This window comes from Pelophylax lessonae (genome assembly GCF_965119305.1).
Source record: "Pelophylax lessonae genome assembly, chromosome: 8".
NCBI lineage: Eukaryota > Metazoa > Chordata > Amphibia > Anura > Ranidae > Pelophylax > Pelophylax lessonae.
Window position 1 is genome coordinate 242,252,808 of NC_138775.1, and position 72,089 is coordinate 242,324,896.

Here is a 72,089-nt window from a genome sequence, read left to right on the forward strand (position 1 = left end):
CCTCTCCGTCCTCTAATTTGTTGCACTCTCTTCAACTATCCTTCACTTGGGCCCTATCCTCACTACTCTATTCAGGTGCCCACCTAACAGCATCATAAGAAACCCTGTATTCCTGAGTTGTTTTTTGACAATTTTAGAGAAACAGACTATTTCTTGGTTGAGGAGAAATATGGCGTTTTACAGTAGATGACATTGCTGTCTGTACTGTGGCCCACACACACACGACTACAAAAGAGGATCTTGAAATTTGCCAGGGGTAACCAAAATAATCTTTCATAGATCTAAATCCTGAGGTCGGCTAGGCCTCCCTTTTTTTTTTTTGGGTGGCATATCTAGCTTATGTTGCACAGTGGCAGTTAACTGGTAACTGGTAAGACCCCGCTTTTGTTTTCTTCAGAAGCATACCTTTGTGCCCCTGTTTCAATTGGCAACCTACTGTGGTATCCCTTGAGGGATAGAGGGATGTTACCATGTACCTTTAGTAAACATTCTTTGAGACTATGTGATCACTCAACACAAACGTATCTTGCCACATACCCATCTAAATTCCATCCTGTGTTTAGTTACCAGCAGGCTTTTAGTGCATGGCTCTTTTATGGTCTATACCTAACACCACATTGGGCATAACCCTATTTGAGACCCTTCAGAAAAAGCAAAAATTTCACTTTCGCTTTTCAATTAATATTATGCCTGACTTGTCCTCTTTCGCAGCGTACAAGGGAGTCTTGTTGAATGATCGGTGGGGCTCATTACTGATCATGTATGTCTATTTCCTTTTGTTGGCACAGTTGTCTTGGACCCTTCCCTCTTATACTCTCCAATGGGAGAGAGGATTGGTTGGGCAAATTGCAGTGGAGAATTGGAACCAGAGTTGGATCAACGTAGCCTATAGTTCAGCACACATATTGGCAGTGGAGGCCAACTACATACTCCTCCTTAATTGGTACTTGGTTACTTAATGTTAATTCAGTACAGTTCCAACCTACTCAGGTTTATGTTTTTCCTGACCCACAGGTGGTAGGTTCTTTAAACATATTCATTGAAACTGCCCAAAGGTGTGGTGATTATGTATCAGAGTTCATTATATGTTATATATGGTTACATGTCAATCTTTTAGCAATAACCCCTTGAAGGTCCTTCTAAATAGACAACGTATGTATAGAAAACTGATTCAGACACATTACACATACTTTTCTGCAGCCCAATGGGTTATGGCTTGTTCATGAAAAACCCTGACTTTCCCCTTTATGAAAGTCAGGTGTTCTTTAAAGAATGAAATGTACCCACACTCCTCTTTTTCACACGTAAGCAGCCAGCAATAATGGTATACACATCCACAAAAGTGAACAAAAATAAAAAGATAAAGCTATGCTGTATACTTAAAGCATTTGTTACGCCAAAACTTCATATTCCTGATATGTGCCTGCTGTACCATGTACTTACTTGTATGGGAAAGTATCCTGTTCTCTTTGTATTGCTTCCTTTATGTCAAATCCCTGGTGTTCCTGCTAGTCCCCTTGCTTTTCTATTAAAAAAGTTCTCTAGCTATGCTTGGAACTCTGTGTGCTCTCCTCCAATTGGCAGACTTGTCCTTACACCCCCCCCCCCCTGCTGCACAGCCATTTACTGGGAAGCTCATTTTCCTGTTGTTTCTCCTCGCCCAGCTCTTATGCAGCTGAGAACAGAGGGAGTTTGATCAATTATAAAAAAAAAATAGAAAAAAGGTATTTAACCACTTAAGCCCCGGAGGATTTGGCTGCTAAAGGACCAGACCCCTTTTTTCAACTTGGCACTTCGTGACTTTAACTGATAATTGCTCGGTCATGCAATGCTGTACCTAAACGAAATTTACGTCCTTTTTTTCCCACAAACAGAGCTTTCTTTTGGTGGCATTTGATCACCTCTGCGCTTTTTATTTTTTGCGATATTAATAAAAAAAGAGCGAAAATTTTGCAAAAAAATGACATTTTCAACTTTGTCTTTTAAAAAATATCCAATATACTCAATTTATGTCATTTTTTTTGGCCAAAATATATTTAGCTACATGTCTTTGACAAAAAAAAAATCAATGAGCGTATTTTTATTGGTTTGCGCAAAAGTTATAGCGTCTACAAACTATGGTGTAAATACTGAAATTTACGAAGCTTTAATTTCTGACTGCCTATCTCATTTCATGAAGTGCTAAAATGGCGGGGCAGTACAAAACCCCCCCAAACTACCACTTTTTGGAAAGTAGACATCCTAAGGAATGTTCTGAGAGGCATGTTGAGCTCATTGAATATTTTATTTTTTTGTCACAGGTGTTTGAAAAATGACTAAAAAAATTTTTTTTTTTTTTTTTACACAAAGTTGTCATTGAAATGATATATTGCTCACACATGCCATGGGTATATGTGTAATTACACCCCAAAATATATTCTGCTGCTTCTCCTGAGTACAGGGATACCACATATGTGAGACTTTTTGGGAGCGTAGCTGTGTACGGGAGCCGGAAAACAAATCACCACCATCAGAATTTCAAAGGGCGTACATTTTTCATTGCATTTTCTCACTACCTATAACGGTTTAGGAGGCCCTGAAATGTCAAGATACCACAAAACCCCCCCAAATGACCCCATTTTGGAAAGTAGACACCCCAAGCTGTTTGCTGAGAGGCATGGTGAGTCCATGGAATATTTTATATTTTGCCACAAGTTTCGGGAAAATTACAATTTTTTTTTTTAATTTTTTTTTTTTACACAACGTTGTCACTAAAAGATAAATTTCTCACACATGACATGGGTATATGTGGAATGACACCCCAAAATACATTCTGCCGCTTCTCCTGAGTATGGGGATGCCCCATGTGTGAGACTTTTTGGGAGCCTAGCTGTGTACAGGACCGCGAAAACCAATCAACACTCTCAGGTTTTCTAATGGCGTAAATTGTTCATGTCACCTCTGCACTACCTGTCGCAGTTTCGGAGGCCCTAAAATTCCAAGATGGCACAAAACCCCCCCAAATGACCCCATTTTGGAAAGTAGACACCCCAAGCTATTTGCCGAGAGGCATGGTGAGTCCATGGAATATTTTATATTTTGCCACAAGTTCCGGGAAATATATATATATATATATTTTTTTTTTTTTTTTACACAAAGCTGTCAGTAAATGATATATTGCTCACACATGCCATGGGTATATGTGAAATGACACCCCAAAATACATTCTGCTGCTTCTCCTGAGTACAGGGATACCCCATGTGTGAGACTTTTTTGCAGTCTAGCCGAGTACAGGACCCCGAAAACCAACCTCCACTTTCAGGCTTTCCAAGGGCGTAAATTGTTGATTTCACTCCTGACTACCTATCACAGTTTCGGAGGCCCTAAAATTCCAAGATAGCACAAAACCCCCCCAAATGACCCCATTTTGGAAAGTAGACACCCCAAGCTGTTTGCTGAGAGGCATGGTGAGTCCATGGAATATTTTATATTTTGCCACAAGTTCCGGGAAATATATATATATATATATATATTTTTTTTTTTTACACAAAGCTGTCAGTAAATGATATATTGCTCACACATGCCATGTGTATATGTGAAATGACACCCCAAAATACATTCTGCTGCTTCTCCTGAGTACAGGGATACCCCATGTGTGAGACTTTTTTGCAGTCTAGCCGAGTACAGGACCCCGAAATCCAACCTCCACTTTCAGGCTTTCCAAAGGCGTAAATTGTTGATTTCACTCCTGACTACCTATCACAGTTTCGGAGGCCCTAAAATTCCAAGATAGCACAAAACCCCCCCAAATGACCCCATTTTGGAAAGTAGACACCCCAAGCTGTTTGCTGAGAGGCATGGTGAGTCCATGGAATATTTTATATTTTGCCACAAGTTCCGGGAAATATATATATATATATATATTTATTTTTTTTTTACACAAAGCTGTCAGTAAATGATATATTGCTCACACATGCCATAGGTATATGTGAAATGACACCCCAAAATACATTCTGCTGCTTCTCCTGAGTACAGGGATACCCCATGTGTGAGACTTTTTTGCAGTCTAGCCGAGTACAGGACCCCGAAAACCAACCTCCACTTTCAGGCTTTCCAAGGGCGTAAATTGTTGATTTCACTCCTGACTACCTATCACAGTTTCGGAGGCCCTAAAATTCCAAGATAGCACAAAACCCCCCCAAATGACCCCATTTTGGAAAGTAGACACCCTGAGCTATTTGCAGAGAGGCATGTTGAGTGTTTTGCAGATCTCACTTTTTGTCACAAAGTTTTGGAAATTGAAAAAAGAGGAAAAAAAATGCATTTTCCTGTTTTTTCTTCATTTTCCAAAAAAAATGAGAGCTGCAAAATACTCACCATGCCTCTCAGCAAATAGATTGGAGTGTCTACTTTGCAAAATTGGGTCATTTGGGGGGGTTTTGTGCTATCTTGGAATTTTAGGGCCTCCGAAACTGTGATAGGTAGTCAGGAGTGAAATCAACAATTTACGCCCTTGGAAAGCCTGAAAGTGGAGGTTGGTTTTCGGGGTCCTGTACTCGGCTAGACTGCAAAAAAGTCTCACACATGGGGTATCCCTGTACTCAGGAGAAGCAGCAGAATGTATTTTGGGGTGTCATTTCACATATACCCATGGCATGCGTGAGCATTATATCATTTACTGACAACTTTGTGTTAAAAAAAAAAAAAAAATTATTTTCCCGAAACTTGTGGCAAAATATAAACTATTCCATGGACTCACCATGCTTCTCAGCCAATAGCTTGGAGTGTCTACTTTGCAAAATGGGGTCATTTGGGGGGGTTTTGTGCTATCTTGAAATTTCAGGGCCTCTGAAACTGTGACAGGTAGTCAGGGGTAAAATCAGCAATTTACGCCATTAGAAAACCTGAAGATGTGGATTGGTTTTCGGGGGCGCGTACACAGCTACGCTGCCAAAAAGTCTCACACATGGGGTATCCCTGTACTCAGGAGAAGCAGCAGAATGTATTTTGGGGTGTCATTTCACATATACACATGGCATGTGTGAGCAATATATCATTTAGTGACAACTTTCTGTAAAAAAACAACAAAAAAAAAAGAAATAATAATTTTCCCGACACTTGTAGCAAAATATAAAATATTCCATGGACTCACCATGCCTCTCAGCAAATAGCTTTGGGTGTCTACTTTTCAAAAAGGGGTCATTTGGGGGGTGTTTGAACTGTCCCGGCATTTTATGCTCAATCTTATCCACACATCACCCACTCTTCTAACCACTTGAAAACCAAGCCTTTTCTGTGCCTTTTTGTTTACATGAAAAAATATTTTTTTTTTACTAGAAAATTACTTTGAACCCCCAAACATTATATATTTCTTTAAAGCAGAGGCCCTATAGAATAAAATGGGGGATGTTGCAAATTTTTTTGTCACACGGTATTTGCGCACAGATTTTCCAAACGCAATTTTTGCGAAAAAAATACATTTTTTTTTAATTTATTGCACAAATACACTATATAATTCCAATTTTTTTGGTAAAATTTAAAAGATGATCTTATGCCGAGTTCATAGACACCTGACATGACATGCTTTAAAAATTGCGCACGCCTGCGCAGCGGCAACAACGTACGTACATTTTTAAAAACTTTAAAAGTCTCTACAGGTTACCACTTTAGACTTACAGAGGAGGTCTACTGCAAAAATTACTGCACTCGATCTGGCGATCGCGGCGATACCTCACATGCATGCTGAAATTGCGGTTTACATTTGACACTAGACCAACGCTTGCGTGTGCCATTGCGTGCAAGCACGGGGGGAAAGGGGGGGGGCTCAATTTTTTTTTTTTTTTTTTTTTTTTTTTTTTGCTTTTTTATGTTATTTTGACACCTTTCCTTTAATTTTTTTTTTTTAAATCATTTTTATTGTTATCACAGTGAATTTAGATATCCCCTATGATAGCAATCGGTAGTGACAGGTACTCTTTTTTAAAAAAATTGGGGTCTTTTATACTCTAGATCTCTCCTCTGACCTTAATGTATCTGACCACGCCAAAATTGGTGTGATAAAATACTTTCCCAATTTCCCAATGGCCCTGTTTATTTCTGGCGAAAAAGAAGTCATGAAATGCTCGTAGCCTCCGGCATCTTAGGCCATAGAGATGATTGGAGCCATTCTAATCTTCAATTAGCTCTATGGTTAGATAACTGAACCACCGGCTGCACTCTCGGGTTAACCGGTGGGACAGGAGAGCCCGAGAAAAACCACGGAAGGCTGCGGAAGGCGGCGGTGGGGGGGGGGGAGACCCCTCCCACTGCATGTAAAAGCAGTCTAGCGGCCAATTACCTGCTAGGATTGCTTTTACATGTTAGCCGACCGCTGGCTGTAAAAAACGATACCAAGATGATGCCTAAATCTGCAGGCATCATCCTGGTACAACCACTCAAAGTCCAGCAACGTACCAGTACATTGCTGGTCCTTGTTTGGCATATAGGTTTTTTTTTTTCATGCAGCCTGTGGGCTGAACGGAAAAAAAGAGAACCTATCAGAAATCAGCACAGGAATAATGCGTAGTATTACTCATCATTAACCGCCCAAACAACCACCCACTGAATTTAATGATGGGTATACACGACACTATCCACGTATACCAAAATAGGATTTTAACTGCAGTGCTGAAATCAGAAAATCACCACAGCTGCTATCAGCAAAGGTATCCATATATGCTGAGCGCAAACACTGTTTGTGTCAGAATATATAAAATCAATGCATGGTAGCCGACGAGGGACCTGCAAGAGAAACAGGTCACAAAAGAATGAAAAAACAAACAAAGTACATTAAAAAAAAGTACATTAGGAAGAGTAGGACATATAAAATGACTGACACAACAAAAAATTTTGGATTCTCATCATTAACCGCCCAAACAACCACCCACTGAATTTAATGATGGGTATACACGGCGCTATCCACGTATACCAAAATAAGATTTTAACTGCAGTGCTGAAATCAGAAAATCACCACAGCTGCTATCAGCAAAGGTATCCATATATGCTGAGCGCAAACGCTGTTTGTGTCAGAATATATAAAATCAATGCGTGGTAGCCGACAATTACCTGCAAGAGAAACAGGTCACAAAAGAATGAAAAAACAAACAAAGTACATTAAAAAAAAGTACATTAGGAAGAGTAGGACATATAAAATGACTGACACAACAAAAGTTTTTGGATTCTCATCATTAACCGCCCAAACAACCACCCACTGAATTTAATGATGGGTATACACGGCGCTATCCACATATACCAAAATAAGATTTTAACTGCAGTGCTGAAATCAGAAAATCACCACAGCTGCTATCAGCAAAGGTATCCATATATGCTGAGCGCAAACGCTGTTTGTGTCAGAATATATAAAATCAATGCGTGGTAGCCGACAATTACCTGCAAGAGAAACAGGTCACAAAAGAATGAAAAAACAAACAAAGGACATTGAAAAAAGTATAGTAGGAAGGAGTAGAAGGACATATAAAATTACTGACACCACAACAGTTTTTGGATCCTTTTATTTTACTTTCTAACTGTTCCTTTATTTCTTGATTTGGGAGGGAGTGCGATCTTCTGCGATCTTCTCTTCCAGCTTGGGTCTCTCAAAATGTCGATGGACATCCAACATCCTTCGAGACCCTGTGTTTATGTGCCCTACACTGTGTCGTGCTGTACCCTACACTAATACTCCACTAGTGTATGGTAGCGCTCAAAACATTCCCCGATGCAGAGACCAGGATGGTCAGGACATTTGGGACAATAATAACGGGTGTCACGCCTAAATCCGCGCCTGCTACAGACACGACATCGTCTTTGGGGTCGTATTTGGGTAGGGGTACTCGGGAGGGCATAAGGAAAATGCCTCTCATGCAGCCGGCTCACTGCATCTGGAAGGGGAAGTTGGGCAGGCATGCCTCCTGGGTACAGGTAGGCAAGGATGACCGCTTCCTGGAATTCCCGGAAGGGTCCAGTTCGTCCTGACGCCCTGTATAGGACAAAGGCGTTCAGCATAGCCAATTGGAAAAGGTAAACAGACACTTTTTTGTACCAGCGTCTGGCTTTACGGGCAACTAAATACGGCGCCAAAAGCTGGTCGTTAAGGTCCACCCCTCCCATGTTAAGGTTATATTCGTGGACACAGAGGGGTTTCTCCATAACGCCAGTTGCCGTAGGGATTTGGACTGTCGTGTCTGCGTGAAGGGAGGACAGAACATAAACATCCCGTGTATCCTTCCACTTCACCGCAAGTAATTTGTCCGTTTTCAAGCAGGCTCTCGCCCCCCGACTAAGACGGGAATTTACAAGCCGTTGGGGGAAGCCCCGGCGATTAGGTCGCACGGTGCCACATGCGCCAATTTGTAAATCAAGCAGGTGACTAAATAGTGGCACGCTTGTGTAAAAATTGTCCACGTACAAATGGTACCCCTTTCCGGATAAGGGTGACACCAAGTCCCAAACAATCTTACCGCTGCTCCCTATGTAGTCTGGGCAGTTCGGGGGCTCCACAGTGCTATCTTTTCCCTCATAGACACGGAAATTAACTGTATAGCCTGTGGCCCTGTCACAGAGCTTATACAACTTGACCCCGTATCTGGCACGCTTGCTGGGGAGGTACTGTTTGATAGCAAGACGGCCAGTAAATTTAATCAGGGACTCGTCAATGCAGACAACTTGTTCGGGGGTAAACAAGGCTGCAAACCGCTGATTGAAGTGGTCTATGAGGGGCCGAATTTTGTGGAGCCGATCGTATGCAGGGTCTCCCCGAGGACGACAGATTTCATTGTCGCTGAAATGCATAAATCGCAGAATTTTCTCGTATCTCCCCCTGGACATGGAGGCAGAGTACATGCGCATATGGTGAGCTGGGCTAGTGGACCAATATAGCCGCAATTCACTTTGTTTAGTTATGCCCATGTGGAGGGAAAGGCCCAGAAAGATCTTAAATTCGGAAACCGTTATAGGATTCCAGCCGAATCGTCTGGCAAGGTGCGAATTTGGGTTGGCGGCGATAAATTGTTGAGCATATAAATTTGATTGATCCACAATAGATCTGAAAAGATCTTCCGTGAAGAACAGCTCAAAAAAGTTCAGGGGCGTAAAACCAGCTGTCTCCACGTGGATTCCAGGTTGGGCGGTGAATGGGGGAAGTACTGGCGCTGTAGAATCAGTGGGTTGCCAATTGGGATATGCCAGCGCATCAGGGAGGGCACTATGGGCTCTACGGGCCTGTCTTCGAATACGCGGTGGCTGCGGGCCACTACTTGTGCTAGCCACCGCACCAGCTTCAACTGCACTTAGGGGACTCGCCACGTCACCAGGTCTTACTGCAGTGCTGGTTGTACTAGGTCCAGGTTGTACTAGGCCGCTGGCGCTTGCCAGGTCGCCAGAAGGATGAGCGGCACTAGTACCCACACTCTGCTCCATACGAGCACCCTGCGATTCCTGCATTTCAACAACACCAGAATGGGGTCGGGTACGCCTGGGTCTAACAGGGACCCATCTGTCGTCGGAGCTGTCTGTCAGGGAGCCGCTGCTGTCATCTGGTTCGTATACTGACCCTGATTCTGCCGGTGAGGCTTCCCCATCGCTCTCACCTGACATGGTCATCATACTGTAAATAGCTTCATCACTGTACGAACGTTTAGACATTTTGGTAACTAAATTTACCCGTACAGTGATGCGACTCACAGGTAATAAAAGCACCTGGTTGTCGAAGACTATTTCAAGCGCTACCAAAAAAACTGCTAATGCTAGCAGGGATCAGGCCTGACTCTGCTAACACAGCGGTTTTGTGTCTTGTGTTTTTTGTAAGTGACAGTAATCTATTGATTACTACACTTACCTGGGTGAAAGGGTTAAACGCAGGTGCTGGCCGGAATCAGTGCTGATCGTGCAAACACCGCGTTTTGGGAACCCTAAACTATGGGGGCGCTAGTATAGCTCTGATCAGATCAGATATTGATCTGTTCAAACACTATACTAGAAATGGAAGTGTAGGTGCGTGCGTGCGTGTGTGGTGATCAAGGGGTTACTTCTAAACTATGCGCCGGGGATCTGGGGGGGGGTGGCGGGGACCCTAAACCTCCTTTGGGAAAGAAACTAGCTAGCTAGCGCAACCTCAAGTCACAATGACACCAATACAAAATACAGTAAAAACAGTATATTATGTGTGTATTAGTGCTAATGTGACAGAGGGTGTAGGGGTTAACGGGATGTGATCAGGGGGGGATCAGGGGTTTAAATCTTTATTGGGAGGGACTGGCGGGTATCCTAAGGATAAAAGGAACGGTGGCAAGCGCTAAACCTGGTCACAAGTCACACTTATACGGGTATATAGAAAATGCTATATACTGTATACAGTGTGCGTTGTGGCAGGGGGTGTAGGGGTGATCAGGGGGGGATCAGGGGATTAAATCTTTATTGGGCGGGTGGCGGGGACCCTAAACCTCCTTGGGACACAAACTTAGTCGCCTGCGCTAATTCTGATCACAATCACACTAATACAAAAATACAAAAACACAGTATATTACGTTTGTATTAGTGCTGATGTGACAGAGGGTGTAGGGGTTAACTAGCGGTGATCAGGGGGGGGTCAGGGGAGATCAGGGGCTCAAATCTTTATTAGGGGGGGGGTGGCGGGTAATTCAAGTGGAAAAAAGGGGGTCGCAAGCGCTAGACCTGACCACAAATCACACTTATACGTGTATATAGCAAAATGCTATATACTGTATACGGTGTGTGTTATGGCAGGGGGTGTAGGGGTGATCAGGGGGGGGTCAGGGGCTTAAATCTTTATTGGGCGGGTGGCGGGGACCCTAAACCTTCTTGGGACAGAAACTTAGTCGCCTGCGCTAATTCTGATCACAATCACACTAATACAAAAATACAATAACACCGTATATTGCGTTTGTATTAGTGCTGATGTGACAGAGGGTGTAGGGGTTAACGGCGGTGATCAGGGGGGGGTCAGGGGAGATCAGTGGGTTAAATCTTTATTAGGGGGGGGTGGGGGGTAATTTGAGTGGAAAAGGGGGGGTCGCAAGGGCTACACCTGTTCACAAATCACACTTATACAGGTATATAGGTATATGCTATATGCTGTATATAGTGTGTGTTGTGTCAGGTGCTGTAGGGGTTAATTGGGGGGGCGATCGGGGGTGAAATGTGCCTATCTAAGTGTGTATGTACGTGCTTGGTGCTGTACTTACAATTAGATGTGCTCTCCTCTCACGCTGGATCCGAAAAGACCGTTGGGAGGGGAGGGCACATCTCCTCTAAGCCTGTGTTTACATTTCACAGGCTTAGAGGGAGATCTGATTGGGCAGGACCGATCAACAGGTCCAGACCAAAAATGATTGGCCTGGACCTGATGACTGATCGGTTCTGAACCCAATCGAGTCATCGGCGGGACCGCGGGTGCGCGCGCGCGCGCGCCAGAGCGGCGAAGGCTAGTGACGTACCGCTACGTCACTCTGCCTGGCCGGGGCTGACCGCCGCAGTATATAGTCGTGCGGCGGTCGGCAACCGGTTAAAAAGTTTTTTTAGATCTATAAAAATGTTTTGCCTTTCATTTCTATTTTAAGCTGAAAGGGTTGTTTTACAAGGCGATTTTTTACAATCACTTTGAATGAGTAAATTGATAACTACAGTATAACATTTAAAACAACCAAATAACCCCACTAAATTCAAGATTATCAGTCTTCAGTAAAAGTTCACTCATCCCAACAACAGATGGAACCAGATGGCATATTTTTCTTCACCAGAATACCTGCACCTCCACCTCAACTGCACACAAATCCTCTTACTGAATAGTTTGACACCCTGCAAACAGGTCAGATGAATTTTTTAGGACCGGATTAGCCAATCGTTGCTCCTTCTCCTTCAGTATCTTTCATTTGGAGGTATCTTCATTTGCAAGCACTCATACAATATATAATGTATAAGATTTTATTATGGTTAAACATATAAAATTCCCATTCTCAGTTTTCAGTGCACTGCGCACACACAGCCCATGGTAATGTCCAATGTGACATCTCGTAGACACACCCAACAGGTTTTGGCCAATCGGCCATCGTCATGGGAAGGCTTGTTCTTTGAAAAGCTTACTGCCCAGCAAAGCAATACACTGAAGAAATTCTGTATGGTATTGGAACCATGGATCGAGTTCTATTTCTCTCCTACCTTCAACTTAGATTCCCAGACTCCCCTCTTACTTTCACTCTTCTTCTCTTTCTCTCCATTTCCCTCTCCTGGGGGTCACAGGATTCTTACTTCCCTGTTCCCTCTTTCTCTCTACTTCCAGTGGCTGCAATTGCATACCTTGTTTGCTTCAGACCCCATTACAAGCCGCTGCTATTATAGCTGTTTTAGTTATATTTCTGTAAACCTTATACTTTGCATAATAACTTTGTTGACGTTTGCATTCTCTGTGTTATTTGTAAAATTAATAAAAATATATTAAATGAAAAATAGCATTGTACAGTATTGCCAATGGTAAGAAACTCCTGTGCTTTAACCACTTCCAGCCCAAGGACGTCATATGATGTCCTGGACTTTGAATGGAGCTATCTGAATGATGCTTGCAGCCAGTGATTCCCTGCACCGTAAGAACAATCATAGTGGCAGTTCAGCTGCTTGATCATTCTTAGAGAAAGGGGGAATGGAGGTAAACCCACCCTCCTCCCACCGACCCCCCCCCCCCCCCCCCCCCCCGCCGCCCTCCAGCTTTGTGCGGTCAGCGAGCCAGAGAAGGATTCTGCCGGCAGCAGAAGATTACCGTAGAGAATACCGAGGACCAGATGGTCCCCAACAGTCTCTTTGACTCTCGGAGGCCTAGGTGCAACGTTATGACATCACGTTGTAAATACTGCCGTGGACTCGTCTGCAAAAGCCGAGATCTTTTTTTTTTTATCTCAGTCGTTTCAGCCTAGAGGAGAGATGTGGGGTCTTATAGACCCCACATCTCTCCATAACGAGGACTTATCATGTCCCATTCTTTTTAAAAGGGATGTTTACATTCCTTGTAATAAGAATAAAAGTGATAAAAACAAAAAAAAGATTTAAAGGGAAAGTGTAAAAATATGAAAATAAAAATATGCATATGTACGTCAAGCCCACATATGTAAAAGGCGTTCAAACCACATATGTGAGGTATCGCCACAAATGTTAGAGCGAGAGCAACAATTCTAGCCCAAGATCTCTTCTGTAACTCTAAACTGGTAACCTGTACAAATGTGTAAAGCGTCGTCTATGGATATTTTTAGGTATCGAAGTTTGGCGCCATTCCACGAGTGCGCACAATTTTCAAGGGTGACGTGTTAGGTATCTATTTACTCGGCGTAACATCATCTTTCACATTATACAAAAAAAGTGGCCTAACTTCAGTGTTTTTTTTTTTTTTTTAATGCATGAAACATGTTTAAAAAATTGCTGCGCAAATACCGTGTGACATAAAAAGTTGCAATGACCCCCATTTTATTCCCTAGGGTCTCTGCTAAGAAACATATATAATGTTTGGGGGTTCTGAATAATTTTCTAGCAAAACAATTATGATTTTTACATGTAGGAGAGGAGTGCCAGAATAGCACGATATGGAAGTGGTTAAGCCATAAAAGCTGTATATCATGTGAGATCATCTAAGGAAGCATTTCTCAACTTGGCTGCCACTGCACCCTGGGGTTCTGCAAAGAGGCCCCAGGGGTGCCTCGGCAAAAGGACAAAAAAAAAGCACTGTGCTAACCTGGTATACTGAGAGGAGTGTTGGCAGTTGGCAATACAGAATGCAGTCCGGACCACCCAATCTTATCCTACCAACCAATGATGTCATCAGTTGCTAAGGACGGGTTGAGCGGCCCTGCCCAGCTTTATTTATTGCTGACTGTATAAAATATAGATAGCGTCAGAGAGGAGGGACCTGGGAGGAGAAGGTTAGGGCTATGCTCTCTCTCCTCTATGCATAATGGAGTGAGAAATGCTGACAACTCCTGGGGCAACTAAAATAAGCTGTCTGACCTATAAATCCAAATCAGTGGAGGCATCTCAGGGTGGAGAAACGCATCCACTCCAGATTATATTTTCACAAATCAGACTGTATGGGGTTTGGTTACTGTCCTCTGTCCCCTCCTCATGCTGCTGGGGGCGTGGGGGGGGGGGGAGAACACAGCTCCCACATCCTCACTGCTCTCTCTTCTTCTCTGCTGCTGTCACTACTCCTGTAGTAATGATATTCTAATTTCATGAGATGCACCTGTAGATAGATGTACCACGAGCATCACTGCTCACCTACTAGTATGAGTGAGCTCTGCTTGTAATCAGTAGATATGCATGCATTCGTAGAAGAGTAATGCAGACAATTCTTGGAAAGAAGCCTTTTATTAGAAGGTAAGTAGAGAAATGATTCATCAATCCTTCACTGTTTTGCAAACTGAACAACAAACAGAGAGCTCTTCTCTTAAAGTGATACTAAACACACACAGTTTAATTTACATTATCCCTTCTATTTCTGTATGTGGATGATGGCACTGTAATTATTTTAATAATAATAAAATATATATATATATATGTATCTTTTTCCTAATTGATATACGGCTGTCACATGACCCAGCTCTCTCCCAGCCTGTCTGATGGGAAACATAAGCAGCAGGAGCTTCTAGGTCACACCGCCGTCAAACAGCCTTTGGAATACAGAGTAAAAATAAATAAATAAATAATATCAATACACTGTTTTAAATTGTCATACAAATAAACACTTTATTTTCAAAAGTATTAGGACGCCTGCCTTTACATGCGCATGAACTTTAATGGCATCCCAGTCTTAGTCTGTAGGGTTTAATATTGAGTTGGCCCATCCTTTACAGCTATAACAGCTTCAGCTCTTCTGGGAAGGCTGTCCTCAAGGTTTAGGAGTGTGTCTATGGGAAAGTTTGACCATTCTTCCAGAAGTGTATTTGTGAGGTCAGGCACTGATGTTGGACAAGAAGGCCTGGCTCGCAGTCTCCGCTCTAATTGATCCCGAAGGTGTTCTATCGGGTTGAGGCCATGACACTGGTGAGGCCAGTCAAGATCTTCCACACCATACTCGCTCATCCATGTCTTTTTGAACCTTGCTTTGTGCACTGGTCCAAATCATTTGGTGGAGGGGGGATTATGGTGTGGTGTTGGGCATGGCCCCTTAGTAGGCGTCAGCATACCAAGACATTTTGGACAATTTCATGCTCCCAACTTTGTGGGAACAGTTTGGGGATGGCCCCTTCCTGTGCCAACATGACTGCGCACCAGTGCACAAAGCAAGGTCCATAAAGACATGTAGCAGAATACATATACACAGAGGTGATCGAATACCACAAAAGAAAGCTCTATTTGTGGAGAATAAAGGACATCAATTTTGTTTGGGTACAGCGTCCCACAACAGCGCAATTGTCAGTAAAAGTGACGCAGTGCCATATTGTAAAAAATGGCTTGGTCATGAAGGGGGTAAAACCTTCTGAAGCTGGGCTGAAGAGGTTAACAAAGCAAATTGTCCAGCAGAAGTGACAGTTAGAGGATTGAGAAAACCATTTAGAACTGACAAGAATGCTTACAATGGTCAGCTGTCAAACTTCCCAAACAGTGCCTACAGTGCTATTTGATTTTTCAGTCGAGGTATGACAGGTAGAAGGTGGCTGACAGGGCCACCTGCTGAGCGCATTTCGGCAGGTTCAGGTCTGTAGGAGGCATGTGCATACCTGACAGCCCAGAAGCCACCTAAAGGAGTATGCAGGGCAGGCTGACATCATTGAGGCAGTAGCTCAGTAACAGGAAGTGCTGTTACTGGCAGGATCGAAACTGCAACAGATTCACAAAAAGTAATTTGCTTAACCCCTTCATGTTGACCTAACACAAAAATGGACTGGGCTTTTTTCCATGCAGCCATATATTTGCGTATCTCTGTTTGTGCTGGGAGCACGCTGCTCGTATCTCTCTACTTGCAGAGTTTTAAAAAAAATGTGTATTTAAAAAATAAATAAATAATAAAAATTAAAAAAAACAATATAAAAAGATGAGGTCAGTATTTTTTTGGACAGGACTTTTTTTTTTTCAATTAGCATCAGAGTCAGTTAGTGACAGTTACAGTGTGTTTTAGATAGGATAAAAAAAATGTGCACTATTGTTGGCTGTACTAAGGGTACAAATAACAACTAACGTACACATATGTGGTATCGCTGCGATCGTCAGGAGCAGGAAAATTCAATTTGGGTTGTTCTTTGGTGTAAGGTTAAAGTAGTAGTGTAGCACCCTCTTAGGTAGGTGCTAGAGAGGGAGTATAGTTTTTGGCTCTGTCTGTCTCAGAAGAGCAGCAGGTAAATTCTATATTGCACTCTGCTTAACAGGGAGCAGGATCTGTGAGTTAGGTCTGCTCAATGTGCCCAGTAAGTGATTCATATGGTCTGAGGGAGTGTCCCCACTGTGACCAATGGGGAGGCACATTGGACAGTGGAGAAAACCTGTCCAATGAGGACACAGGCTTTGTTACAGCCCCAGGAATTGGCACAGACTGCTGTCTCTGTGCATTGTGGGGTGTAGTATATAAAGCCAGGGGCACAAGGTCTTTGGCTGGTGAGCAGAGTCCCAGAAGGAGGGTGGCGGCTGCCTCCTCTTCTGAAGCAGTTTGTGTGTGGTCACAAAACCGAAAAAACAAAAAGAAGGGCGCACCGGCCTAGTGCATTATCCTCTAAAAAAGGTTTATTCAAATAAAAGGTATAAAAATACTCACAAACGAGTTCTCGGTAAAGGCATATCAAATAAGTTGGTAGTCATCAGCATCAAGATCAAAGGACACATTTTTTTTTGTATGTTTTATACTATAATAGATCTATGTTAAAACAATTACAGCTTTTAGCCTGATGAAGGGAATTTTATCTCTAAAAAGTCTGACCTGAAAGATGTACTGTTAGGTTTTGTTCACACTCGGGTTGTTTTCCTCTGCATGTTGAAACATGTTGAAGGAAGTGGAAAAAAAGTTGTTTTTAGTTTATGTGTTTTATAAAGTGTACTTTCACGTGAAGATCTATGGGTTTGTTGTGTGGGCCACTAGTCATCACTATGATGGGCAGAGGTTACTGCAGGGCATATCATTCCAGTGGCACAGTTGGTGGACCAGAAATGCAGTACTGTGTATTTTTAGTCCGCCTGTAAGGGGGGTAGGCAGGTGGTAACTCCTCTATGTTACCCTCCTCATTGGGCGCCAACTGTGGGTAACAGAGGAGGACTACCCCAGGGTGGGCTTTTCAGGGCTACGCTAGGCACCTTGGGCAGGGTTGCTATGTTACACGTGGGACTATCTTTACTTGAGCAGATGACTGAACTTTGGTAAACTCCCTCGATGTTAATAAACACCACCACAGTCACTGTTGCATTTCGGAAAGAGACAAGCAGAGCCAATGCCCTATCTACCTGTCCAGCGGATCTCCACTGCCTCACTCCGAGTAACAGAATGGGGCCCTGCCGTGCACCTAGCGTGGGCTCCATGTGCGCACTTACTTAACTCTTTCTCTCCCTTACCTCTGCAGGGTCAGATCTGCTCCCGCTGCTATGGGAGACGGACAACTCACTAAAAGTGTGCCGACAACAACTCCTCCTGCAAGAGGCTGTCCCACCTGCCACATGCACACAATTAGGACAGGCTGCGCATGAAACCTTCGTTGGTAGCCACTTGCTTGTACTCTGCAGCACCTTATTCCTGTAGTACTGTTTTAATACCCCAATGTGCTTTCTGACCCAAGCTGGAAACTACACGTGTATGCCGGTTATTTACATTACACCTCTTTAGTAACTTCAGACTAGGCAAAGACAAAGTTTCAAAAGCTTTACTGAATAACTTGGTCATTCCAGATAACAAGAGTAACAGTCTTTTCCTAACATCCCTAATCTCTAACTCAGGCTTTGTAGCTGCCCCAGCATACCTGCACAGGATAGAGTCCATTATAGCAGATCTCCAAGATTAGTATCTTTGGGCAATTTACAGATCTCAGCACTCCTGTACTCTATAGAAGGCTCTTTATCCATAGGTGCTCCAGATTCGTCAGTAGGCTGGACAGATGGACTCCAGCAATGGCATCAAGTCTTTTACTATGCGCACCCTGGACCAGACCCCTATCCCTTTATTATACAGCATAGAACCAGAGGGTCGGACTCAAGAAAGCCCGCTAAGAAAGACCCAGGAAGCATATTAACTCTAACCCTCCTGGCTGGAGCAGGACTATACTTAACCTGCTTACACACCGATATTCAGAACTGCCCCAACATGTGTTATGCCCCATGGTAACCATAGCTGATGGCTGTGTAAAGAAAACCTGGACATAAATTTGTTTGATTTCCTATTGGTTAGTGGGGTCAAATTGATGATTGTTTTAGACCGTAATGACAAGGAAAATGGAATCAGGAGGATGGAAAATTTTCCCTAAAAAGATTTTATCTGAACAAATTCCATTCCTTACTGTGAATACAGTTCCCAGTGGGTAAAAACATGCTTATTGTAATGCACATGTGTTAGGTAAATTTTCATCTGGAAGTAGAACTGTTATTTTTACGAAACATTCATTTTTATGTATTAGGCTGGCCATTGAATCAACTATGAATTGCAAGACAGAAATTAGCTCGATTCCCTCATAAACACAGACAGTGTTTGTTGACAGAGGAATTCTTCCTGCGGGGACATTGTGTTCTGCTTGTGGGGGGGGGGGAGCCGTCCCCACCAGAAGAACGCACTGAATATTGCTAGTGGCTTTAACAGCTGCTAGCAATAATCGCATGTAAAATCCGGCAGGCTGGTTGTACAAAAGTTGATCGATCAATCAACTTTGGTACATTCAACCTGCCCATACATGGTTCAAATCTCATCTGGTTCCTGCTGAACTGGCCAAGACTCGAACCATCTTTGGCTGGCTTTATTCATTTATGGCGTTGGAATGTTTAAAAGCACTATGTAAAAAGAAATTAAAGAAGTAACATTTTCTTCCTTTATTTAACATTGAGTGCTATATACAGTGTGCATATAAAAACAAGAAACTTGTAAATAAGCAGTAATAGAAACAAAAGTTAAACCAAAAATCGAACATTAAAAATAAAATGTCACCACATTTTATTTCAGATGAAATCTAGTTACTGGTGGTATTATCAAATGCTCTGATGAACCATATTGCTGATTTTTCGTATGAACATTCTAAGGAAGATCTACCAGTGTAAAGCAAGATAAAGATTTTTTCCACGCGTTTCTTACACTTTAAAGTGGTTGTAAAGGCAGAAGGTTTTTTATTTAATGTATTCAATGCATTTAGATAAAAAGCCTTCTGTGTGCAGCAGCGCCCCCCTCAGCCCCCCTAATATTTACCTAAGCCCCTCTCTATCCAGTGATGTCCATGAATGCATTGGCCATCCAGATTGGCTGAGACACAGCAGCAGTGCCAATGGCTCCCGCTGCTGTCAATCAAACTCAGTTATCCAATGAGGAGAGAGAGGGGGCAGGGCCGAACCGCGGCTCCATGTTTGAATGGATACATGGAGCTGCGACTTTGCTCCGGTGCCCCCATAGAAAGCTGTTTGCTGTGGGGGCGCTCAACAGAAAGGAGGGGCCAGGAGCTCCAGCCAGGGACCTGAGAAAAATCTGGGCTGCCCTGGGCAAAACCACTTCACAAAGCAGATAAGTAAGTACAACATGTTTGTTATTTTAATAGAAAAAAACAAGACTTTACAGTCACGTTAATGCGTGTTGGACCTAGGGCAGCTAATTCACTTTAAAGCGGAGTTCCACCCTGGAATTTTTTTTTTTTTTAAAAATACCCCCGGGACAGTCAGGGCTAGTGCATTCCACAATGGCTAGCCTCTGATCTGTCCCGGGTTGCACTTACCTGTTAGGACAAATACTTACCTTGAAAAAGTCTTGTCCAGCGCTGCCATCTCAGATGTGGGCAGCTTGAAGCCAGCGCGATCCTCTTCGGCGTCCTCTTCCGCCTTCTTCGGTCCCAGGATGCCCTGCGCCGGCCCCGCTGTCACTTCCGGCATGCCCAGAAGCTGTTTAGAAGGGGATGACGCGCGCGCCCCGGAACTGACGTCGGGGCCGGTGCAGGCGCAATGATTCCTGGGAGCTATGACGTTCCGCTCCCAGGAATCATTGCAGAGCCAGGAAGTGACGACGGGCCGCGGCCGAGGAAGGAGGAAGAAGGAAGTAAGGTAAGTATATTTTCTTCGCTACGAGGTAAGTAAAAAAAAAAAAAATGCGATTAGCCATTTGTTTTTCAGGTGACCTGGAGCGAGAAGATGGAGGTAAGTATAAAATTAGGTTGGAACTTCGCTTTAATAAGCTGACCTAAGCACGACAAATACCCCAATGTAGCTCCAGAACCTCTTCGGTTGCAGAGAATGGGGCAGTTTTTCAGTGCGTGTTTTGGCGCACGATAAATGCGCCGTAAAATCTGCATCTGCTGCCCACACTTGAGATTCCATTAACAAATAATGGAACCCTAAGCATGACCCACAAATGCAGCGAACGTGCAGGTTTGAACCCAGCCTTAAAGTTTATTAAGAAACAATACCTTTTTTGTTGCCACAGTAGAGAAGTCATTAGAATCCTTGTCATGTTTTATTTTCTTTTTCTTTTTTTTGGCCTTATGGGTCCAATTGAGGTGATTTCTCTTCTCTTCTTGCCCCCATGGGAATTGAATGAAAGTAATGGGGAAGCATTTCTTACACAGCTGTTTTCCACACCTGAGTGTCTCCATTGAAATATCTCACTTCGCCTCTTCTTTTGAGAACTCTAAAATGTTGGATTTCCCATCAATTTGTGCCCCAGTAACAATGGTCCCCGAGAAGAACATAGAGAGAAAATCTACCCAGCAGGGACTCAACAGAAATAAAAACCTGACATACAGTATGTCTAAGCCTCTCCTGCTATATCTAAAAAAATGGCTAGAGATACATTTACCAACACATATACAAGTAGCGTGTGACCCCGACACTTTTAGAGGGCCACACAATGGCAGTGAATTTTGATGTGTTGAAAATGAATAAGCTGTAATGCACCTTAATGTCTAAAAATCCTGGCCCTGCTACAGTTTTTGCTGCATACCTCAATGCACACGGAAGAGAAAATGTGAGTAAAAAAAAACGTATCTTTGATGTTAGTATTGATAGGCCTCAGCTCTGGTGTCAGTAATCACAAAAATAACCCCCCGCATTGCTGTCAGTGGCAGTTACAGTAACTCCCAGCATTTATGTCAGTGGCGTACCAATGAACCTCCCCAACAATGGTGGTCAGTGGCAGTGCTGAGAACTCCCTCTTGCACTAGTGGTCAGTGGCAGTATTTTTTAACTTATTTTTAACTCATAAATGTGAGGGAAATGTCACCGAAGCCTATCCCATCACTTCATGTTCTGGTTCTGGTGACACTTACAGTGTTGGATTTTTCCTTTATTTTAACCCAGTACAGTAGTCACCAAGACGCAAAGGGGTACAAAGGGTTTTTTTTATAGAAAAACTTGTATAGCCATTTGTCCGGCAAATCTGCATGTACATTCTTTCTGTGCAAAATCAAACATTCTTTAGGCTGCAACCTGTAAATCAATGTTTTTATTTATATGGGTAGTAGTAAAATACCACATTATGGGCACTAAATAGAGCTGAGGAACACAGGAAAAAATACATCATGGTAACAAAGGATACATTGAGGGTGATTTACTAAAACTGGAGGACGCAAAATCTGGTGAGGCTCTGCCTAGAAACCGATCAGCTTCCAGGTTTTATTGTCAAAGCTTTATTGAACAAGCTGAAGTTAGAAGCTGATTGACTACCATGCACAACTGCACCAGATTTTACACTCTCCAGTTTTAGTAAATCAACCCCAAGGTAACAATTCCATAGAATGCTACCTGGGAATTAGCAAGCAAATGTAATATTTAATACCTGACTCTTTTTTATGTATATACAATCTTTGTTTTACAAATCAACATGCATTAAAGGTTGCATCCATAAAGCTGGTATTACAGGGCATTCCCTGCATTAAGGTAAAAAATGTCCTATTGGATGTATCGCCCCCTCACCTCCCTAAATACTTATTTGAATCTTCTTCTGATCCAGCTCTGTGCCCGAACACTCTCTTTTCTTCTCTTCTCACAGGACACAGTGAGAGCAGCAAAAGCCATTGGCTCCTGCTGCTGTCAATCAAATCCTGTGAAGAGAGAGTGGGGGGTTGGGCCGAGCCAGGCTGTGTGTGTCTATACAGTCTAGTAAAGAGCCCGCACAAATTAAGAATCTGTGAAATATATAATAAAGTACAAACTTTATCAAAATATGTTTTATTAAATAACATAATGAATATAGATCATATAGAGTACATAAACCAATCTTTAATAGTGAGAATTCATCAAGATCTTAACACTTCTCAGTGATATACAGGCGCATCTCATAAAATTTGAATATCATCGAAAAGTTAATTTATTTCAGTAATTCAATTCAAAAAGTGAAACTCATATATTTTATATAGATTGGTCACACATAGAGTGATATATTTCAAGCATTTCTTTCTTTTCATTGTGAAGACTAAGGCTTACAGCTAGTGAAAACCCAAAATTCAGTATCTAGTATCTAGAATATTATTATTTTGTAATACAGACATTGATGACTGGAAACTTCACACAGGACCTCATGCAACTTGGATTCTGGACCTCTCCACTCTTCCTCCAAACTCTGGGATCTTGATTTCCAAATGAAATGCAAAATTTTCCACAGTCAGTGATGATTTGGGGAGTCATCTGCTGGTGTTGGTAAACTGTGTTTTATCAAGCCCAAAGTCAGCGCAGCCCTCTACGAGGAAATTTTAGAGCACTTCATGCTTCCCTGTGCTGACCAGCTTAATGGAGATCAGTGGCGGCCCGTGCATAGGGGGCGCCGGAGCACCGCCCCCCCTAAAAAAATAGAAAAAAAAAATAATAAAGTTTTGAAAAAAAAAATAAATTGGGTTCGCAGGCCTATGTGCTCGGCCTGGTGGATATGGGGGGGGTGGGTTTTACGACCCAGAAGAGGTGCCGATTGGCTGCCTTCTGGGGGCGTAACCTGGGCGCAGCAAATAGCGCTGAGCCACCCCACCTTCGTGATATCCTGGCTGTGATTGGTCCAGTCTCCAGCCTGGACCAATCATCATCCAGGACATCGCTGACTCGCAATGGGGGCGGTGCCGGTGCGTGCGTCAGTCACGCACCGTCACCGCCCATCTCCTTCCCGCCGCCCGGACCGGAACTGAAGACAAAAGACTGAAGAAGAGGACGTCCACGGCGCTGCTCGTGTCGGTTCCCAGACCGCCATCCCGCCGCTGTCAGAAGGTAAGTGATTGAAGCCGACCTGTACCATCACCTGTGCCATGCCTATGCCATCACCTGTGCCATCCCTATGCCATCACCTGTGCCATGCCTATGCCATCACCTGTGCCATCCCTATGCCATCACCTGTGCCATGCCTATGCCATCACCTGTGCCATGCCTTTGCCATCACCTGTGCCATCACCTGTGCCATGCCTATGCCATCACCTGTGCCATGTCTATGCCATCACCTGTGCCATGCCTATGCCATCACCTGTGCCATCACCTGTGCCATGCCTATGCCATCACCTGTGCCATGTCTATGCCATCATCTGTGCCATCACCTGTGCCATGCCTATGCCATCACCTGTGCCATGCCTATGCCATCACCTATGCCATCACCTATGCCATCACCTGTGCCATGCCTATGCCATCACCTGTGCCATGCCTATGCCATCACCTGTGCCATCACCTGTGCCATGCCTATGCCATCACCTGTGCCATGTCTATGCCATCACCTGTGCCATGCCTATGCCATCACCTGTGCCATCACCTGTGCCATGCCTATGCCATCACCTGTGCCATGCCTATGCCATCACCCGTGCCATCACCTGTGCCATGCCTATACCATCACATGTGCCATGCCTATGCCATCACCTGTGCCATGCCTGTACCATGACCTCAAAGTCATGCAATTTTTTTACCGCGTTATTTTGCCGCGAAGCAATACCTATTACATTTTTCTCTTTGCGCCCCCCCCCAAAAAAATTTTGAGCACCAGCCGCCACTGATGGAGATCCTGATTTCATTTTCCAGCAGGACTTGGCACCTGCCCACACTGCTAAAATTACCAACACCTGGTTTAATGGTCATGGTATCACTGTGCTTGATTGGCCAGCAAAGTCATCTGACCTAAACCCCCATAGAGAATCTGTGTGGTATTGTCAAGATGAAGATGAGAGACACCAGACCCAACAATGCAGATGAGCTGAAGGCTGCTATCAAAGCAACCTGGGCTTCCATACCACCTCAGCAGTGCCACAGGTCGATCACCTCCATGCCACACCGCATTAATGCAGTAGTTCATGCAAAAGGAGCCATGACCAAGTATTTATTGAGTGCATACTATACTGTACATGGACATACTTCTGGATTTTTTATTTTTTTTTGGTCTTATGTATTATTCTAATTTTTTGAGATACTGAGTTTTGGGTTTTCACTAGCTGTAAGCCATAATCATCAAAATTAAAAGAAAGAAATGCTTGAAATATATCACTCTGTGTGTAACACATCTATATAAAATATGTGATTTTTACTTTTTTAATTGAATTCCTTAAATAAATTAACTTTTTGATGATATTTTAATTTTATGAGATGCACCTGTGAAAGTCTCGCTGAAGCACTCTATAAAAATTATTCAATGTGTCCCACCACCAATCCAATGCACTCACCAGAGTGTATGGCTGCACAGATTCTAGGCAGCAAACTGGGCTCAATGACATCATCCAGGCCGGGTAGTATGACCCTGGAGATGGACCCTTGAAAAAGTTGACCTGCTGGAGATGACATCAGTCAGGCTAATTTGCCTTTGAGGACAGTGGATGGATGGCAGGACTTTGTGGGACAGGTGGTCACTGAAAATAGAGTCAAAAAGAGTATAATAGTGTATTATTTCAAAATATTTTCAAATAAAAGTGAACTACACATAATCTTAACAAAGAAATCACCACAGTGTGCTCCACCATGAATACAATGCACTCACCAGATTGAATGGCTGCATAAAAATGTGAACAGCAAATAGACAAAATAGAAGTCACCAGGTCCCAGCAAATAACACTTTAAGGGTGGTCGCCTTTAGGCCTCTTTCACACTTGTGTGACTTGTCCTTTGACTTGGAACTGCAAAGTAGCATGTCAAGTTGCATCCCATGATTTCCAATGAGTATCGTTCATAGCTGTGTAATTTCAAAGTAGTCCCTGCACTACTTTGGTCTGACTTTGGTGCAACTTGAGAGCCACAGACCTCAATATTACACAGGCATTGCTTTAAGTCGTGTCAAAGTCGCGCGTCTAAGTCGCTTCAAAGTCCTGTCAGAGCTGCCCGACTTTCAGAGCACACAAGTGTGAAAGGGGCCTTAAGGAAATGGTCCTCTCACAACGGCACCGACCAGGTATTATAACAAGTGACAACTTCAGTGGATGGCAGGAAGCTAGGGCCAACGGTCCGACCATCAGCACTCTTTTTCCGCCCAAAGTGCTTTGTGAAAAGTGTTAAAGATTAATTAAATATATGTAAAAACAAAATAAAACATAAAAAATAATAAAATAATGTAGCCACTACAGATATATCAATAGATCGTTAGCTAGTATGTACATAACAATTGAAATTTAGCTTAACATTAAGTCCCAATGGTGCATATGTTTTCATTTGATATATCCAGTACGTTTCTAATCTGGATACCTGCCTTAACTAGTTAGAACCTCTCCAACGTGGATCTATTGTGTCTATAGTACAAAACGCAAACCTCTAGGGTTTTTATGATGGCATTTTCTAAAATTAACCGAGAGGCTATGTTCTTTAAAACCACATGATCTACGGGTTGTCCTACCTATATATTGTTTTCCACAAGGACATGTAAGTAAATAAACTATATATTTTGTATTACATTTTAGGAAATGGGTAATGTCATATTATTTTCCTGTACTGTTAGAATTAAACTTCTCCACCTTTTCCATCCTTGTTTCTCCTACTCTACACACATGTGCTCCTTCATCAGGCCTCATGCAAACGCGTCGCCTAGGAGATCTCCCTGCACCTTGAAGTGACATCAGGACGAACCGTTGTAAGCGCCCCGCTGTTCTAGGAAGTGCCGGCCTCCACTGGCCGCATCCTCCTGGGGCCCCCGGCCACTGAGGCCATCCTGACTCTGCTCTGCCAACAAGGACATCTTGCAGCGCTGTTCAAATGCCCAATATATTGCTTGTCATTGTGAGTACCTTTCTACATAGCTGCTATTAAACTTCATATGCTACACTTAGATGGCGCTTGTATTTCCTTCCCAGCTTTCACTTTGTTAACTAAGGACAATAATTTCTTTCTCTTCCTCAGTATCAGAAATTTAGGCAAATCTAATCCACCACTGTTAAAAAACTGAAACCATTTAGGGTCATCAGTATGATCATCTGCCTCCGGTGGGGCTTCCCACTGTAAACAATGTGGGACCATTTTTTTCCTTAAAGCAGTAGTAAACTTAAAAAAAACAAAACAAAGAAAAAGTTTCCCCTGCAATGCAAATGTATACTGTTCTAGTATTATCGGCAAAATGCAATCAGTGCAGAGAGTGAGAACTAATAAGTAAATAAATATGCAGCTGAACACAAAAAGGTTAATCACCAAACCCAAAACGAAAATAACAACATAAATAAGTACAGCGCAATGAACGTGGGAACATCAGCTAACATGCAATATATTAAAAATATATAAATATATATCAAATATAAAGGGAGGACAGATAAGCCCAAAAGTCCCATATAGAGAAGGAGGTCAAATGACAAGTGAGATGATGAGTCCAGGATCCACATCAGGTGATACACCTTCACCTCTAATCAAGCTACTGCGCTCACCTCCAAATTAGACCTCTGTGTTACCAGCAGGTCTAATAAGCTTGTCTTTGAATTCAATCAAAAGGAATAATACCGCAACTCCCCAGCCACTGATCCGCTTCCAGCGTTTATAGCCAAGAACCAGGAGTGACCTCAATCCACCACAGAGGCTCTCCAAAGGGAGATACACATAGGGCACAATGAAAGCAAAAATCTAAGAGCGATCCGTTGAAACAAACACTCGAGTTTATTTGACATTGCACTTACAGTCAGGATGTTTCAATACAGCAGCCGGTGCCCAGTCGGCTTGCTGAGAGATGGCAGCGGGTGATGTCAGGGGCTCTGGCGGGGGGAGGGGCTACCTGCCTTTTTCCCTTTACATATCACATATCCTCTGTTCTCAGCTGAATAAGGAGCTCAGAGAGCTTTGGGAGGAGAAACAGCAGAACACTAATCTTCCCAGTGAATGGTTGTGCAGGGAGGGGTGTATTAGGACAAGTCTGATCATTGAAGGAGAGCAGACTGAGTTCCCCGCACAGTCAGAAAACAAACTATGGAGTCTTCTCCTGCTTCGTGTGGTCAGCTTATAAAAGAGAAGCAGAGGGACTAGCAGGAACACCAGAGATTTCACACAGAGGAAGAAATACAAAGAGAACAGGATACTTTCTCATACAAGTACATGACATGGCAGGCACATATTAAACATTTTAAACTTTGGGTTTACATATTCTTTAAGGCTCCTCTCACATTTGCAACAGTGTCTGCATCCCCTCTAAAAAGTGATTTATGACCAATCGCTTTTCAGAAGGCCATGAAAGAAGATTTGCAAGCATTTAGGTGTTGATGCTCTGTTTCCTGATGTCTGTTTTTTTTTTTTTTTTTATTGGTTGTTTGTTTTTTTTAATTTTCGAACAGCAACTTTGCCTTGTGGGACCACACCGCAACTCATTAGGCTCATGGTTGCAGCTTGGCCCTATTCATTTACATGGGAGAGTTTAACCTCCCTGGCGGTATGATTCTTTTGGATTTTAGGTGCTGAAAGCGGTACCATTATTTTGCATGTAATTCTTGTGAATGAGCAGCCCAAACCAACTGTATACATTTATTATATATATTATATATATATATATATATATATATATATATATATATATATGTATGTATACATATATTATGTATACATATATTATATATATATATATATATATATATATATATATATACGTGTATATATACATATATATATACAGTTGGTTTGGGTTGCTCATTCACAATAATTATGTATATATATATATATACATGTGTATATATATATATATATACGTACATATATATATGTGTATATATATATATATATATATATATATACTGTGTATATATATATATATATATGTATATATATATATATATATATATACATATATTTACATAAAAAGTACGGTAAAACTGCAGGAAAGGGCACTGGGGGGCAATGTAATGTGATTTTTTTTTTATTTTGAACGGTATCAGTGTGTTTGGTGTGTTTTACATTCGAATTTGCCGCCGGTTCCACCCCCCGGCGGACGTCACGTCGCCGGAGATAGAAGCCGGGGCTCGCAGACGATCGGGAGGAAGCTCCGCCGCCGCACACCGCCCGCATTCTTCGCTGGATCCCGGAGAAAAGGTAAGTAAAACCTCTTCCAGCATCCAGCGATCTTCCTAGCGCTACCCCGAGTGTGGCTCGGGGTTACCGCTTATGGCTCTAAAATCTAACCCCGAGTCACACTCGGGAATACCGCTAGGAAGGTTAATAGGTGGTGCCACACCTTGAAAAAAATATATATTTTTTTAGGACCAATTCCAGCATAAAATTTAACATTTAGTTTTGGATAGAGCTAGAAAGGGTTAAAATGTTGTCAAGTGTTCACTACTATCTATGGGAGAGATTTACCCTTTCAATTCTTTATAACAAGGATACAATCAATCAATCATAGAAAACAAAGACCCAATTTTAGTTTAGTAGTATGGGTTGTCATTTTTGCTTTAATTTACTAACTTGATTTGTGTCCTAGTGATAACAAAACTCCCTATTTCTTGTACAAGCACCACAGGAACAGAAAATGAGGGAAAATAAACTCCCGTGTTTTTTCTTCCGCCAGCCCTTCAGCGGGAGGAACCACAGAATGTGGCAGGCAAAGCAGGCATCCAACAAAACCAGACATTTGGCGGATGTGAAGATTTTTTGGGCAGCTTTTCACAGCAACAGGTGCCAGGCTAAGTAAATATACCCTGTCTTCTTTTAAAGAAGCATGTTTTATTGCAATTTTGTCAGAGACAGGGCCACTTAAAAAATGTAATTTAGTTACATACTAAAAATATATATGACATACATCGATGCTGCACAGCCCACCTAGCTTAGCTTAGTAGTACATCCAATATAACATCACCCCTAAAATATTTAATTAAATTTCAGTTATATTTAGCAGGATACAGACACATTTTTAATACCAAATTAATATAATAGTAAACTTATGTTGGAAAACAGGACACATACCAACAAATCAGTCTCCTGGGCATTGAAACTCTTCCCAAAATTCCATAAAAGGCTCTGTCTTGTTTGTCAGCAGCTAAATATTACCTGCTTTCAACAAAAAGAACTGAGCTGTCTCAATTTTACTTTTAACACCCACTTTCAAATCAAAAACCAGCTGTAGAATGTGCAAGGTACACTAATTCAAGTGTGAACCTATGCACATTTGTTTTGCGCCTGCAAAAACAAGATTGTTACGCTATGGCCCTGTTCACATCTAATGATGGAGCTTCAGGTTTTTAGCACCTTTTAAAATGCGTGTTTTTTTTTTTTTTTTTTTGCCTTATTTTAGAGCAGCACCATTCATTTGAATGAGCTGTTCTCTGCTCCAATAACACACCAAAGCAGCCCTGTGCCTTTTTTGTAGCCAACTTTTGTGAGTTTTTGGAAAGCATGGTCTTTTGAGTTTTGTGCATGCCAAAACGCCTTTTGCGTGTTTAGAGTGTCATTAACAATGATGGGCAACCAAGCGCACGTTATGTGTTTTTCTGTAATATTACCATTTTCCACAGTCGCAGGCAGGATCACACGATTTTGCTGGTCATTCTAGAACGCTCAGATATGAACGGGGTCTATCAGAGGAAGAAGATATTAGTAAATCATGTCTCTCAAAAGTTAACATGTCAAAACATTCAGAAACAGGAAGTACAAACTAATTTCAGCCTGAAGTGACACTAAACTGACACACTTTAAAGGCTCTTTCAGATGGGTGGACCTGTCAGTTTTTAAGGTGGGCCTGAAATAACCATCTAGTCTCCTCTATGGAGCGGCGAGTGTCAAGTAACATGTGTCCATTGACACCCGCTGACATCCGTTCTAATGGTAGTCGGGTGCAAACGGACAGACCGCCTCATAGAGGGGCTGTGTCTGTGTCTGCTCTGCATAAGCAGAGCTGACATGGACCAGCCATCCACATGCTCAGCGGGGATCAGTGGACAGATTTCCCACTGAGCAGGCAGACTCCAACAGGGCCCGCCCCGTGTGTAAGAGACCTGACATCTCCTACATGGGTACAATAAGCTTAATAAAAATGTAATATTTTCCCAAACTTTGTTAATACTCTCCAGGTCCTCCCTCTATTTCCTAAACATTCTGACCAAAAATATCTCTACAAGATGTTCCGAGAGTTTAGCCCGGGCAGCAGGAGAGCAACAACAAGTTAACGCACATTTCAACAGCCCCGCAATAATGGGTCATTAATTTTACTGATCTGGAACTGTAAAATTTAACTGTATACAGTAACTTAGCAGGGATTGGATTCATGTCATCTCAATGTGCATGGACATTGAACTTGAGCTAAATATGACACATTATAATAATATGTTATACGTTCTTCATATTTACAAAAAACTCCTGCCCACTGAGGTGCCCTACTAATAACCAAGAAACTATTACCCAACAATGTTTCCAACATATTGAATAGTATTGAACTAGATTATTATCTAATGACCCTTCAACTGATCTTTAACCTCCCACGTAAACTACTGTATATTATATTAAAATTAAGTGGTGATCCTGTGAGCTACTATGTGTGAGGGTTAATGAGTACTTCAGCTTGCACTAATCTCTCCCCAATAGGTCAGTGTGGATAGTTAAAACATAAATATAAAGTGCTGCGCAGAAAATGGGGCATTTTATTTTAAATCAGAACAATCAATTATAAGTGCCGAAAAATATTCATTCAATGTAATTTTAAAAAACGTGCATGATCTCTCATAATGACAATAAAAATAAATAATGCAACTGATAAATGTGATAACCAATGAACAGTAAATGACAGATAATATACTGTATAAGTAATTTGTGGAAGAATGGTGGAAAATTATTAGTATTCCCAATCACCAGTGCTAATAAACAGTCCATTACTGAAAGAAGAGTAAAAGCTTGTCAGACATCTCTACTCTTGTGACCCCCCTAATGGGTGGGTTCTCACCTCAATGAGTGTGACCTCGCATTTATGTCTAATACAGCTTGTTAGCCCCCACAGGGCTATGGTAGATGATCTCCGCTTCCCGCACTACAGGCTCCCAATCTACGATCTGCAGCACCGGCAGTTCTCTCACATAGGGGGAAAACACAATTCCAGCCTCGGAAATCCCCTGTACCATGTCTGCAGCCCCTGCATCTCCTGTACCATGCTCGCAGCCTCTGCATCTCCTGTACTATGCTGAAAGCCTCTGACATCTCCTGTACCATGCCCCTAGCCTCTGCATCTCCTGTACCATGTCCACAGCCTCTGCATGTCCTGTATTATACCAGCAGCCTCTGCATCTCCTGTACCATGTCCGCAGCCTCTGACATCTCCTGTACCATGTCTGCAGCCCCTGCATCTTCTGTACCATACCATCAGCCTCTGCATCTCCTGTACCATGCCCGCAACCTCTGACGTCTCCTGTACCATGTCCGCAGCCTCTGCATCTCCTGTACCATGTCCGCTGCCTCTGCACCTCCTGTACCATGCTCGCTGCCTCTACATCCCCTGTACCATGTCTGCACAGCCTATGACATCTTCTGTACCATGCCCACAGCCTCTGCATCTCCTGTACCATGCCCACAGCCTCTGCATCTCCTGTACCATGCCCGCAGCCTCTGACATCTCCTATACCATGTCTGCAGCCACTGCATCACCTGTACCATACCAGCAGCCTCTGCATCTCCTTTACCATGCCCGCAACCTCTGACATCTCCTGTACCATGTCCGCAGCCTCTGCATCTCCTGTACCATGTCCACTGCCTCTGCACCTCCTGTACCATGCTCGCAGCCTCTGCATACCCTGTACCATGTCTGCAGCCTCTGACATCTCCTGCACCATGCCTGCAGCCCCTGCATCTCCTGTACCATGTCCCCAGCCTCTGACATGTCCTCCTGTACCATACCCGCAGTCCCTGCATCCCCTGTACCATGCCCGCAGCCCATGCATCTCCTGTACCATGTCTGCAGCCCCTGCATCCCCTGTACCATGCCCGCAGCCCCTGCATCTCCTGTACCATGTCCTCAGTCTCTGACATGTCCTCCTGTACCATGTCTGCACTTTTGCCACATTTAACCATAATTTGCTCTTATATATATAAAGCCCTATGTGCTTTCATATCTGTCTTATCTATATATAATACACTCTTCAAATGTGCATGGTTTTCCCTTTTATGAACAAGAAAATAATGGCATTATGCTGTTGGGCTGGTATAATAGTACTATGGGGCTGCTAGGAAATTATTTCCAGGGCTGAATTGTGTTCCCTGTCTGGCCCTGGTGTAATGAATCTATATAATATATGAGTTTCACTTTTTAAATTGAATTACTGAAATAAATTATCTTTTTGTTGATATTCTAATTTTATGAGATGCAACTGTACAATCCTCATCAAAACAAAGAATAAAAAAGGTGCTGTCTACATTGTGTAATTTGCAAACAACTGCTTTGACGGCCTTCCTCCTGCGGTGACAGATGTTGTTGCCTCCTAAGGATTATTGTAATGTATACAATAAGTGCAGCGCTATTAAATTATGTATATTGATAAACCATAACATAAAGTACAAAATTGATATATATAAACTTTTATATGAAATCTCCATAAAAGAAGGTGCAAAATAAATAAATGTCAGTGATTAAACGAACAATCTCCGTGAAAAAAGGCACCACAGGTCCCAGCATGCGTGAGAAAGCCGGTCTTCCCCAATCCTTAGTAAATAAAAACACTACCACCAAAAAGAGGGAGAATGGCCCCTTACCAGAGTGAGATGGCTTCCAAATGAATGAAAAAGCCTGCAATGCTTTATCAGGTAAGTGTCCCAAGATGTATGGAGACATCGGTTGTATTCATTCAAGTGGGCTTCCAACTATATATTTATTAATAAAAGAGTGCACTCCCAAACATAATATGCAGGACAGCATATGTGTGATCCAAAAATGGGCTGCAGCGTTCCAATGCAGATAACGGTCGGGGATCGTGGTGACATCACGTCTGGTCCCCCCTAACGCGTTTCGTCATATGTTTGACGTTGTCAGGGGCGTGGCTACCAGGCGTGCAAAATGCTATTTATACAGATGTAACACAAGACAGGGCGGAAGAATGTGTATCGGTATTAAACACATTAAGGGCAGAAGTGCTACATCTCGCATGTGCGGAACTCCCCGTGTCAGAGAGAAGGAAAATAACAATAAAAATAAAAACATGGGAGTAATTATTTATTCTTCCAAATAACAATATATGTATGTCCTATCTGAAAAAAAGATGATAAATACTGATAAAAAAACAGTCTGATGTATATCTCCATTAAAACAATGATGGATGTCCATCTAAATGGAATAAAAGGGGACGAACTAAGTAACTCATTATATCGCCATCTAGTGGTAGATAAGAGTATAACCCATAATAGCAATATAAAAAAAATAATAGAAAATTATAATAAATTCAGCACATATAAAATATAGTATTTCCCCCATAATTATAGATTCTGTTAGTACATTAAACCACAATTGATAAACATAATAAAATGGGAAAAAGGTTATATATTTTAAAACATTAATAAAGAGAGAAAAAATGGAAGAAAGAAGAATTCTCTCTAAAGATGAATCATAATACAAAATCAACAATAAATGAAGAATAAAATATAAAGATTAGCTATTATTAATAAAACAATTCCTGTACCATGTCTGCAGCCTCTGACATCTCCTGTATTATGCCCCCAGCCCCTGCATCTCCTGTACCATGCCCGCAGCCTCTGACATCTCCTGTACCATGTCTGCAGCCCCTGCATCTCCTGTACCATGCCAGCTGCCTCTGCATCTCCTGTACCATGTCCGCAGCCTCTGACATCTCCTGTACCATGCCCGTAGCCCCTGCATCTCCTGTACCATGGCCGCACAGCCTCTGACATCTCCTGTACAATGCCCGCAGCCTCTCCATTTCCTGAACCATGCCCGCACAGCCTCTGATATTTCCTGTAGATTAGCTATTATTAATACAACAATATCCTGTACCATGTCTGCAGCCTTGTATTATGCCCCCAGCCCCTGCATCTCCTGTACCATGCCCGCAGCCTCTGACATCTCCTGTACCATGTCTGCAGCCCCTGCATCTCCTGTACCATGCCAGCAGCCTCTGCATCTCCTGTACCATGCCCGCAGCCCCTGCATTGCCTGTACGATACTTGCAGCCTCTGCATCTCCTGTACCATGCCCACAGCCCCTGCATCTCCTGTACCATATCCACAGCCTCTGACATATCATCATGTACCAAGCCTGCAGCCCCTGCATCTCCTGTACCATGCCCACTGCCCCTGCATCTCCTGTACCATGTTTGCAGCCCCTGCATCTCCTGTACCATGCCCACAGCCCCTTCATCTCTTCTACAATGTCCACAGCCTCTGACATGTCCTCATGTACCATGCCTGCAGCCCCTGCATCTCCTGTACCATGCCCACTGCCCCTGCATCCCCTGTACCATGCCCGCAGCCCCTGCATCTCCTGTACCATGTCCGCAGCCTCTGACATGTCTTCCTGTACCACCATGTCTGCACTTTTACCATATTTAACCGGAATTTGCTCGATGTGCTTTCATATATGTCTTATCTATATATAATACAGTCTTCAAATGTTCATGGTTTTCCCTTTTATGAACAAGAAAATAAGGACATTATGCTGTTGGGCTGGTATATAATAGTGTTATGGGGCTAGTAGGAAACTATTTCGAGGGCTGAATTGTATTCCCAGTCTGGCCCTGGTGTAATGAATCTACATAATATATGAGTTTCACTTTTTAAATTGAATTACTGAAATAAATGATCTTTTTGTTGATATTCTAATTTTATGAGATGCAACTGTACAATCCTCTCCAAAACAAAGAATAAAAAGGGTGCTGTTTACATTGTGTAATTTGCAAACAACAGTGCTTTGATGGCCTTCCTCCTGTGGTGACAGATGGTGTTGCTTCCTCAGGATTATTGTAATGTAACCATAAAAAGTAAAATACTCAGTAATTCATATGAACAATATGAAAACAAAGTAATAGAAGTGAGAACCCGGGTCAGGGAAAATATTCAAAATTCATTCTCCTTAACTCCCCATATGCAGCATACGTTTACCAGATAATATGTTCTGCTATACACTGTGCAGCAAAACACACTCAAACAATGAAAATCTGTGCTTCTCTCTGGCTCCCAGCATCCAATGCAAACTCACCACAGAGTATGTGCTGCCATACCTATGCAGCAAACACACTCCGCAGGAATGGTTAAGTGAATCCTTGTGTCATAGGATGCAGCCTCTGTGAGGATCTCCAATACTGATTTCTTATTAGGGGACACAGCCGCTCTCACCCCAGTTCCATCAGCAAGTAACCATGCAATCAGATGAAAATCTCATGCAATGACACTGGTAAAATGTATTACAGGTCAATCAATATTAAAGTGGATGTACACTCCATTCATTAAATCTGACCTATGCACATATATCTATAGTGTCTACCTATCTCTCTCCAAAGCCCTAAGTCCCGTGTCTTTCTGCTGCCCTGTTCCTCTGTTATCAGCATGATAACTTCTGACAATTTCTCTAACAAAGGAGATAAAAGCAGCTGGAAAATTGTGTTGGGGAGGTAACTTAGAGACAGATAAGCAAAGAGTTTGTCTATTCACACCACAGCTCTGCAAATGTATTTGTTCCTTTGCCTATGTGGAGGAGGGGGGGTTGGGCCTTTCCTCCAATCAGCTCACACATAGTGTATGCCCAGACTCCTCTCCCACTAGTGAAACAGGAAAACAAATTTATAACATGATATGCGCTTTCTAAAGAGTCTTGAAAACTGAAGACAGCAAATTTACAGGTAAAACCTTTGTAGGGAGTTTTGTTTCATCTCTGTGTAGCATCTGAGACTATTGACCTAACTGGGTATTTGTGAGAGTTTACATCCACTTTAAAATACACAATAAAAATTCCCATACACAATGCAGAATGCCCTCGCCAATGAACCCCAAGTTCACCTAAGTCAGGACTTCCCAAACTGTGGGTCGCGACCCATTGGTGGGTCGCGAGCCGCATCTGAGTGTGTCGCCGACAGCGTTAGAGCAGTCAGATCAGCAGTGGAAAAAAAAAATTACAAATTAAAAGCCCACTAGGGGCGCCGGACATATTGCTGGCTATGGGGAAGGGGGTGGGGTTCCCGGTTGTGACGTCGTTGGGGGTGGTGCCGGTGCGTGCGTCAGTCACCGTCCGACTCTGTCACTTTCCCGCCGGTTCCCGCCGCCATCAGAGCGAAGAGAGGAGCAGCGCGCCATGGATGCTTCGGAATGTGGAGTGACAGGAGTCGAACCAGCGAGCCAGCCCACTGCCCAGGAGAGCAGGTAAGTGAACAGTGATCTGCAGTGGGTAACAATCCGGGCACAGTAAGTAGCAGTGCTGTGCCATGCCTGTACATACTGTGCCATGCCTGTACCTACTGTGCCATGCCTATACATACTGTGCCATGCCTATACCTACTGTGTCATACCTGTACATACTGTGCCATGCCTGTACCTACTAACTTTGCCATGCCTGTACATACTGTGCCATGCCTATACTGTACCTACTGTGCCATGCCTGTATATACTGTGCCATGTCTGTACCTACTGTGCCATGCCTGTACATACTGTGCCATGCCTATACCTACTGTGCCATGCCTGTACATACTGTGCCATGCCTGTACCTACTAACTATGCCATGCCTGTACATACTGTGCCATGCCTATACCTACTGTGCCATGCCTGTACCTACAATGCCATGCCTGTACCTACTAACTATGCCATGTCTGTACATACTGTGCCATGCCTATACCTATTGTGCCATAACTGTACCTACTGTGCCATGCCTATACCTACTGTGCCATGCCTGTACATACTGTGCCATGCCTATACCTACTGTGCCATGCCTGTACATACTGTGCCATGCCTGTACCTACTGTGCCATGCCTATACCATCACCAGTGCCATGCCTATACCATCTCCTGTACCATGACCTGTGCCATGCCTGTACCATGACCTGTGCCATGCCTGTACCATGACCTGAGCCATGCTTATACCATCATATGTGCCATGCCTGTACCATCACCTGTGCCCTGTCCTGTGCCATGCCCTTACCATGACCTGTGCCATGCCCTTACCATGACCTGTGCCATGCCTATACCATCATCTGTGCCATGCCTGTTCCATGTCCTAAACATGACCTGTGCCATGCCTATACCATCTCCTGTGCCATGACCTGTGACATGCCTGTACCATGACCTGTGCCATGCCTATACCATCTCCTGTGCCATCACCTGTGACATGCCTGTACCAAGACCTATGCCATGCCTATACCATCATCTGTGCCATGCCTGTACCATCACCTGTGCCATGACCTGCGCCATGCCCTTACCATGACCTGTGCCATGCCTATACCATCTCCTGTACCATGACCTGTGCCATGACCTGTGCCATGCCCTTACCATGACCTGTGCCATGCCTATACCATCAGCTGTGCCATGCCTGTACCATCACCTGTACCATCACCTGTGCCATGACCTGTGCCATGCCCTTACCATGACCTGTGCCATGCCTATACCATCCCCTGGACCATGACCTGTGTCATGCCTGTACCATGACCTGTGCCATGCCTGTACCATGACCTGTGCTATGCCCTTACCATGACCTGTGCCATGCCTATACCATCATCTGTGCCATGCCTGTACCATGACCTGTGCCATGCCTATACCATCTCCTATACCATCACCTGTGCCATGCCTGTACTATCACCTATGCCATGCCTGTACCATCACCTGTGCCATGCCCTTACCATGACCTGTGCCATGCCTATACCATCTCCTGTACCTTGACCTGTGACATGCCTGTACCATGACCTGTGCCATGCCTGTACCATCACCTTAGCCATGCCTGTACCATCATCTGTGCCATCCCTGTACCATCATCTGTGCCATGACCTGTGCCATGCCCTTACCATGACCTGTGCCATGCATATACCATCTCCTGTACCTTGACCTGTGACATGCCTGTACCATGGCCCATTGCCATGCCTGTACCATCACCTGTGCCATGACCTGTGCCATGCCCTTACCATGACCTGTGCCATGCTTATACCATCTCCTGTACCATGACCTGTGACATGCCTGTACCATGACGTGTGACATGCCTGTACCATGACCTGTGCCATGCCTGTACCATCACCTGTGACATGCCTATACCATCATCTGTGCCATGCCTGTACCCTCACCTGTGCCATGGCCTGTGCCATGCCCTTACCATGACCTGTGCCATTCATTAAATGTATTCAATAATAAATTGAAAAGTAGTAAATTGATATTTTTAATTCAACATCCCCCTCCCTTTAATATATGCAAAATTATTATTATTATTTGCATTTATATAGCGCCAATAAATTCTGTAGCGCTTTACAATATTCAATTACAAGCAAGTGGGTCCTGAATAAAATCTGTATTCATAAGTGGGTCTCTGCCCAAAAAAGTTTGGGAAGCCCTGACCTAAGTTATTACTACGCTATATGAGTATTTTACTTTTTATGGTTACATCACATTAATCCTGAGAAGGCGACACCGTCTGTCACTAACGGAGGATGGCCGTCAAAGCACAATTGTTTGCAAATTGCACAATGCGTTTGCTGTTTTCTTAAGTGAGAAAGCGCCTACATTTGGTAAGTTGCTACTTCTACTGATTATCATTTCAGAAGGAGCCACCTATTTTGTCTATGAGGACTTTTTCACTAAAGGACTTTATTTCTTTGTTTGGGAGTGCTGCAATCTTTTATATACACATACTAGGCCAATTGACCTACCAGCATGCCTTAACCAGTTCCTGCCCGGCATATAGACAAATAACGGCCAGGCGGGACATTTGTTGTTCCGGGTGGACATCATATGACGTTCTCCCGGAAAGGGCCGCACTGCGGCACGATCTGTCACCCGCTGTGTCTGACTGATCAGTGTACCGGCTGCTGCTGGTACCATATGATCGCTGTGACCAATCACAGCAGATCACATGACAATTGTACACAATAAATGGCTTTGATACATGCCATTCATTGTGAACGATTGTAAAAAACAGCAAGGGAGGGTACCAGGTCAATGTGAGTTTTAAAAGCAGTAACACTTTATTAAAACACTTACATCAAGATGTCTTGTGGGCTGCATCCAGGGATAGTGCAGGTGGCCATGTAGACAGGCACCTGTCACGATCAGGTGGAAGATCGCTGTACAACACACTCTGAGCCACCCATACAAGATGGAACACCAGCAGCGCTTAGAGCTCTTGCAGGCCACAGACAGAGCCAACACAAGCTGACACACAGGCAATGGAGGGGGTGGGCCGCAACGCGTTTCTGAGGCCCTGCCTCCTTCTTCAGGCTAACCCTCCCCCCTGTGAAGGGGAGAAAATTAAGCAGTCAACTGGCAGACTCAAGGGCCAATCACTGTGGAGACTGGGTGCAGCAAACCACAAGATAGGAAAATAATGATGCTGCCCAAATTCATAAGCAGCAACCCAGATTGCATCAATGTGTGTGTGCAACAGCACAGGAATAGTGACATAATAGGCTAGCAAGTATAAAATTCCTGTAAAGATTGTGTCTTCCAGACCAATTGATCAGCTACGCACTGATATAAAAAAAAAACATAAAAATGAGTAAATAAATTACGACAAAAAAATACCTACTGATAAAATACTCCCTGCATAGCTGTGCTGTAATAAAGTGATCCGGAGTCACACACTTGGTGGGCACAGCATCTACATATGTAAATCACAAAACCACTGTGAAGTGAAGAGATCCATATGATCCATGAGCTGGAGCCATAACTGTGGGTTATTCGGATTTAGAAATTCTTGCACAAATCCTATGGTTTAAAGCTTACTCTCCATCTACATCTGGTAAGCCATTGTTTTCACTGGATGACACACGATATGTGAGCTCATCACTGAGAGTGGGATTTTTTAGTCACTATATCATCTGATTTGAAGTGTATACTGGTAAGGGGCCACTCCTTCTCTTTTTTGCGTTTGGATCACGTGGTGTTATCTACTATTTTAAGACTGGAAGACATCACTACACAAAATTCATTTGAGAGACTCTTTGATTAGAGCTTTATTTTGTGCATTTCATTTGTTCACAATTGTCACCTTAGGTGGTTTATTTGTATTCCACAATACTATTGTTGGTTTATTATTGTATGATTTATTTATGCATTTTACTGTATAAGTTTATGTTGAGCGCACTATTCTTTATACACATACTTATTTCCCATTTCTAGTGCTGCCACAATTTAATTTTGGTTAGCGCACCCTTCATCTTTTTATTCAAAAATGAATATATTGCCTAATTCAATAGCTCAGTAAACTAAAATCAGATGGAAGTCCACCTCTCACTACCTTGGTGATAAAAACAAGATATAAATATATATACACACATATACGTACAAACACATATATATATATATATATATATATGCCCATATTGACAGAACAACATTGTGGTCACTGTGTCTCAAATGAAAGGGGGGGGGGGAAGGGTGAAGGAAAGGGAACTTGTCATGATAAATGTAAAATGCTTAATATATAATGTGTATAAAACGGTTATATTGTATTGTATATGCATATATACCCATACGTAAAAATGCAGAACTGCAAAATAACCATAGTATAGAGAACCATAACAAGAGAAAGGGAAGCGGCTGATTCCAATCTGGTGCGTCAATACTACCATAAATTTCAAAAGATGGTGCTGATCTTCAGTTCCTCGTTCAAGCCTCCCAGCGTAAGAGTATTCAAGGTAGATATCCGGTAGGTTTCCCTAAGGCATCACCTTTAGAATTTCTCTGCCTGGGAGTCACAATGAGGAACGGATTCCAGCACCCAAACATTTAGCCCTTCAGTATATGTATCATGAAATTTGATAAAATGCCTGGGGACACTGTGATCTTCAGATCCCACCTCAATAGTGATGAGCCGAACAACCCCCGGTTCGGTTCGCACTAGAACACCGTGAACAGAGGAAAAGTTTGTTCGAATAAACGAACCCCATTGAAGTCTATGGGACTCGAACCTCGAAAATGAAATGGCCCCATTTGTAAGGCTTAAATGCAAGTTACTGACCCAAAAAAGTGTATGGGGGTCTGGGTACTGACTTCGGGAACATGTAGCAATGAAAAAAAGTTTTTAAAAACAATCGTTTTTAAAGGAGCAGTGATTTACTGATTTTAATGAGGCTTAAAGTGAAACTATAAAAATGAAAAATTCCTTCAAAAATCCTGCCGGGGGGGGGGGTATGTTCCCTGAATGTGCCTGTAAAGTAGTGCATCTCTACGATGTATGTAGCCTGCTGCAGCAATATTGACATTTCTAAAGCAAAAAATGTCATATACAAGTATACATACAAATTTCAAATCACATGCACTTGTCATACAGGTGCAGAAAAATTGGGCTTTGGTTGTTGGTGGTGCCTGAACACCGTAACCCCTTGCAGTTACTCTTGCTGGGCGCAGGAATGGGACCTGCTGGTAAGAATTCCATACAAATTTGAAATTGCATGTACTTGTCACTTGTCATAGAGGTGCAGAAAAATTTGTGCCTTGGGTGTTGGTGGAGCCTGAACACCGCAACTCCTCGCAGTTACTCTTGCTGGGCGCAGGAACGGGACCTGCTGGTAAGAATTCCATACAGATTTGAAATTGCATGTGCTATACAGGTGCCAAAATTGGGCCTTTGCTGTTGGAAGTGCCTGAACACCGTAACCAAGCCCTCACAGATACTCTTGCTGGATGCAGGAACGGGACCTGCCGGTAAGAATTCCATACAAATTTGAAATTGCATGTGCTATACAGGTGCCAAAATTGGGCCTTTGCTGTTGTTAGTGCCTGGACACCGTAACCAAGCCCTCACAGATACTCTTGCTGGATACAGGAACGGGACCTGCCAGTAAGAATTCCATACAAATTTGAAATTACATGTGCTATACAGGTGCCAAAAATTGGGCCTTTGGTGTTGTTGGTGCCTGAACACCGGAACCCCTCACAGTTAGCAGGGCACAGGGACAGGGCCTGCTGTTAAAAATGACATACAACATTTAAATTGTATGCAACTGTCATACACGTGTAGAAAAATTAGGCCTTGGGGGTTAGTAGTGACCTAAACCAAAAACATTGTTGGAAGCTAGCAGAATCAAGGTAGAGGAATAGGATAGGCAGCATATGCAGTCTTCAACGGATGGCAGACCCCTAGCAAATTCAATCAGTTACATCAGCATCAGGGGCTTGATAGCTCTTGTTGATCCAGGACTGGTTCATTTTGATAAAAGTCAGCTGGTCAGCAGAGTCTGTGGACAGACGCACTCTTTTATCCGTCACAAAACCTCCAGCAGCACTGAATATCTGTTCGGAAAGCACGCTGGAAGCAGGACAGGCCGGTAGCTCCATTGCATATTGAGCAAGTTCTGGCCAGTGGTCCATCTTCCAGACCCAGTAACCCAGTGGATGTTCAGCTGGAAAGGTCTCCAAGTCTGCTCTTGCGTCTAAATAATTATGCACCATATGATGGAGATGCTGCCAATGGTTGCTTGAACCTAACTGCCCTGCTGCTGAGGACAAAATAACTATTTAAAGGCATCAGTCAGCCGGCCGCCTTCTCCACCACTCCTCTTTTGGCTGAACGATGCCTCAGAAACAAATCCAGAGAATGTTGACCTCCCAGTGTCTGGAAAGGTGGTACACAAATTTTTTTTCAAGGCCTCCTCAAGATGTTTCATCCTCTGCTCTCTCTGCGAAGGTAGGATAAGCTCTGCAACTTTACCCTTGTAACGTCGATCAAGAAGGGTTGTCAACCAGTAGTTATCCCTCTCCTTGATAGCACGAATCCTCTGGTCCTTTCGCAGGCTTTGCAGAATCAGGGAGCCCATGCAACATGAGTTGGAGGAGGCATGAGCTTCTGAGTCCTCTGGGTCACTAAGGATGACATTGTGAGCAGGAGCTGTGCTGCTTATAAGATGTACGGAAGTGACCGATTAAAAATACTCTCACTGATATGATGTAATCTATAGCCCTATAGATGAGCTGTGCTGCTTATAGGATGTACGCAAGTGATGGATTAACAATACTCTCACAAATGTGATGTAATCAATAGCTCTATAGATAAGCTGTGGTGCTTATAGATGTATGCAAGTGACCGATTAACAATACTCTCACTAATATGATGTAATTGATAGCCCTATAGATGAGCTGTGGTACTTATAGATGTACGCAAGTGACCGATTAACAATACTCTCACTGATATGATGTAATCTATAGCCCTATAAATGAGCTGTACTGCTTATAGGATGTACACAAGTGACCAATTAACAATACTCTCACTGATATGATGTAATCTATAGCCCTATAGATGAGCTGTGCTGCTTATAGGATGTACACAAGTGACCGATTAACAATACTCTCACTGATGTGATGTAATCGATAGCCCTATAGATGACGAGCTGTCGTGGTTATAGTATGTACGCAAGTGACCGATTAACAATACTCTCACTGATGTGATGTAATCGATAGCCCTATAGATGAGAAATCTCTCTCCCTCCCTGCTAGGAATGAATGACTGGCACTGCACTGTCTGACAAACTGCAAAGAAATGATTCTCTCCCTGCCTGAAACACGTTCCTGGCCCTCCCTACACTGCTAGGATTGAATCACTGGCACTGTCTGACAAACTGCAAAGAAACAAATCTCTCCCTGCCTGAAACACGTTCCTGGCCCTCCCTACACTGCTAGGAATTAATCACTTGCACTGTTTGACAAACTGCAAAGAAACAAATCACTCCCTGCCTCATACACGTTCCTGGCCCTCCTTACACTGCTTGGAATGACTCTCTGCACTGACAAACTCCAAAAAAAGCTACTCTCACCCTGCCTCACACACGTCCCTCTCCCTGTCTCCTCGCCCGCACAATAACACTACACGCTGCGGCTGCACGGGCAGCCTTTATGTAGTGTGGGGCGTGTACTTGGCCCCTGAGCCATGATTGGCTAAAGGCAGCCTGCCTTTAGTCCAATCATGGCAGAGATCATTTGATTTGCCAAAGCATGAGGTCAGGGTGCATGCTTTGGCCAATCACATAATGTGCTGCACGCGTGCATTATGGGAATCTCGAATTTCCTGTGAAGAAGCACATTTGTTCATCATTCGATGAACGACCAAATGACCGATGTTCGAGTTGAGGCTAACTTTGACTCGAACTCGAAGCTCATCCCTACTCCTCAATAAATCTCCTATGTTCCCCAAAATGGCCCTAACTATGCGAACAGTGGGGCCTACGTATAGCAGGCTACAAGGACAGGTCAGACAATAGATCACAAACTCTGTTGAACAGCTATAAAAATTGTTTAATGTGATAGATTTTACCTATATTATCTTTAAAAGTATTTTGAAGATGCTAAACAAAACGGCACATTTTACGCCTAATATTTTTACACTGAAACAGGAGACTATTAGCCGACATCACAACCTACACAGAACTCCCCAAGGACCCCCTAGAGACCTACAAAATTAAACTAAAATCTCTAGTGGACTAAGCTTATAGAGATAAGGTCATCAACACAGGAGAGTATCATTTTTTGTACAAAGAACTCTATAAACATCCATATTTTTATCACCTGCCTAAGGTACACAAGGAACCCATTTGCCCAACTGGAAGGCCAATTGGTGCAGCTATGGATAGTCTTACAAGCGGCCTGTCCCATTATGTAGACTCTTTCCTGCATCCTATAGCACAGTCCCTGCCATCATGTCCATGATTCTTTCCATCTGTTGGATGCTCTTTCCCACTACACATGGGAGGACTCCTACACTTGGCTTTCCTTGGATGTTACCTGTCTTTACACATCAATTCCACATAAAGTTGGATTCACATTAGGGCACTTTCTTGCCCAGGAACCCAGTCTCCACCACAAACAGGCACAATTCATCCTAAATTGCACACAGTCTTGCTTGGAGCACAACTACTTCAAGTATCTTGGGGGTTATTATCTCCAAGTGCAGGGCACCACCATGGGCACCTCCTTTGCACCCAGTTACGCTAATATCAACATGGGTTGGTGGGAGGAGTCCTGCATTTGGAGAAATAACCCTATTGCGTCTCAAATTGTCTTCTACAGAAGATATATCGATTACACGATAGTCATATGGAAAGGCCCTCCTTCTTCTATTGCCCCTTTCATTCAGCATTGAAATCACATCAGTATGGGCATATCCATTATACATGTACAAGATTCCTCTTCCCTGGTGTTTTTAGATCAGAATTGTCCAATATGGAGTGTACAATTGTGTCTAAGACACACTTCAAACCTTTGGCAGGCAGTATGTATCTTCACTTTGGCAGCTGCCACCACCCTAAGTGGAAACAGAATATCCCGAAGGGCCCATTCTGTAGACTAAGGAAGAACTGCACACTGGACAGTGATTATAACACACAAGGGCACCTTCTCACTAACAACATTTTGGATAAAGGATATGACTTGGAACTAGGACTTGGACCTAGTACAGACAGCTTTTAACAACAAAAACAAATCCACATCCTCAATTTCCAGTTCAGAAGTCAAATTCATTACCCAGTACCACCACCAACACGAAAAGATGGGAAATATTATCAGATGGCATTGGGACATCCTTTTACAGAACCCAAAGTTAGCCCCTGTTTTGCCCAAGAGACCTAGGGTTATCTACCGGAGAGCTAGAAGTGTCAAAAACATTATAGCTCAGTAGGGGTTCCCACCAGTAGGGTTCACCATCAAAAAACCTCATCTCATGCTGTGGCCACTTTTTGCAAACTGACGGGCATGTTTCAGTGCAATCGAAAATTGGGTGTAAAATATGCTGTTTTGTTCCAGCCAAAATACTTTTAAAGATAAAAAGAGAAAAAGGTAAAATCTCACATCTAAACAATTTTATAGCTGTTCAACAGAATTTGTGATCTATTGTCTGACCTGTCCTTGTGGCCTCCTATATGTAGGCTGCACTGTTTGAACAGTTAGGGCCCATTTTGGGGAACATAGGAGATTTATTGGGAAGGGATCTAAAGATCACAGTGTCCCCAGGCATGTTATCAAATTTCATGATAAATCTACTGAAGGGCTAAAAGTATGAGTGCTGGAAACCGTCATTGTGACTCCCTCCGTCATTGAGATTCAAAAGGTTGTGTCTTAGGGAAACCTACCGGATATTTACCATAAATACTCTTGCATTGGGAGGCTTGAACAAGGACCTGGAGGTTTTTTGAAAATGTTACGGTAGTATTGCCTCACCAGATTGGAATCCCCCACTTCCCTTTCTCTCGTTATGGTTCTCTATGTTATGGTTATTATGCAGTTCTGCATTTTAACGTATAAGTATATATGCATATACAGTGGGAAAAATAATTATTTGATCCCCTGCAGATTTTGTAAGTTTGCCCACTTACAAAGAAATGAAGGGTCTAGCATTTTTATCATAGGTGTATTTTAAATGACAGAGACAGAATATCAACCAAAAATCCAGAGAAAACACATAATACAAATGTTATAAATTGAGTTGCAGTTCAGTGAGTAAAATAAGTATTTGATCCCCAAGCAAAACATGACTTAGTACTTGGTGGAGAAACCTTTATTGGCAAGCACAGAGGTAAGACATTTCTTTTGGTTAGTGTCCAGGTTTGCACACATCTCAGGAGGGATTTTGGTCCACTCTTCTTTACAGATCTTCACTAAATCCTTAAGGGTTCTTGGTTGTCACTTGGCAACTCAAAGTTTCAGCTCCCAGCAGAAATTTTTTATAGGATTAAGGTCTGGAGACTGGCTAGGCCACTCCATGACCTTAATGTGCTTCTTTTTGAGCCACTCCTTTGTTGCCTTGGCAATATGTTTTGGGTCAATGTCATGCTGAAAGACCCATCCATGACCCATCTTCAATGATCTGTTTGAGGGAAGAAGGTTCTCCTCCAAGATTTTACAATACAGTACATGGCCCTATCCATTGATCTCTCAATGCGGCAAAGTTGGTCTGTACCTTTAGCAGAGAATCAGTCCCAAAGCATAGTGTTTCCACCTCCATGCTTGACTGTAGGGATGGTGTTCTTAGGGTCAAAGTCAGCATTGTTCTTCCTCCAAACACGGCGAGTCCCCCATTCTCAAAAAGGCACATGTACAGTCATGCCAATGGCATCAATGATTCAGAGAAGGATTGGGAAACAGTGCTGTGGTCAGATGAGACCAACATTGAGCTCTTTGGCATTAACTTGACTTGCCCTGTTTGGAGGATGAAAAATGCTGACTTTGACCCTAAGAACACCATCCCTACAGTCCAGCACGGAGGTGGAAACATGATGCTTTGGAGCTATTTCTCTGCTAAAGGTACAGGCCGACTTTTCCTCATTGAGGGGCCAATGGATGGGGCCATGTATTGTAAAATCTTAGATGAGGACCTTCTTCCCATAACACTGAAGATGGGTCATGGATAGGTTTTTTCAGCATGACAATGACCCAAAATATACAGCCAAGGAAAAAAGGGAGTGGTTCAAGAAGAAGCACATTAAAGTGGATGTAAACCCTCACATATACCCAGTGAAGTTAACAGCCTCAGATGATACACAGAGATGAAACAAATCTTCCTACTTTTACATGTATATTGCTTTCTTCAGATTGCTATATTCTTTAGATAGTGCACATTGTGTTAGAGATTTTGTTCTTCCTGTTCAGCACTGGGTGTGGATTCTTGACATACACTGTGTGACCGCTAATTGGAGGAAAGGCACACACCCCCACTCCACATAGGCAAAGAAAGGAAGGAATGTGCAGAACTGTGCTGTGAATAGACCAGCTATCTGCTAATCTATTTATAGCACCCATCTCAGTTGTCTGACAACTTATCAGAAGTTATCATGCTGATAACAGAAGAACAGAATAGCAGAAAGACACAGGACTTAGTGCATTGGAGAGAGATATGAAAACATATGTGCTTAGGTCGAATTTCATGAATCAGGTTTACATCCACTTTAAGGTCACCAACTACAAGAAACGTCTTACCTCTGTGCTTGCCAACAAGGGTTTCTCCAGCAAGTACTAAGTAATGTTTTGCTTGGGGAACTTGGGGATCAAATACTTATTTTATTTGCTGAACTGCAACTTAATTAATAGCACTTTTTTCCCCAGTTTACATATGATTTGTACACACCATAAAAATTTTATACACATTATATATTTAGCATTTTACATTTATCATGACAAGTTCCCTTGCCTCCCCTCCTTCCCCCCCCCCCTTTCATTTGTGACACAGCGTGCACAATATTGTTGTTGGGTCAATATGGGCGTGTACTGTATGTATATGTGTATGCATTTGTGCATATATGTGTGTATGTCTATTCATTTCTTGTTTTTATCACCAAGGTAGTGAGAGGTGGGCTTCCATCTGATTTTAGTTTACTGAGCTATTGCATTAGGCAATATATTAATTTTAATTTGTTTGTAATTTATTATCAATTGGGGTTTTTGTGTCATTATTTATTTACAATTGTTATGGTTTTTATATATCAGTGTGCAGCTGGTCAATTGGTGTGGAAGACACAATATTTAGCAATAATTTTTTACCTGCTAGCCAATTATGTCACTGTTCTTGTGCTCACAAACATGCTGCAATCTAGGTTGCTGCATACGAATTTGGCCAGTATCATTATTTTTCGATCGGGCCGCTTGCTCTGCCTAGTCTTTACTCTGATTGGCCCTTGAGTCTGCCATCTCACAATTTACATTTCTCCCATTCACAGAGGGGCGGGTTAGCCTGATGAAGGAGGCAGGGCTTCAAAAACGCGTTGCGGCCCACCCCCTACCTCGCGTGTGTGTCAGCTTGTGTTAGCTCTGCCTATGGCATACGAGAGCTCTAAACACCGCCGGAGTTCCATCTTGTATTGGCATGTCCAAGTGTGTTGTAAAGCGGTCTTCCACCCGATCGAGACAGCTGCCTGTCTACATGGCCACCTGCACTATCCCTGGATGCTGCCCACAAGACTCCTTGATGTAAGTGTTTTTATAAAGTGGTACTGGTATTAAAACTTACATTCACTTGGTGCCCTCCATTGTTGTTTTCTGTCTTATCTTGTCTGAGGAAATCGAGTTCCTGTTTGAGGAGCTGCCTGTGACAGTGTGCGAGCCATCTCCATCTGCCCGTGGATGCATCCCCTTAGGGATTTCTCCCTTGATTCCCTGTTACCACAAGGACAGTGTGAACTTTATTCAATTTATTTCAGTTTGATGTATGATACATTTAATAGGTTTTATTTCCATTACTGTCAGTGACTCACTTTCTATTTGTTAGGCTGTGATACATTGCATTGTGAAAGATTGTGTAGACCTCCGTGATTGGTCACTGTGATCACTTGGTACAGACAGGGCCAATTACAGCCCATCTATACCATATGATTAGCTGTGGCCAATCCCAGCTAACCGCAAAAGTAAACACTGAATGAATCAATTTTTATTCTGTGAAAATGGTTGCTTATAACAGTTAAATTCACTGGTATAAGCAATCATAATGTGTAAAAAAAAAAAAAATACGAATATGGTAACACTTTATTTCCCAGGTCACAGTGTGTTGAAAAAAAATCATAAGAAAAGAAAAAAATGTGATAAAAAAATTTAGAAAAAAATTTAAAAAATTATCATTATTATTATTATTATTATTTTTTTTACATACCATCATCAGTCAATGTCCCCGATGACCACCATGCCAATTATATGATGATGTTGTACTGCACCGCTGACAGTATGTAAAAAAAAATAATAATAATTTTCCATCAAATTACAACTTCAAATAACTCGCCATGCCTCTTACTAAATACCTATGACAGTATAAAATAGTAGTGCAGCACAGTCTAAAATCCTCTGATAGATATCCCACAGAGACAAAATCAACATAAAAATGCACAATGATATTGATATAAGTATTGCGAGAGACAGTCCATAGTTTGAAGATATGCAAGAAAGGAAAGGTAGTCCACTTGTGGTTCGGTGAAAAAACACACAGTAAATGTGACTTCCGTGCTTGCAGCTTCTCTCCACCAAGCAATCTCTGCCTCTCACCTTAATAACGCGACCCTACAGGGTCAAAACACATATATCTCTCAAAAGAATCAGGGAACACAGCTCCAAGGTCTCAAACATCAGATGCTGCAGAAGCAATTCCAAAAAACAATAAGGTGAAACACCTTTCTCCTGCGCTTGGAATCCGAGCCTCCCGACCACCCACCTCCCGGGACTCACACTTGGCTTCTCAAATGGCTAAGGTCTTGCTGCCCATAACGGACTGGGGTAGTCCACCGGTAATAGAAACAAGAAAACAAAGAAAGGGCGCACAGACCTAGCGCATTATCCTCAATAAAAGGCTTTATTAATGTAACATTAAAAATGGCTACTCACAGACATAGATGTAAATATAGCATATCGAGCTAATTTGCCCAAATGTCCGGATAAGTCCAAATAATCGTCCATAACCGATGAGATGACGGCTGATGCGTTTCGAGGCTTAGCCTCTTCCTCAGAGCAGAAGCAATCCTTTACCACAGTATAATGTCAAGGATAAGCCCCAATCCAGGATGCATCCCCCAAGCCATGAAATAAAAGATAAGGGGATCTAGTGCTCTCTGTATGTAACATTTAATTAGCTCATAAGCAAAGGAATCGCACTTACATGATATCCGACATATAAAAGCGAGTAACAGTATGCAGAGCCTGCAGCGTGCTGGGACCGTGCTGTATTACTTCCTGGTTAAGGCCATGGATCAGATGGACCAATCCCTGTACGTGTTACGTCCGAGATGGGCGTGGACTTCCTCAGCAGGGAAGGGTATTTTTGATTGCCCTTGAAGTGTTAGCTGCTGGTCTACATATTGTTTTCTCATAATTCAGCGCTGAATCTTTAACACAAAAAAAATACCTTGGTCTACTTTCCAAAAAGGAGTTATTTGGGGGATATTTGTACTGTCCTGGGGTTGGGGTTTTCGGGCCTCAGGAAATGAGAAAAGGCATCAGTACATCAGGACTGATCAATTTTCCATCAATCAATTATAACATAGTTTGTGGTCTCTAGAATTCTACTACATAATAAACACTGATTTTGGTAATTTTCACTAAAGGAATGTAGCAGAATACAGTCTGACATAAAGTTATGAAGAAAAATTATTTATCTGCAAAATTTGCCAACAGAAACAGAGAAAAACGCATTTTTTTTCAAAATTGTTGGTCTTTTTTAGTTTATTTAGCAAAAAAAATAAAAAACCCCGTGGTGATTAAATGCCAACAATAGAAATCTTTTTTTGTGTGAAAAAAAAATTATAAAATTGTCATATGGGTACAGTGTTGCATGACCACACAATTGTTTTTCAAAGTGTGACAGCGCTGAAAGCTGAAAGCTGAAAATTGGCCTGGGCAGGAAGGGGGTAAACTTGCCCAGTGGTTAAAGTGTTGGAAGAATACAGAGTCCCTGGAGGAAACCCACACAAGCAAAAAAACATGCAAAATTTAATGACGTTCTACATGTGTTGCATTTGGCAGACCATTTATTTTAATAGGTTGTCTGATCCACAGAAATCATATTAGTGATTGTACCTTTCAAAAAAAAACACATTGCACCAAAATGTTTGGTAATAAGTTACTATGCACTTTGGTGCATTAAAACATACGTGTTAGCAAGGCTGCTTTGGGTTAATAGCACACCTACTATAAAAACTTTGTGCAGTTAATGAATGCAAGGGATTTCATGCAAGTTTCTGCACAGATGTGAATGGGGACAAAACTGTGTAAACTGGAAGTAAAGGGGGCGTGGCCGGAACTCGGATGTGAAAGCAGCGCGGCTCCGGAGCTCTGTCCTATCTGCCCTGATCCTTCCGTGATCCTGCTGGAACCCGACATCCTACTCACCTGATTCCGACGTCTCCTGTCTCCTGATATCCCGGTGCACCCGCGGCGATGGTCAAAATCGGTCCTCCCGGTCCAGAGGCACTCGGTATCCGCCCGCCGGACCTCACGCTGCCACGATCCCAAGATGGCGCCGGCCCGGTGCGTGCTGCGGGCCCTTCCTCCCAGATCGCTCGCTCCTCGGCTGTGCGGATGGCATCGGCCTCTGTGGAGGGGGAAGCGGTCTCTCCTGGATCGTCTCGGCTGGCGGTGACTGTAAGTGATGCCCTCTCTCCTCCCCTGGGCTCCCCCGTACCCTCGGAGCCTGCTCTGTTTGTGGATAGGCCCGAACCTACCCTGTCTGCCATAATGGACGCTATCCAGCACTGTCAGACCTCGCTTGCCTCACAGATTGAGTCTGTACAGATGGACATGTCGTTTCTCAAACAGGATGTGCACAACCTTCGCCACAGGGTGGGCAACGCGGAGCAGCGTCTTAGTGACATGGAAGATGCCCACCGCCCCATGCAGTCCACTGTGTCAGAGTTACAGAGGGGTCATGTCGCTACTACAGACAAGCTAACGGACATGGAGGACCGCCTCAGGCGCAATAATTTGCGTTTTTTGGGCTTTCCGGAGGGATCGGAGGGTAAAAATCCTGAATCATTCATGGAACATTGGCTTATCGATACTTTTGGGAAGGAAGTTTTCTCCCCCTTGTTTGCCATTGAAAGGGCGCACAGAGTGCCATTGCGCCCCTTGCCGCCCGGGGCCCCACCCCGTCCTCTTCTCATCAAGCTCCTGCACTTCCGTGATAGGGAGGCTGTGCTCCGGGCCTCTAGGGACAAGGGCCGAATCCTGTATAATAACCACGCTGTATCTATCTTCCCGGACTTCTCTGCTGCGACCCAGAAACAGCGGGCCTCCTTTATGGCAGTTAAGAGGAGACTGCGGGATTTACAATTGCCGTATAGTATCCTGTACCCGGCTCGTTTGAGGGTCATCTATCAAGGTAAAGCCCACTTTTTTCAGGATCCTCAGGACGCTGCGCAGTGGGTGGATTCCTTGGGACGCCGCTCCCCTCCCTCCCAGGATCATAGGTCTCCTCGTCGGTGATCGCTGGCCTGTGTCTTGCAACTGCTGCTAGGTTTCCCTTTCTTCCTCCTGGATGTCGTTGGGATGCACCTTTATATTCTATGATCCTCCTTACAACTCTTTTTTGTGATTGTCGGGTGTCCTCCTGAATGGGGGGACCCTCCTTGTTCCTCTGGAAGGGCATTTTTGGGGATGGTTGCTCCCCTTCACCCCCTTTTTTCCTTTTTTTTTGCTACCATTCCTGTCTGCTTCAGGACGAGCAGATCCACGTTTCCCTGAACTACACTGTTTTCTGGTTATGGGATTTCAAGCTCTCAACTGTTGGGGACTGAGGGCCGGGTGGGTTAGGGTGGGATGGGTGTTGGGTTACTACTGTTTTTGTGTTTATCTGGGATTGTGGGGGTCTCTCCCCCCTTTTTTTGATTTGCATTTACTCCGTCATGTCTTCTTGGACTCTTATCAGGGATTTTTTTTACGCCTAGGTGCTACGATTTTCATTTCTGCCTTGCTGTACTTGATAATATTTTGGTTCTTGTCTGTGCCTTCTCCTCCTATGCATATTGCCTGCCAGTGGTTTTGCCTGCCATATTGTGAGGTCTTGGTGCTCGGGGGGGGGCCTCCCCCTTTTTTGGGACCCCCCCGGTCACCAACGCTGATTTTTAACATATCACTATGTCTACTCTCCGTTTAGTCTCTTGGAACGTCAGGGGGCTAAATTCTAAAGTCAAGCGTTCCCTGGTTTTCGAATATTTAAAACGTCATAACCCACACATTGTTTTATTGCAGGAAACCCATCTCCAGGGGTCCAGGGTGATGGCCCTAAAGAGGGCGCATGTGGCGTACGCGCTACACTCTACGTATTCCTCGTATGCTCGCGGTACTTCGATACTAATTGCAAAATCAGCCCCTGTCACCATCAAGCATTTGAAGACTGACCCTTCGGGGTGTTTTATTATTCTTGTCTTCGAATTTCTGGGTAAGCCCTATACCCTGGTTAACGTGTATGTCCCTCCGCCGTTTACTAGACAGTTTTTTGACCGTATGCTGGGTCTGGTCTTGGAAATGGCTGAGGGTCCCCTTATTATGGCGGGTGACTTTAATACGGTCCTCGATGCTGCTCTGGACAGGTCTGGAGCTGTCTCCTCCGCACCAACTCCTTTATGCTCCTACTTGGACAAATTGGATCTCCTGGACGCCTGGAGATGGAAACATGGGGGGATTACTGAGTATTCCTGTTATTCCAGCTCCCATAATACATTGTCCCGCATTGATCTCTGCCTGCTCCCTCGGGAACTGCTAAGTCTTCTTTCGGGTGTCAGGTATCTGCCCCGCGCAGTATCGGATCACTCCCCTTTACTGGTGGATCTCGCATTGGGGTCCCCCCCTAATTATAAACTCTGGAGGCTCAGCCCCCTGTGGCTGGCGGACCAGGCAGTGACTGACCAGGGGTCGGCGGAGATGAACTCATATTGGGCACTCAATAAACAAGCTGGATCTGAATTGTTGACCTGGGAGGCCTTTAAGTCGACCATGAGAGGTACCTTTTCGTCTGCCGTGGGCGGTGCCAGGAAGGCTCGCCAGACTAAGTTGGTTGACGCCGAACTGGCGCTGCATGCGGCTGAGCGACAGTATACTGATGACCCTACTCCCCAGCACCATGCCTCTTGGCGGGCCAGGGCTCGGGACTTGGATCTGGTGGTTGTGGAGCGTACACAGAAGAAACTCCTTTATCAAAATCAGCGCATTTTTGAACTGGGCGATAAGAACAGTCGCCTCTTGGCTTATTTGGCTAGGCCGGAATACCAGCCCTGTGTCATCCCTCGGATTACCAGCCACGCCGGTGTCATTGTGGAACAAACCCCCGATGTTCTGGCCAGTTTTGTTGCTTTTTATTCCTCCTTGTACCAATCTAGAGCTCATTATACCATTGTTGAACTTGATGATTTCTTATATGATATTACTTTGCCTAAGTTGTCGGCCGGCCAATCTAGTTTTCTGGATTCGCCCCTGACTGCGGATGAGATAAACAAGGCCCTAGCCACTTTCGCACACAATAAGACACCTGGCCTGGATGGTTTTCCTATCGAATGGTACTTGCACTATAGAGAATTGCTGGTCCCCCATTTACTGACTGTGTTCAATTGTGCTCTGAAGGAGGGACGTCTGCCACCCTCTATGACGGAGGCTCTCATTGTGCTCATCCCCAAGCCACGTAAAGACCCCCTTCTCTGTGAGTCATACCGCCCGATCTCGCTTATTAATACTGATGTCAAGATTCTCGCCAAAGTCCTCGCGAGGCGTCTGAATACGGTTGTCACGGACTTGGTGGGTGCGGATCAGTCGGGATTTATTCCTGGCCGTTCTACATCGATCAACCTGCGTAGACTTTTTACTAACCTTCAGACGACTCATGCCTCTGTGGGGTCCAGGGTCGTTGTGACCCTGGACACTCATAAGGCTTTCGACTCCGTGGAATGGCCTTATTTATTGGAAGTGTTGGCGAAATTTGGCTTTGGGCCCGGATTTATAAATTGGGTCCGCCTTCTGTATTATCTACCTCGTGCTCGTCTTCGGGTGAACGGTTTTGTGTCGGACCCCTTTCCCATTTTTCGGGGCACCAGGCAGGGGTGTCCGCTATCTCCGCTGTTGTTTGCCCTGGCCATTGAGCCCTTGGCTGCGCAGATCCGCCTTTGTGAGGGTATTGCGGGCTTTGTGATCAATGGCTTGGAAGAAAAGGTCTCCCTGTACGCGGACGATATGTTGATATATCTGGCGGATCCCTATCAATCCCTCCCTATTCTGTTGAATGTTATCGAACGCTTTGGTCACTTCTCTGGTTTCAGGGTGAATTGGAGTAAGTCCACGCTGTTCCCCCTGGATCCCCAGGCTCTGCCCCCTTCCCTTGCCTCTTGTCCCCTCCAGGTTGTGGATCGGTTTCGATATTTGGGGATTGAGATTCAGCTCCCCTTGTCTCGATTCTTTTCCAACAACCTGGATCCCCTGGTTGCCCGTCTTAGGTCCTCGCTGCGGCTTTGGTCTACGCTTCCCCTCACGGTGCTAGGCCGGATTAATATTTTTAAAATGATTTTTCTCCCCCGTTTTTTGTATGTGCTCAGCCATTCCCCGGTATATGTCCCTAAGCGCCGCTTTCAGGCCATTGACTCGCTCCTGACCTCCTTTATTTGGGGGGGTCGGGCGGCGCGTGTGGCCAGGGATGCTCTGCAGTTGCCGGTTCTCGCGGGCGGGCTGGCTGCGCCTAACTTGCGTCTATACTACTTCGCGTCTCAATTGGCCCATGCTCATTGGTGGTTCCACCCGGAGGATGCTAATGCTGCGGCTTCATTGGAAGCGGCTATTTTCACCTCCTATGAATCACTGCAAAACTTGGTACATCGAAGGTCCGTTATGGGCAGACCGAACACTGCTCTTGTTTCTGTCACCCTGCGGATTTTCGCGGCTGCGGCCTTGGATGGTTCCGACCCTCCAGAGCTGCACTCCCCCAATGCCCCCCTTTGGAGCAATCCGCGGCTGAAGGAGTTCTTTAGTCGGGATGATGGCCTTTTCTGGTCCCGCCTGGGGGTGAAATCTATTTCTCATTTGTATGTCCGGGGAACCTTCAGGTCCTTTGCGGACATGCAATCTACCTTTGGTCTGCCCCCCACGGCTTACTACCGATATTTGCAATTGAGACACACGGCGGCCGCACAGTTTGGCCTCCGTGATGTCTCGCTTGAACCGACCCCCTTGGAAAACCTTCTTTCTGACTCTTCACATGAGAAGCTGGTCTCTACATATTACACTCGACTTTTACATTCTCAATCCAAACGGCTCGCGGTGGTTGAGTCTCAGTGGCGGGAGAATATTCCGGAATTGTCAGATGAGGTGTGGCAAGACGTCCTTCCGGAACAAATACCTGTTGTTATCTCCTCTAGGGATAGGGTTATCCAATTGAAGCTTCTTTACAGGGCATACTATACCCCAGTACTCCTGCACAAAATGGGTACATTGCCTTCTCCGCTATGCTCCAAGTGCAATGCTGCTGATGGTTCATTTTTTCATATGTTCTGGGACTGTCCACCTGTCCGGGCCTTTTGGTCGGAAGTCACAGCTTTTATTGCAGATATCTCTCAGTTATCCAATATTTGTAGCCCCCTTCGTTGTCTGCTGGGTTATGTGGATGACGAGGACGTCCCTGCTCGTACTAAATTGTTTCTCCGCTTGACATTCTTTTATGCTAGGAAGACTATAGCTACTAGATGGAAGTCTACTGCTCCCCCTGACGTTCCATTATGGATTGCTCTCATTAATCAGGCATTGCCTCTGTATAAAATGACGTATGAGGCCAGAGGCTGCCCCAAGAAGTTCCGGAAAATTTGGTCTTTTTGGGTGGACTCTGACCGGACTGCTTCTTCAGTTTCTGACTAGGGTTCTATACTAATGGTACGGCTGACAGTTATGTATGTTATTTTTGTCATGGCTTTTGTTGTGAAATGGAGTCTTGTGTGTGTCTCTTTTGGCTCCTCAATTGACATGGTTCCGGTTATTTCTCTGTTATGTATTGTTTTGTTTGTTCAATAAAATACCTTTAAAAAAAAAAACTGGAAGTAAAGGCTACAAATAAATATGCTGGTTAAAAAAAGATCTTTTCTTAATAATTTATTTCAATCCGCTCCGGTCCATAAACATCATGCAGAAGCCCTGCGTGATGGAGCCCTCAACAACAAGGCTGATTTCCAGAAGTCATAACGTCACCCACTGACTTCCATTGCCCATCTGTTGTTGGCATTCATTCCTCTTCCCTCCAGCAGCCACTCCATGAGACAGGGGAACTGGAGCTTTTGCATCACATGACCGGACTGGAGCAAATTTAAATAAGGTATTTACACTGATCTTTTTTTACCAACACTGTACAGCATAGGTATGAGGAGGGGAAAGCAGTGGTTTTAAGCAATATATATATATATATATATATATATATATATATATATATATATATATATATCTGAAGTCTTTAATTCCACTTTAACCACTTCTGGACCGGAATGTTTTACCCCCTTAATGACCAGGCCATTTTTTGCAATTTGGCACTGCGTGACTTTAATTGGCAATTGCGCAGTCATGCAATGCTTTACCCAAACAAAATTGATGTCCTTTTTTCCCACAAATAGCTTTCTTTTGGTGGTATTTGATCATCTCTGCAGTTTTATTTTTTTGTGATATAAACGAAAAAAGACCAAAGATTTTGAGAAAAAATTACATTTTCTACTTTTTCTTATAATAAATATCAAATAAACTCAATTTTTGGCATACATTTAGCTATATTTAGCTACATGTCTTTGATAAAAAAAAAATCTCAATAAAAAATCTCAATATATTTATTGGTTTGCACAAAAGGTGTAGTGTCTCCAAAGTATGGTGCATATACTGGAATTTACGCAGCTTTTACTTTCTGATTGCCTATCTCATTTCTTGAAGTGCTAAAATGGCAGGGCAGTACATTTTCCAAAAGCAATTATTTTCCAAAAGCAATTATTTGGTAAAAAAATTTAATGCACAAATATACTATATATTGCCCAATTGTTTAGTAAAATATAAAAGATGATCTTATGCAGAGTATATAGATACCAAACATGACATGCTTTAAAATTGCACACACCCGTACAGCGGCAACAAACTACGTACATTTTTTAAAGCCTTTAAAAGCCTTTACAGGTTACCACTTTAGATTTACAGAGGAGGTCTACTGCAAGAATTACTGCCCTCGATCTGACGTTCATGGCGATACCTTGGGTGCATGGTGCAATTGCATATGACACCAGACCGATGCTTGCGTATGCCTTTGCGCGCAAATGCGTGGGGACAGGGGTGCTTGAATTTTTTTTTATTTATTTTGCTTTTTTATTTTATTTTGACACTTTCCCTTTCATTTTTTTTTTTATCATTTTTATTGTTATCACAGGAAATTTAAATATCCCCTATGATAGCAAAAAGTAGTGACAAGTACTCTTTTTTTAAAGAAATTGTGGTCTATTAGACTCTAGACCTCTCCTCTGCCCTTAAAGCTTCTGACCACACCAAGATTGGTGTGATTAGATGCTTCCCCAATGGCGCTGTTTATATCTGGTGAAACCAAAGTCATGAAATTCTTGTAGCTTCTGGTATCTTAGGCCATAGAGATGATTGCAACCATTCTGGTCTCCAATCAGCTCTATGTTCAGCTGATGGAAGCATCAGCTGCAGTCTCCAGTTACCTGGTGGGATAGGAGAGCCTGAGAAAACCGTGGAAGGCAGCGCAGGGGGGCGGGGAGTCCCCTCCCGTTGCTTGTAAAAGCAGTCTAGTAATTAATTATCTGCTAGGATTGCTTTTACATTAAAGCCGGCCGCTGGCTGTAAAAAACAATACCAGAAAGTGTGTGGTATGCCAACTATTAGACCTCCCAGCATCCACTCACTTCTAATGATGGGCATACATGCAATGTTCTTTTTTTTCCTTCACCCCATGGGCTGAAGGAAAAAAAAAAACATAGCAGATTCCTCCATTCGCATTGATCGATGCGGATGAAGAAATCTCTGCCAAGAAAAGAATTAAAAAATATATGATGAAGCATAGGGGAGATCTGCTCTCTGTGTCCACCCCATCCCCTATGCTTTGCCATATATGCTCTTTTTTTAGCTGCAGCGGTGAAATCACCTTCTACAGTGCTGCAATCATTGATTACATATACGGTGAGAGCAAACGCTGTTGCTGTCAGAATAAACAAATCAGTGCTGCAGCTAATGGCAAACCTGCAAAGCAAACAACGTTTAATAATAAAACATTACAGTATAACAGTATAGTGCTGATCACGCTGATGGACTTTGGAGGAGGGGGTGTGGGCTGTGAGCGGGTCCTGCCTCCTTCAGAAGTGATGCAGTATGCTGTGGAACACATTCACCCGCACTTCCGGTTTCTGGTTTTCAGATCACTGTCGGCGTGCGTGTCAACTGACAGCACGACCAGCAGTACTGTGGAGACTGACCAAGACAGTGAACTTGCTCCCTCCCCTTGGTCCCTGCTTTTGGGCTCTAGAGGGAAGAAGATTACATCAAACTACACTGCAGCACCTAAATGATATGCCAGCGAGAAGCATCAAAACAAAAGCTAGTATACTACATGTAGCAATTATAGACATACCCACTGTCCATATAATATAATCTGTTAGGTGACAACACAATTTAAGTGTTGTTCTGTAAAATGCGCACACATTTATCATCTGCATGGTTGCTTACTGTATTTATGAATGTCGCATTGATGATGTCACCTGCTTATTTTCTGTATTCTCCTAATGAGTGTTTTAGACGCTGTGTATTATTAGTGCTGCTGCCCCGACCCATTGCAGCTGGGGGGTTGGGTGGATCTTGCTGGTATGGGTAGGTGGCTCTATCATCCCCCGCCTCTTGACCCTTGCCCCCTGTGGGGCAGGTCGGGAGTGGGTGGAGGCAGCTTCCATTTAGCCCCCCACCTGTGCAGCGTGTGGTAGCAGCAGGTTTTGGCTCTGAGAAAGGGGGTTTGCCCTCGAAACGCATCAGCCTAGCCACAGCAGCTCCATGCGGTTCACTGCATGCCATCCAGCTTTACGCAGTGCCGGGCTACCTTGGAGACTATTTTATTGATTTGTCTATATGTTTGTATTTTCACACCATTTTTGTGAATATATTTTATGCATTTTACTATTTTAATAAATGTTTTTAGTGGTAATGCACTAGGTCGGTACGCCCCTCTTTTTGTTATCCTTTTCTAGTTTGTATCGGATACCCTTGGTCCTGAGGTGGTAGCAAGACCTTCAGTCATACCCATCCAAATTTGTTGGAAACTTTCCTCTTTCTTCCCATTATTGCACTTTAGCGCAGGAGAAGTGAACTACGCAACGGAAACAGTCGCTGATGCAGAGACCAGGTTGGCCAGGACAGGAGAGACAAAATCAGCAGGTGTCACGCCTATATCCATGTTTTCTACAGACACGACATCTTCTTTGGGGTGTTCTTTTGGTAGGGGTACCAGGGAGGATATCCGTAAAATGCCTCTCATGCAGCCGGCTTACTGCATCTGGATTGTGACTTTGGGCCACAACACCTTCTGGATACAAAAGGGCTGTCATGATCTCTTCCTAGAATTTAAGTAAGGATCCACTTATTCCTGACGCTTTGTATAGCACATAAGCGTTCAGCAGAGCCAATTGGAATAAGTATACAGACACTTTTTTGTAGCAGTGTCTGGCCTAATGGGAAATTGAGTACGACACCATCAACTGGTCGTTGAAGTCCACCCCTCCCATGTTAAGGTTGTATTCATGGACACAGAGCGGCTTCTTAACAATACCAGTCGCTGCTGTAATTTGGACTGTTGTATCTGCGTGATTAGAAGACCCAATCAAAACAATCCATGTGTCCCTCCACTTCACTGCAAGCAATTTATGGCACTTCAAGCAGGCTCTCTCTCCCCATCTAAGTTGGGCATCTACAAGCCGTTGGGGGAAGCTCTGTTGATTAGGTCGCACGGTGCCATATGTGCCAATTCCAGAATAAAAAGGTGTCTAAAAAAGGGCACTCTTGTGTAATAATTGTCCACGTATAAATGGTACCCCTTTCCGAATAAGGTGAAACCAAGTCCCAAACAATCTTGCTGCTTCTCCCTATGTAGTCTGGGCAGTTGGGGGGCTGCACACTGCTATCTTTTCCCTCATAAATCCAGAAACTACATGTACAGCCTGTTGTCCTGTCACAGAGCTTATACATCTTGACCCATATCTGGCACGTTTGCTGGGGAGAAACTGTTTGAAAGCAAGGCGGCCAGAAAATGTAATCAGGGACTCATCACGCAGATAGCTTGTTGGGACATATACAAGGCTGAAAACTTCTGGTTGAAGTGATTTACGAGGGGCCAGAAGATGTCACTGAATTGTCACTGAAGTGTATGAACCGCAAGATTTTCTCATATCTAGTCCTGGCCATGGCAGCAGAGAACACGAGCATATGATGAATTGGGTCAGTGGACCAATATGACCGCAACTCACTCTTTTTAGTAATGCCCATGAGGAAGGATAGGCTCAGAAAGGTTTTAAATTCTGAAACAGTGATACGTTTCCATGCAAATTCTCTGGCAAGGGTCATATTTGGATTTGCGGTGAGGAATTGATCGCCATATAAATTGCTTTGGTCTACAATAGATCTGTAAAGATCTTCTGTGAAAAACAGCTCATAAAAACCAAGGGGAGTAAAATCAGCTGTTTCCATCTGAATTCCAGGTTGGCCAGTGAATGGGGGAAATACAAGCGCTGCAGTAGTGGCGGGCTCCCAATCAGGATTTGCAAGCGCATCAGGAAGGACACTATGGGCTCTACCGGCCTGTCTTCAAATTATTGGTGGCTGCGGGGAACACTACTTGTGCTAGCCATTATGGGACTTGCCACGTCACCAAGTGTTACTGCAGTGCTGGTTTTACTATGACCAGGATGTACTAGGCCGCTGGTGCTTGCCAGTTCACCAGAAGGTTGTGCGGCATTAGTACCGACACTCTGCGTACGAGAACCCTGCGATTGTTGCACCTCAGCAACAGAAGAACAGGGTAGATTACGCCTGACCTTAGCAGGGACCACTACTCCATTGTCAGAGCTATCTGTCAGGGTGCCGCTGCTCTCTACAGGTTTGAATACTGAGCCTGATTCTGACAGTGAGGCTTCCCCATCACTATCATCTGTCATGCTCAGAATCGTGTAGCCTCTTCACTAGTGTACCCCTGTTTGGACATTTTGGCCAATAAATTTATAGGTAACTAGTGTGACTCACAGGTAAAAAAGCACCTGGTTGTCAAGGACTGTTTTAACCGCTACCAAAAATTTTAACTGCCAGTGTCAGCAGAGATCAGGCCTGACTCTGCTAATGCTGCGGTTTAGTGTGATGTGTATTGGAAGTGACAGTGATCTGCTGATACTGCACTTCATGGGGTGGGGAGGGGCTAAACGCAGGTGCTGGCAGGTGTCGGGGATGATCCTGCTAACGCTGTGTTTTGGGAACACCATAAACTATTGTGGACACTAGTATAGTTCTGATCAGATCAAAAATATTGATCCGTTCAGACACTATACTAGTAATGGAGGTGTTTAGTGTGTGTGTCACTGGCAACCAAAGGGTTTACTAAATATGTGGCAGGCAATCTGATGCTGTCCTGGATTGACGCTAACTAACGTTAACGCTAACTGATGTCATCTGTGACATTAATACAGTGATCAGAAAAAAGATCTGTACACTATAATAGTGACACTGTGACTGAGAATAAAAAGGTTAACTAGGGGATGATCAGGGGGTTAAATGCATGCCTGTGTGTACTGTTATCAGTGTAATGCTTGTGTACTCACGGTAGATGTTCTCTCATCTCACACTGGAACCAAAAAGGGCTCCAGGAGAGAAGATTGCATCATATCCTGTGCCTGTGTTTACATTACACAGGCACAGGATGTTTTGCAATTGGCCAAAACCGATTACCAGGTGCAGGCCAAAAATCATTGGCCTGGACCTGATGACTGATTGGTTCTGAACCGAATCAGAACATCGCAGGGACGACGGGTGCCCCCCTAGCCGCAGCCCGCACCTGGCCGACGTACGGGCATGTTGGTTCGCGCAGCCGAGCCAATCTTGCAGCAGGCGGTAAAGGCAGAATGTTTTTTATGCATTAAGATAAAAAGTCTTCTGTGTGTAGCAGCCGCCCCAGCCCCCTCTAATACTTACCTAAGCCCCATCTCTGTCCAGTGATGTCCACGAGTCCCTCGACCTTCTGGGACTCTCCCTCCTGATTGGCTGAGACACCGCAGTGACGCCATTGGTTACAGCAGCTGTCAATCAAAGTCAGTAAGCCAATCAGGGGAGAGAGGGGGTGGGGCTGATCCACAGCGCTGTGTCTGAATGGAGTCTGTCACACGGAGTTGCAGCTCAGCTTGGGTGCCCCCATACCAAGCTGCTTGCTGTGGGGGTACTCGACAGGAGGGAGGGGCCAGAAGAGCCGAAGAGGGATCCGAGAAGAGGAGGATCTGGGCTGCCCTGTTCAAAAACAACTGTACAGAGGAAGTAAGTATAACATGTTTGTTATTTAAAAAAAAAATAACGAGACTTTACAATTACTTTAACTATTTTTGTTACAAATGCACTAATATAGTGTAGCACCCTCTAGTGTGCTACTAGAGTGAGAGCAGGAAAATCTATGTTTTGACTCATGTTTAAACCTGTGAGTCCTAATTGGGTCATGGGTTTACTTTAGGTCAGGGCTGGATGGCTCATACAGACAGCTCTCTGGTGCCTCCACATGGTTCTGAAAAGTTGGAAAGCATTCTGGAAACTAGAGAGCGGAGGCTAGAAGGGTTGTTCTGCATACTCAGGGAAGCTTGGCCAATCCCCAGGTAGTGGGCCTGGCAGGGTGGTCAGGCCAGCCTTTAAGTATGGATGAGTCATGCTGGTGGGGAGTTGGCTGGAAAATGGAGAAGGAGTGCTGGGGGGACTGTTGTGGCTTTTGAGGCAAACCCCCTAGGCTGGGGGGGGGGGTGCTCTGCCTCAGGCTGAAGCTTGGGACTGTCCTGGAAGGATCCTGCTAAAGGAGAAGCTTGAAAGGAGTCTTCCCTGAGAGGCAGCGGGAGCAAGGTGGACAGTGGGAGTACTACAGCATGGTTTAGGGACTTGCACGTAACAGAAGATAGCAGTGTGCTTAAATCTTCCCTAACCTTGCCCTAAGGGATCTCTGGAGAGTCAGTCGGTTAAACTGGTGAAGAGCCAGTCAGGTAGACTGGTGAAGAAGCAACAAGGTAGGCTGGTGGAGAACTAGCCAGGTGCGCTGGCATATCCTGCAGTTGGTAGAGCTGGGACAAGTGTCTACAAGGGAGTTGGAGATACTCAAGGATGCAGCTTAAAACATTCTACTTTCTGAGGGACTGAGAGTTCCGAGTCCTTAAGGGGTTGTTGCATCTTTTCACTTAGAATCTGTCAGGCAGTCAGGAGTGGACTCAATCAGAGTGCTGCAAAGAGAAGGAGAAGAATCAATTAGAGTTGTACATAGGGAGGAAGTTGTCCCTCGTTTTGTTGCTATCAAGTTGGGCATCCCTAAATTCCTATTCCCCATCCAAGGTATTACCCCTAATAAAACATAAAAACCAAGGTCAAAAACTGTTCCTTGTGTCTGGATGAAAGAAGAAAATGCTACTTGCCTGACTGTGTAGGAGTGGGGAACTCAGTCATCTGTAACCCCTACAGGGTAGTGCTACAATAGGTACAGTTACCCTTTGTCGTTTTTAACTGGTCTGCTGCAAACAAGGATACAACAAAGGTATCACTTCCCATACATAGATTTCCAAGTTTCTAACTGTTTATTATAAAAATATCTATTGGATGAACATTATACATAACATTAGGTGGCCCTGTAACCGGGTTTGAGTGGAAGTTAGAATTCTAATGGGAATATTTTGCAGAGAAATACAAGAAACCAGATGCCCGTGTCCATGGAAAACAAAAATATACAGTATGCTTTACTAGGACAATATGATTTCAAAAGTTGTTATATATTATTTTTATATCCACAGCTTTCATTTAATGCATTGTGATCCTACCACAAAGGTCTCTTATTGGCCACTTCCTGTTATAGGATGACAGTGCTCTGTCCCTGTCCCCAATTGTGCTCCTTTGTCATTACCCTGTTAAACAGGCTTTCTATAGAGACTTTAAGTGACCACTTCAACACATATTGTACAAGCATGGCCCACTGTTGTCATCAACAGAAAAACCTGTCTTGAGAAATGCCATGCAGCCATTAATGGAGTCCATGCAGATACAGTAAGAGGTGCAAAGATATCAAATGAGATCAGTAGCAAAGGTTGAAAAAAGGAGAAAAAAAAAGTACACTGCTCAAAAAAACTAATGGAACACTTTTTTTGTGTATAGCATCAAGTCAATTAAACTCCTGGGATATTGATCTGCTCAGTTAAGTAGCAGAGGGGGTTGGTAATCAGTTTCAGCTGCTTTGGTGTTAATGAAATTAATATGGACAACAATAAGACGACCTCCAAAGCAGGAATAGTTTTACAGGTGGAGGCCACTGACATTTTTTCACTACTAATCTTTTTTGAATGTTTTTCTCTAGGTTTGCATTTGGCTAGGGTCAGTGTCACTACTGGTAGCATGAGTTTGCACAGACAGTCCAACTCCTTCAGGATGGCACATCAATACGAGCCATTGCTAGAAGGTTCGTTGTGTCTCCCAGCACAGTCTCAAGAGCATGGAGGAGATTCCAGGAGACAGGTAGTTACTCTTGGAGAGCTAGACAGGGCCATAGAAGGACCTTACCTCATCAGAAGGACCGGTAACTGCTTCTTTGTGCAAGGAGGAACAGGATGATCACTGCCAGAATCCTACAAAATGACCTCCAGCAGGCCACTGGTGTGAAGGTACATGACCAAACAATCAGAAACAGACTTCATGAGGGTGGCCTGAGGGCCCGACCTTATCAAGTGGGCCCTGTGCTCACTGCCTGGCACAGTGGAGCTTGATTGGCATTTGCCATTGAACACCAGAATTGGCAGGTCCGCCACTGGTGCCCTGTGCTTTTCGCGGATGAGAGAAGGTTCAACCTGAGCACATGTGACAAACATGAAAGGGTCTGGAGAAGCCGTGGAGAACGTTATGCTGCCTGTAACATCGTTCTGCATGACTGGTTTGGTGGTGGGTCAGTTATGGTCTGGGGAGGCAAATCCATAGAGGGGTGCACAGACCTCTACAGGCTAGACAATGGCACCCTAACTGCCATAAGTATTGGGATGAAATCCTTGGACCTATTGTCAGACCCTACGCTTCTGCTGTGGATCCTGGGTTCCTCCTGGTGCACAAGAATGCCTGGCCTCTTGTGGCGACAGTATGCAGCCAGTTCCTGGAGGATGCAAGAATTTATACCATTAAATGACCCCCATGCTCGTCTGACCTAAATCCAATAGAACACCTCTGAGAAATGATGTTTCGGTCCATCCGATGCTGCCAGGTTGCACCTCAGTCTGTTCAGGAGCTCAGTGATGCCCTGGTCAAGATCTGCGAAGAAAAACTCCAAGACACCATCTGTCGTCTCATTAGGAGCATGCCCCGACGTTGTCAGACATGCATACAAGCATGTGGAGTCCATACAAACTACTGAGTACCATTTTGAGTTTGAATTCAGTCCTCTGTAGGTTGATCATTTTAATTTCCATCAAACTGCATTTTTCCGTTCCTAACATATTACCCAGTCCATACAGCATGATATTTTTTCCCATTGAGAGCTGATGTGTTTTCAAAGTGTTCCTTTAATTTGAGCAGTGTATTTTATTAAAAAAAATGGAAATTGTTTATGATACAGTATTATTTACCATACTAAATGTAATTTAGTTATGTTTACATCTGCCTAAAGTGGACCTTTCCCCCATTACTCAAATTCATATCTGCATGTATCTCTGCATGGTGATGAGAAATTATCTAAAACTATTTAAAAAAAGTTTTAGTGCCTTCAGGGTATCTAAAGCCTAAACTTCATGATCTCACAGTATTCTCATACTGCGCATGCTGTCATGTGCTTCATCTTGCGCATCCGCCATATTGCATGGCATTTGTTGTTAAAAAGAAAACTTTGTCAGATCCCTGGGGAAGGGGATTTTTTTATAAACAGATGAATGGAATGTTATACAGTGCATGTGCAAAACCAGGCATGTATGGGCAATACAACAATAATGCAAGATGAGGGAAGACACATTTTTCAAAATAGCGGTGTGGGAGCAGGGGCACAGGTCACACATAGGACATTCAAAAGGGCAGAATAGGAAGGAAAAGCAGCATGGACCACAAACTGAAAATGCTTAATAAAAGAGAAGTAGGGGGTTTACAAAAAAACCCCAAACCTTCTACTCACCTAGGTGGATGCAACATCGATCCGATGCTGCATCTGTCCCCTGCTGCCATTGCACTGAGAACCGAGTGATCAAACACCGCTGATCACTCAGTTCTCCCTTTTCTCCAAGCAGTAGGGATGGGCCAAACCCCCTGTTTGGTTCGCACTAGAACTTTCAAACATCGCAAAAGTTCGGAACCGAATAACGAACCCCATTGAAGTCTATGGGACTTGAACTGTAAAAATGAAAAGTTCCCATTTTGAAGGCTTATATGCAATTTTTGGGCACACAATGGTTATGGGGTCTGGGTACTGCCCTGGGGGACATGTATCAATTAAAAAAAAGTTTGTAAAAAAACATCATTTTTAAATGAGCAGTGGTTTACTGATGCTTAAAGTGAAGGCATCAAAATGAGAAATAACAATAAAAATGAAAAATTCCGTTCAATATAGTGCCAGGGGGGTCCCTTTAGTCTACCTGTAAAGTGGCACATCTGTAATGTGTATAGAAACTGCTGCAGAAATAATTGCATTTATAAAGCCAAAAAAAATGCATTTTCTCTGCAAGCTTTCCTTATTTTGTAAACAAAATCATAGCGAGCTATTCTCAATGATGAGGCCACAATGTAGTGCACTTGGAACAAGTTTAGAGATTTTTTTGGATAAATTCTGATGTCTCTTCCGCAGACTTTAGATAGATGTAACAGGTGTGGAAAAATTGGTCTTTGGGTGTCTGTGGTGCCTTCCGTAACTCTATAGAGGTACTCTTGATGAAAGCAAAAATGGCCTTGCTGTCAAAAATTGAAATGATATGCACCTGTCAAACAGGTGTGGAAAATAATAATCTTTGGGAGTTGGAGGCGCCTTCACACCATAACCCTATAAAGGTACTCTTGATGAACGCAATAATTGGCCTTGCTGTCAAAAATGTAAATTATATGCACCTGTCAAATAGGTGCAGAAAAATTGGCCTTTAGGTGTCTGTGGTGCCTTCACACCATAACCCTATAGAGGTACTCTTGATAAAAGCAAGAATTGGCCTTGCTGTCAAAAAATTTAAATGATATGCACCTGTCAAACAGGTGCAGAAAAATTGGTCTACACCTACACCAAGAAATGATTTCAGATTAACTCAACACCTACAACACTAGGCATCTAAAGTCTTGCAGAGATTCCACATCCTAAAAACACTTAATCAGTGATATCAGCATCAGGGGCTTCATAGCTGCTGGTAATCCAGGACTGATTCATTTTGATAAATGTCAGATGGTCCACAGAGTCTGTAGACAGATGCGTTCTATTATGAGTAACAAAACCTCAAGCAGCACTGAATGACCGTTCAGAAAGAGGGCTGGATTCAGGGCAGCCCAGGAGCTCAATTGCATAAAGGGAAAGTTCTGGCCAGTGGTCTATTCCCATGACCCAGTAAGCCAGTGGATAATCAACTAGAAAGCTCCCCATCTCTGTTTTCACCCCTAGATAATTGTCCACCATATGATGCAGATGCTGCCGATGGGATAAGGAAGCTGAGAGCCCTGGGCGGAGAGGATTAAAAATATTGTGAAATGCATCCTCTCTTGAAGCCTCAAAACTACATTTTCCACGACACTGTGACCTACCAGAGTTCAGAAAATCATTAGATAAACTCCTCTTTAAAATGACCTCAGGAGATTTCATCTTCTGCACCCTCTGTGGGGACAGGATGAGGTCTGAGACTTTCCCCTTATAATGGTGGTCAAGGAGGGTTGCCAACCAATAGTGATCCTTCTCCTTGACGTATTCTTATGTCCTTTCGCAGGCTTTGAATCATGAGCGAGCCCGTGCACAAGTTCGGGGAGGCATGAGAAGCAGACTCCTGAGGATTACAGTATCTGGAACTGCCTCCTCCCAGCCACATACTACTCCCAAGGGTTCTGGGGATGGAAAACCATCTGTTGAGGGTTGACGTATGTTTTCCTCTGCTTCAATGCTTCCACAACTGCCAGAATCCTCCTCCTCTCCTCTTGTGCGTTCTGTGGCATAGAAAGAATGGTGTCTGCATAAACTTGAGTAGGAAAGGAAGTCCTCCTCTTCCTCCTGCTGCTTTGCCTCGAGTGCCCTGTCCATAATGCCATGTAGAGTCTGCTCCAGCAGGAACACAACAGGGATTGTGTCACTGATGAATACATTGTCACTGCTCACCATCCTTGTGGCCTCCTCAAATGGTGACAGTACAGTGTATGCATCCTTTATCAGCAGCCATTGGTGTGGGGAAAAAAAGCCGAGCTGGACTGAGGCTTTCATTGTGCCATATTCACACAGTTACTGTGTATGACTGCATGAAATGGCTACAGACTCTTCTGCCCTGCTTTAGCAGCTCTTCCAAACCTGAGTGACTATTTAGGAAATGCTGCACCACCAAATTGAGGAAATGTGCCAGGCATGGCACATGTGTCAACTTTCCCTGTCTAAGGGCGGACAGGAGGTTTATGCCATTATCGCACACCACCATTCCTGGCTCCAGCTGGCGTGGCGTGAACTACCTCTGGGCCTATCCCTGCAAGAATCTCTACCCTGGTGTGGTTCCTGTCCCCTAGACACACCAACTGAAGTGCCGCATGGCATCTTTTAGCATGATTCATTGAATAGCCCACTGAACGCTTAGGGGGTACTTGTGGTTCGTAGGACAATTCAGTAGAGAAGAGCATGGAAGAGGAGGAGAAGGAGGGGGTAGAGCTGACAAATCTTGAATCATCACCACTAGCTGTATGGAGACATGGCGGCACAACAAGCTGCAGCACTGAGCCCTGTCCTGCACCCTTCGGAATTGCAAGCAGGGTTACCAGTGTGCTGTGAACCAATGTAGCGTCCCCGACCATGCTTGCTGGACCACGTGTCAGCAGTAACCTTGAACTTGCGGCTGACTGCCTTGCCCAACAATGCCCCAACATTGCCTTTCACGTAATAGTATAGAGCTGGAATGGCCTTTTGTAAAAAGAAATACCGACTGGGAACCTGCCATTGTGGTACAGCAAATTCACAGAAGGGGGTAGAATTTACCAGACAGAAAGGCAGAAGTTGTAAAGCCAGCAGTTTTGACACGCTTGCATTTAGACGTTTGGGCATGTTGGTGGCAGTGACTGTATTTCCTTTTTTGCTGCATCAGATGGGGCAGAGAAATTTGCAGGCTATAGTCTACAGCTGGTGGTATGCTACTGGCAGATGTGCTGCAAGGACCTGGGACACCCTGTGCTTTACCATTATCCCTGTCAATGGAGATTGCTGAGAGGTCATAAGGTATAGCAGGGGTAGACTGAGGTGAGTAAGGAGGGGGAACAGAATTGCATCCCTTTTGTGTGGATTTCAGGTGCTCTTGCCAACAGGCTGAGTGGTGGGAGGTTAAATGCCTTGTCAAGCATGTGGTACCCTTGTCAAGCATGGTGTTTTTGCCGCGCTTGATGTGCTTGAGACAAAGTTTGCAAATTGCAACAGTGCGATCGGCTGCACATGTGTTAAAAAAAGGCCCCGACAGCTGAGCTGTGGGAAGGGTGCCGGGAGATAACAGCTCCGCAATGTGATGGAATAGAGTGGCTGCTCTCTCCTCTTCCATGATGGCTGCCTCATTGGGGTTGTGCCTCATCCTCCCTTTTTTCCTC